Genomic DNA, 72,089 nt, shown 5'->3' on the forward strand with positions numbered 1-72,089 from the left:
ATTACTAACTCTTCTGGTTTTGGACATTAAGATGTCATACATAGAGGATTCGCGTGTTCTTTTAACACCAATATTGATTTGGGAATTGGGTTTGTTTTTCTTTCTAGCTGTAGATTTGGCGTTAATGATCCTTGACGATTTTTTCCATTTGCGAACTTTGTTCCAAGTATCATCAGAAGCACCACCATCTATATTTGTTTTATCGGGCTTGTGGGAAGTGATGATAATTTTCTTGTGATGGTGTGTGGATTCAGGTATAGAAGAAGAGATAAAGTTATTGACGTTTTGCTTAATTACTTCCGGACACAGGTTCAGTTCCACTGGGCTGTTATAGCCCAACTCGTTATTGGATTCTTCTATGTCGTTCACGCTCACTGCCCCTTGTTTATATGGAAGCCCAATACCCTTTGTGTTATCTGTATCTGTTGGGCCTCCAATTGAGGTATTGTTGGGGGTCCCATTAATAGTTGCAACGCCACCCAAATTCAAATCATCAGAATCCCCAGGACAGCTGTTTATAATAATTGTGCTTTTGTTAACTGGACTTGCAATTACATATGTTGGATCTGCTGTATTTGTATTATCCAGCGTAAATTTAGGGATATGTTCCTCATTGGGTATCTCCATATTAACACTTTTTGGACTTTTTGCAACCTCATCATCATTATGGTTGTTTTTGTCAATCTTGGACCCATCAATATCTTTTTGTATACCAGAAAAAGATTCTTCAGTTTCCACCCGTTTGGCTTGTATCCTAGAAGTTGACTGTTTATTTTCACCCACTGGAGCCTTTTCAGGTAAATTAGCCGGAAACATGTTTTGATCATCATCTTCATCCGAAGAGTAACAATCATCTTCTTCAGCATCCTCCATATCTTCTGACTTAGTGGACATTTGATCCCCATTATCCGGGTTAAACTCATTAAGATCCATTTGGATTATATCATTGACATCTTCGAAAGCCCTGACGTAGAATGAGCATTTTTCGTGATCAACCAAGACTGAGTCATTGATGATATCTGGAGCACTGACTTTAACTAGAACCCGACCCTTAATTAGATTTTGATCTCCCTCTAATTTGCAGTTGGTCATTTCGATTACCTCTCCCCACCATCCACCAATTTTTTCAAACATGTTTTCATTCCAACAAATAACTGGAACCCCAATAATGTTAATCCACGTCAGTCTCCCAGGATAGAAATATGATGCACTCCATTTTCTAAGATTTTTTATCCACCTTTTTATACCATGGTGCTCATTATCGAGAATATTAGTCACTGCCTCTTCAGATTTTAGAATTAACATGATTTCAAGACCACCCAAGTATTTAATGTTGACGTCAATGAGCCCTTCAATTTCACATAATCTTTTGATTTGTTGGAGAAGACTGTAGTTTTCCACTTCACCAATAATTGTCACATTTTCAATCTCTGTGTTTTCTTTTTCATTGCGCATGGATACCATTCTAACCTTATCCTTGTGATTGTTATTTTTGTATGTTTTGTTTTCCCAGAACTTTACATACTGATGGGATTGTTGAGGCCCACTTTCTTTGTTTTTGATAATTTCTGCTGGTATAGGGTTTTCTTTTGTGTAATCCCCATTGTCATTATTTTTAGTATTGTTCGCATTCACCTTGGGTACTTCCTTCCAAACTTTCTTTTCACTTGTACTCTTGGAGACATTCATCTTCCATACGATATCTTTGTTGATTCTTGAGGTTCCTTTATTATCACCATGACTTGATTTATTAGATGGTCTATTGCTGTTACTATTGCTTCGTTCACGTGCCTTATAGACTTTTAAACCCCAACCAAGAATTTGGATTCTGTTAAGCCTTGACATCAGCACTTCCATATCACTCACCCCTTCAAATCTAACGAAACCAAAACGGTGACCATTTTGTAATCGTTTTCTGGCAATGTATACATCACGTACTAACCCAAATCTATCGAAGGTCTTCCAAAGCTCGGTGATACCCCATGTTTCAGGAAAGTTGTAGAACATGAATGATGTAAGTAGAGGTTTGTTAACGTTCGTTGATCGATCTCTGTAGTAGTTACCCTTTCTTACACCTCGTTGTTTCTTCCATCCTACATCATCGCCGCCTGCACCCTCCGTTGAATTTGCCGCCGCAGATTTTCTCTCTCTATTTGTTTCTCTCTCACACATTTTCTCTCTTTTGTTTATGTTTATCTTATTGAAAACCAAAATTATAACACTATTAAATCATCAAAAAAGATAATACCATTAGATATCAATTTGTAAAAACAATAACTAAAACAAAATTCAAATTGTAAAACAGAACAAATTCCACATTGCAACCAAATTATTCAATTCAATAAAAATGCAATTTAATGAGAAGATACTTTAAGATTGAGTGATTTATTAAACCACGCCTTCCAGCTGCCGGAGCTCTTCCGACTTATTCCAACCGCCACCGTCTTTCCACCATCGTCGCCGCCATCCACCACCGTCTTCGGTTTCTTACACAACATAAAATTCCTCACTCCAAATGATCCAATCATTTCCCATGCCTTCAAAGCTGTAACAACAACAAAAAAATAAAAAATCAAACACGTTAATTAATTCAGTCCATAATAAAACAACAATTTATTCACTTTTTAATATTTAATGCAAACTAACCTTCAGTTCCAATAACAGGGCAGTACAAAACGAAATCATTAACATTTGATCCGAGAACCGGAAGCCGGCCTTCACGAGCATACGATTTAAGCGCGATATTAATAACAAAATCCACTAATTCTTTTTCATTAACAACAAAACGAATTGGTCCTGCGCTTCCGACGACTGTAACGCTAATTAAAATCCGGTTTCCACCGGCTTGATTCTTCTTGTGTTTCGACATCAGCATCCTTTATTTGATTATTTATGTATAATTTTCTAAAAAAAGCTTAAATTGAATGAATAAAATAATTCGAATTGAACGATTAGGGCGAAATTAATGAATTAGGGAGTTCAGGGATCAACGCCGATGCAGCGGTAGTACCAGCCTTGGTTGCAAGAAGCAAAAAATGAAATCCCCCTGAAGGGAATGGGGGAGATCATCAACTGAAGATGAATCAAGATTTCCACCATTCACAATTGAGCTAAACCTGTTACAGTGGGTTTGCAGCTGGAGGTGATGTTTTTAGATTTTTAGGGTTAGGGTTTAAGTTGGGCGTGTGTGTCTACATATATAGGTTTTAGATGTAGATAGAATATGGGCGAAACTTGCCGAACCAAGTCCTGCTGGATCTTTCCTATGTTGCACAAGGCCTCAATTTTATAAATTGTTAGACTACTTTTTTTTTAACGGCGATATCGACTTCGAATGCTCTCATTTGTTACGCACATACGCGTTAGGAGGAAACTTAATTCATGACATTATTGGCAGTACCATCTAAGGTTGGAAAACTCTCTAGAGAGATTCTCAAATCGCATTGATGTTAGCAGTACCATTAAAAGTTGGAAACTCCCTACTTAAAATGAGAATCGGACCTGAGTTGTCAGTACTCCAAGTTGGATGGCACCACATTCTTGTTTATGATATTATTCATGATGTCTTCGGAATCACATAGTGTTGTATCAACGTCATTTAAACATTTCCTTTTCATCACTAACACATCACAATCGCGGAATGCACCACGATTAACTACCGAGTCTTTGGCTGCGTGGTATCTAGAAGGAGAACTTTGTGGAATTCTTGCGGGGTCCCGAGTTCAAATTCTAGGGGAGGCTGGACTTTGTGGAATTGCCTGAGGGGATCCTAGGTCCGAATCCCACCCGGATTTGGTTTTCCTTACCCGTTTGCCTACAAGGACGGAAGCGAGCGTAGTGTCGCAAATGACTGCGAAGGTTGTTAATACCCCTCTGAATGATAACGAACAGCCGTTAAAAAAATGCACCGCAATCAACCAGCAACGCTCACAATCGTGTCCGCTAGTATCAGCGGCATGCAATCACAATGACAATGGCGATCCAACCGCGCTACCGATACTAGCGGTCTTACTCTATCTTAAATAAATTAATATATAGTTAATATTAAAATTCTATAATGACGGTGTCATTATTAGGCTAATTCCTTTGTTAAGAAAATATCAAAAAGAAAAAGAAAAAAAATCTAAGCTTGGTGGGTGATGTCATTAATCTAAATAATTTTGAATTAAAATTAAATCTTATTAATTAATTATTATTATTAAATCTTATTAATAATAATTTTAATTATTAAAATTAAATAATTTTGAATTATTTTAATTAATTATTTTGAATTAAGTACGAGAAGGTATAAAATCTAGACAGAAGAAAATCAATTCTAAATTTATATTTTTAATTTACACTTTTAAAATAAAATGACAACCAATATTATCTCTTATAATTGGATGTGGATTGTTTAATATGCATTTTAGGTGTTTGATGAAATGTTCAGTTAACGAGTTTCTTAGTCGGACAATGTGGTTTCACGAATTATTAAACTAAATGACTATAACATTTACGTTCACCAACCTAAAACATATCATTAAACTATTTCTTTTAAACAAACCCGTGATTCCACAAGTCATTTCACTAGTTTTTAATAGTATTATGTATAAAAAAGTTTTCGGATTATTAATATGGTCCCTGCATTTTTTAGATAAATCATCACTATAATTTTACTTGTTACGCTAGTAATCTCTCACACTAAAATTGCTAAATAATTTTGATAATCTCCATCAATTGTAAAAATAACAAACTTACTCGATCTAATGAGGGACTATCAGCGTAACATGTAAAAGCTAGGAAGATTATCAACGTCAAAAACATGAATTATATGTGGATCTATTTTATTTTGATTATATTTGTTCCGTTATACATTTCATTAAATAAAAAAGTACAGAGTAATTGTTTTTTGTGAAACTATAAAAATAAGTGAAACTTTAAATTGAAATATTGTAGACAACATTCTACTAAATACATTACTACAAGTCTTTTGCCCCTTTGATTTTCCAAGAGAATAAAAAAGCATCATATGTACAAGTACAATGATTTAATTCAAAACAAGATTAAACAAAAATAATAATATATTCCATTTCGGACAAATTCAGCATGCACTGAACCTGTAACTAATTAGGAACCATCCATTGGTCAGCAAAAGGTAACATCCGGTCCACATTATTCCATTTAGTTGATTGTTGACAACGATAAAATAGAAAAAGTCATAGATAAAAAAGGCGAACAAATATACAATTAAAACAGAAATGTTGCAAGACTCGAAAACAGTAAACGATCTTTATCACTAACCAAAGAACAAAAGTTAACTAAACCTTACGAATCACCAAAGTCATCCCGAAACACAATTAATAACACGAACCAAAATAATAATCGAAATTTAACGTAATAACGACAAACAACACACAAACAACAATCCGATCACAAATGTGAAACTCTATGATTTTTCCTTATCCATTATCAAAACATTACAACATATATAGAGTATACAATGCGCTTCATATAATAAAGGTCAAATACACGGGCCAATAAATCTAGGCTAACATCCCCCCGCAGATGGAGCGGTAGAGGAGCGAATGGTCAAGCTGGAACAAAACTCCTCAAAAAGAGACGTCGGTAACCCATTGGTAAATTTGTCAGCATACTGATATCTTGAAGGAACATGAAGAGCACGAACATGACCGGTAGCAATAAGATCGCGAACAAAATGGTTGTCAATCTCAATGTGTGTTGTCCATTGATGTTGAACTGGGTTGGACGAACGATAAAATGCACTTACGTTATCACAAAAGACGAGTGGCCGAAAACAACCGACAATGTAGCTCATTACGTAACCAACAGGTTTCAGCAACCGCATTAGCAACACCATGATACTCGTCTTCCGCATTAGCAACATCTGGAGGGCGTGTGTTGGCGCTCGGACAACCAACATAATAGGTTATTACCAAGAAAAATGCAATAACCAGATGTAGATCGACGAGTGGTTGGGCATCCTGCCCAGTCCGCATTCGAATAATCGGTAGGAGAAGTAGTAAATGATGTAAACAACGGAAGTCCCAAATCAAGAGTCCCCCGAATGTAGCGAAGGATCCTCTTGAGAGCAGAGAAATGGGGGTCCATAAGATCATGCATGAACAAACATATCTGCTGAACAACATAAGAGATATCTGGTCGTGGGAATGTGAGGTACTTGAGAGCACCTGCAAGACTACAATACAATGTAGGGTCCGCTACAGGAGGAGCATTAGCCCCAAGCTTAGAGTCAGCGTCAACGGGTCCGACACGGCTTACAATGAAGCATATCAGCACGCTCAAGAATCTCAGTTGCATACTTCCCCTGGGAGAGAAACATCCTAGTAGAATCGCGATTCACAGAATTCCCCAAGAAGTAACTAAGCGGTCTCAAAGTAGTCATGGAAAACTCCCGATGCAAAGAATGAATGACATGGTAAAGAAAAGCCGTAGAGGAGGTGGTCACAATAATATCATCGACATGAAGTAGCAACTAGGAAATGTCTTGTCCCTGATGATATATTAACAAAGAAGAGTCACAACGACTGTGAATAAAGCCCACATGTTTAGCGTAGCCTGCAAAATGTTGGAAACAAGCGTGTGGGGCTTGCTTGAGACCATAAAGTGACTTTTGTAGACGACATACATAGTCAGGGTGTGCCAAGTATCAAAAACCATGAGGTTAATGCATATAAACAGATTCAGTGAGGTCACCGTTTTGAAATGCATTCTTCACATCAAGTTGCTGAACTGGCCAATGTCGAGAGAGTGCAAGGCTAAGAACTGTCCGGATGGTAGTCGGCTTAACAACGGGACTAAATGTCTCATCAGAGTCAATTCCATTTTTTTAGCTACGACCATTAGCGACAAGACACGCTTTATAATGACTAAGTGTACCATCAGCATGATACTTGTGTCGAAAGAGCCACATGGAGCGAACAATGTGCGCGTTCGTAGGTCGGGGCACAAGGGTCCAAGTATTATTCTTAATCAAGGCATTGTATTCATCGTGGATAACACTTTGCCAATGGGGGTTGGTGAGGGCTTCGGAATAGGTTTTGGAAAGGGGAAATAGGAGAAACGTGAAGGTTGAGGCGCTGAACTGGTCTGGTAGTACCAACATGTAAGATCCTGAATTTTTGTGCGTAAGAATATGTTCCTGAAAGTATAAGTAAATGTGTGCATCAGAAACTGCCACTAAAAGTCAACCTAACACTTATGCATTTTCAGAATTTACATCAGAATCAGAATCAGTCAATTTCAGTCCCTGAATTTCAGAATCAGAAAAAGCTGGCTGCCTTCATTTTTAGTGGTAGCGCGCGGCGCGCAAATGTAGCTGACAGCAAGCTTCATTATTTTAAGGGTTTTAAGAGGGTGTTTTGGTCTTTTCACTTTAAGGTCGGGTTTTATACCCCACAACTGATCCCAAACTCATTCTTATCCTCTTTTCAACCAACCAAACCCTAGAGATAGAGGAGTTTCTAGAGAGAGGAAGATTGAGTTGGTGATGAAGATGGTGATTTTTGCTCAAATTGTAAGCGGGTTTTAGTTCTCCTTGATGTTTCTTGTTACTAGCTCGGTTTTAGAGTTGAGGTAAACCCTAGATTCGATTTAATTACTTTGATTTTGATTTGGGGTTAGGGTTTGTGCTAGTTAGGGTTATAAACCCCATTTCTCATGAAATTGGGGGTTTTGTTGTATGTATTATGTAAGTAAATCCCGATTATTATGGGTTCAGGGTTTGATGACGAATTTGGAAGTATTTGTCATGAATTTTGGTGTTAGTCACTAGTTTGTAAGTGTACTGGTAATTTTGATGTTAGTCACTAGTTTGTAAGTGTATTGGTGATTTTGATGTTCTTAAGAACAAGTTTGCTAGTCAAAATGGGTGTTGACTTAGTTTGGTGTCAAAATGAGTTTTGAGTCAAGTTTTGGTGAATCAAATATGTAAATACTTGCTTTAGGTGTTAATTGGTGTTTTGGAAGTATAATCACTAGCCGTTAGTGATTTTGGGCGTTTTTGGGACTTATGTCAAAATGGGTAAGTTGATTGGATCGAATTTGGTAATGACACTAGTTTTGGTCAAATGAATGTTTAAACACTTGTGTTAAGTGTTAAATGACGTTTTTGGAAGTAATCGCTCATGAGAAGTGATTTTGAGTCAAAGTGATGTTTTTAACATAAGTCAAATATGGTCAAACGTAATATGGGTCAATATTGCACGTGTTGTAGTTTTGGTGTTAATAGCGGTTTGAAATGATCACTACCTAAGTAGTAATCTAGTGTCGGGACTTAGGTTGGTCAATTTGGTGACAAGTATGATTTAGGTTAAATTGTACTTTGTTGTGTGGGTTTGAATTACCACCCGAAGTGGTAATTTGGATTGTTTCCATTATGTGTTAAATGGGCGGGTTATGGCGAGCAAGGTGTGATCCCTCAGCTAAGAGATGTTTGTGTCGGGTTCTCTTTTAGAGAATGACTATTTATGTATATTGTACTATGTGTGATATAGGTGGTTATTTGCTCGGATTTGAGGACGGAGATCATGTTATACATGACTTGTGCGGGCATTCTAAGGTGAATGGAATAATTACACATGTATGTATATAGTGCATTTATTTGTGTGCTATGGTATGAACCACGGATCCGGTAGTGCCATAGCATGTGCGAGTGTCCTATGATGTGAACCACGGAGCCGATAGCATCATGGTACTTGTGTTGTAGTGTGAACCACGGAGCCGGTAGAACTATGGCACGAGTTGTTAAGGTGTGAACCACGGATCCGGTAGCACCTTAACATGAGTATGACTCGAGTTATGATGTGAACCACGAAGCCGGTAGCATCATGACACGTGCGTATGGTGTGAACCACGGAGCGGGTAGCACCATGACACGAGTATGGTTAACCATATGGTGTGTGTGTGTGTGTGTGTGTTATTTATTTAACATTTTATATTGTGATGAATATACGCTATTGGTGACGCTAGCTTATTGAGAATTGCTGATATTTAGTTTACGCATTGTGATTGCATGGTTGTTGAATTGCTAGCATGTATGCGGTATTTGTGTAATTGTTTGCAAGTAAGTAGATTATATATGTATATGTATAATTATTGCATTCACTAAGCTTTATGATTACCCCTCTCGCTGTTTACCTTTTTAGGTATTGTGATTTGAAGGTAGCTAGTTGTTAGGCTAGATGCGTAGGAGCACTTGGGCTCAATGGGGTAGCTTTTGGATATTTAGACGCAGATTGGGGATTTGGTAGTCCCCGTGATTATGCTCTTGGTATCGGATTGGGATATAGAGTCCTAACTTGTCTAAATGTATATTTGGGTCGAAATTACACCGTTGGTTGTATGGGTTGTTGAAACCTTTTTTGTAAACTCGTAATCATTTGAATTATATGAAATATGTCGGTCGTTGAACGAGTTAACACTTAAAGTAGTTGTGTTTGAGAAAATGGGCTTGTACATGTACAGAAAAACTGGTCAGGGGTTGTTGTGTAGTATAGCGCGGTGCGCAATTTGAGAAAATGGGCTTGTACATGTAAAGAAAAACTGGCCAGGGGCTATTGTGTAGTAGAGCGCGCCCCGCAAACCCTTGCGAGCCGCGCAAGTAGTCAAGATCAGGTAACTAGTGTCGAATACAAGTTCTGAATTCGTTTCATGCGTTAGCGCATGCCGCGCAGAGTATGCGCACTGCGCATAAGGACTGGCCAGATTTGATTGTTGTTTAAAAAAAAAGAAACGCGTGTTTTCTCGAAAATGTTTTTGGGGTCGTTACATAACACGAGATCGAGTGACCATGTAATGAGCGGGAACAGAAGGTGGGGCCGATACAGTATGTTGAGCTTCGAGAGAAGTTGTGTTAGAGGGTTGTGGTGGAGGAGGTGGTGTGGGAATATGTATAGGTCGCGGAGGTGGTAGAGGTGGGGAATGTTCGGTAGGTAGCTCTAGAGTGGAGGTGGTGGAAGTAGTGGGTAGGGAATAGAGAAAAAAATATGACGGAGGTTGATTCGGAGTCATAGAGCCATAGGGGAATGCAGTTTCATCGAAAGTGACATGCCGAGAGATAATGATTATATTGGTTGACAGATCAAGGCAGCGGTAGCCACGATGCATGGTGTAGAATGAGGGGCTAGTTTGTTGGTGGTGTTTAGGTGCGGGTAACAAAGACATCCAAAAATGCGAAGAGATTGGTATTTTGGTTTATAGTTGTATAGACGAACGTGGAGAATCTCATGATTAATGGTAGAAGGGGGAGTATTTAAGGAGGTAGGCATCCATATGAAGTGTCACGACCCAGAAGGAAGGAGGTAAGTGTGCTTGAAATAGAAGGGTGCATATGAGATTATTAATAGTTCGAATCGTACGTTCGGATTTACCATTTTTTGGGAGGTTTGAGGGCAAGAGAAGCGAATGTGAATGCCATTAAATTGAAATAGTTGATGGATGGAATGATTGTAAAATTCACCACTAAGATCACATTGAAAAGCTTTGATTTCACGGTGAAATTGGGTCTTAACAAAAAAACATAACTGAATAAATTTGGAAAAACCTTCAGACTTACGGTGTAACGGATAAACCCAAAGATAGTGAGAGATAAAATAATACTTAATACTACTTAAGCTCAACAGTGGTGAAGTCCACAAATCCTAGTGAATTAAATCATATTAAGCGGCAATAGTAGAATCATAAAGAGAAAGGGGAAGTCTGACATGCTTCCCACGCTGGCAAGCATGAAAAAGCGTGGGAGACTTCGGTTTATTACATAAAATGGAATTGCTAGAAATAAGACGTCACAAAACATCATGTTGATGGTGTCCGAGATGCTGATGCCATGTGGTATGTGAGGTGAGGAGATATTGAGGTAGAGGCTTCGTGATCGGGTGTAGGTCATTAGAGCGAAGAAGGATCTAGTGAGTCAGATAATCCATTACAGAAAAACCAAGTACCTCAAAATCAATAGAAACTTTATTGTCACGGACATTATGTAGGTGAAGAGGTCGGTGTAATGTAGGGAAAGTACTATCACATGTGTTGGTAATGCGAATAGGAGTCCCATTCCCAACAGTAACCAATGGATAAATGTGGCAATTAAAAATTTTACTCAGGTTATTTGATGATGATGATGTGAGGTGTGTAGAAGCACCCGTATCCATAGTCTAACCAGAATCTACAGAGCCTGAGGATAAGGCCCAAGCAAGCTGGGCCGAGTAGAAATGAAAGTCTGAAAAGCTTGTTGAATTTGTCAAATTCATTGATGAGAATAGTAATTGTTGAATTTGTCAAAATTCAATGATGAGAATTTACTATCCTTTTCAAAAAATACTTGATAACACAATTACTAACTAGATGCAGCGTAGTGCGGAGTATTAATTTTAACGAAGCAAGAAATGATTATGGAATAATAAAAGTTTATTTGAACGTATTACATTTCTATAATTAATACTTAGGTTGTAAACCTGAAGTATTTTAGGGTTTATGCTACTTGATAGTCATATACTTTTTCATTTGTTTCAATGTAGGCAATATACCCTAAAAATATCAATGTAGATCACATACTTTAAAAAAGTGTATCGATGTATACAAAAGACAACTTGCTACCTACTAAACCGGTCATCTTCATCTTCTACAGAAAATCTGGTCATCTTCATCTCCATCCATGGCATCTTATGGTGGTGCAAATCGAAAACACCTCAAAACTTGACCAAAACTCATCAAAATTTGCAGTTAGTTGCGGTAGATCATTTTAAACATAAATCCATTGATGGATTTTACAAACACATAACCAAATTACTGAAATCAATCGGTTCCAGTAACAATTTTTTGAAACAAAAAATGCTCATAACTTGATGAAAACTTTGAGTTAGCCTCTAAGTTTTTTGAGAAAACATTCACTAGATAATTACAAAGCTTTTCTCATTTTTACTTTCTTAGATTCGTGCTAAACTGTAAAAAAATTAAAAATTGACTGAGTAAGAATCAAATACGGAGTAAGAAAATAAAAAACAAATACGGAGTAAGAATTATTGTGAATCTGAAACATATGGGTTGATCTTATTAATAACATGATTTTTTTGTCGGAATTTAATCGGAGATGATGACCAGAAAACTGGCGTTACAGTGAAGATTTTCAAAACAAGTTAACAAGTTATGTTGGTTTATATTAACACACTTTTTTAAAGTATATAGCCTACACTAGTATTTTTTTGAGTATATGGCTTATATTGAACTAAAATGAAAAGTATATGACCACTCGGTAGCTTAAAATAAAATCCTATCACCTTTATTATTGAAAACAAGATACTCATTAACATGGTATTCGTTAAGTTATATATAGTGTTTTAATAAGCAAAAAATGCACTTTTCTAAAAGAATCCCAGTTGGAAACCGGCCTTCTCAATGCCGGTTTTTTTGAAACCTTAAATTCTTAAATTCCTTATTTAAACAATGTTTTCTGGATCTGAAACTATACCATTTCACAATCCTTTAAACAATTTACTCTTCACACCTACACATATCATTCATCTATTATATTTAATAGGGCAGTAAATGAGCAGAGCTACTCGCGAGCTACTCGAGCTCGACTCGTTAAAAGCTCGATTCGAGCTGATCCTGAACGAGCTCGAGCCCGAGATTGAACTTTATTTAAAAATCGTTTAGTAAACGAGCCCGAGCTCAAACTTCATATTTCGAGCTCGAACAAGCTCACGAGTCTAAACGACCTTTTTATTTATATACATCAAAATATTAACTATTTTAATAATATAATATATAATCATATAATTACTATTATATATCAATAATAGCTGAAAGAATAATATATTAAATCTTATTATATGTGGCTAAAAATTACAAAAACATTAAATATGAAATATAATAAATTAAAATTCTATAACGAAAAATAAGATTATACGTTAACAAGTCGAGCTCGAGCTCGAGCCGAGCTTGAGCTTGTAAAATATCAAACGAGCCAAACTCGAGCTTAATACATTAGGCTCGAACCGAGCCGAGTTCGAGCCTGGAAGTGTTTGGGCTCGGCTCGGCTCAGCTCGTTTACAGCTTATTTACTAAATTTTTAGCTATTATTTTTAGAAATGTCTTGTCGTGATGTTAATTCGCAGGCAATCGAAACCAGAAATTATCAACTTTCACTATTTAAACAACCAGTACATTGTCGAGAGCACCGAACGTTTGAGTTTATTAGAATAGTTTGTCTTATAAATGACAACTTTTCCGCTTTTTCTGATCATGGTCCGAAGTTCTATAGCCGCTTCGAATACAGACGTCGTGAAAGCGTTAAAACGGTACATTTCAGGCTTCATGGCCAATGTTATGTATGGGACCCGGAAATGATGAAAAAATGCATTTGGTCTTCTACCAATGCTAAAAAAAATTACTCTAACACTTTTGATTTTAATGACTTTCTTCTTTCTCGACACTACACGGGTGTGGACATAAATGACGTTATAAAAAGCATCATTAGTGATTCGCTTGTTGAGAGCTATAAAAATGCTTCAATTATTCTAGTTTGTCAAATAAAGAGCCGTACCAAGAACATTTATAGTGTTTACTGGAGCAACATAACTTGTCGAGGACATGCGACCGAATATGATGGTGTGCAAGTTATAGAGGTACTAATGATCTTTTGGATCATGGATGGTATACCATTTGACGTTGGAAACATCATTCTTAATAGACGCTATAGAAACGTCTTTATATCCATTACCTTTTGGAATATTGCTTACGAAGCTATATAATTATCTCAACCTACCGGAAAAATGGTATATCTCATACCATACCTATGGTAAATGTGATGTGGTAACCGGTAATATGTAATGTTTGCATATGTTCTTAAATGGTAAGATCTAGCTATTATGTTTATGTTGTAACCCTTCTATGTAATAACCAACTATTATGTTTATGTTGCATATCACCTTCTATTTATAATACATTTCACAAGTAAATTTTCAATGATAATTAAAATGATTACATTGAAAACAACACAAATGTTACATAAATAATAACTATCGTTAGGTTAAACTTAATCAAAGCAAATATTATTAAAGATATCTTATTACATATTATTAAATACAAAAAGGAACATATTATTAAAATAATGATGATGGTGTGGAAGACCCTCTGTTCCACAACCTCTTGATCTTCTGAGCCTCTCACCTCTCCGAGGACGTACTTCCTACTCATCAGTTGCTAAATTTAATAGTTCATCATCATTAGAATGAATACCAACCAAACGAGTATGTTGATTTTCAAGGGTTTGCATCACGTTAGGACTACCAAGTTGAGTATTATCATTGTTAAACTTGAAAAAATCATCCACGGTCATTTTTGGTGTGCGGGAGGATTGGCCATGTGTTGGATTAGGATCTGATTATAGTACTCATAAGTCGAAAACTGAAATTGATGTGAAGCAGTGTTCATATAATCCGGGTTTTGAGAACGATGACGAATATGACCCATCATTTGTTGTGGAATTACAAAAAAGTGTGCAAGTTTGGTTGACATCCTGATTGCATTTGAGCTGCAACATGACCCAGTATTGCATGCAACCCTTCTTCTTGATGCAAATTAGAAAATGTAAACAATTATTAAATTAAATTCATTACATTTACATACATATGCTAAAAAAAATTTATGTACTTAATATAAAATTCATATAACTTACAAATAAAGTCTAAGTTGCCCCTCCCCCTTCCCCCAATTAAGATATTGGTGGACGAGTGTTTGTCAGTTTTGAACAACAATAGTGATAACTGTGAGATCATAATACCATGATGATAGCCCTCAAATGTTCCACCGACACCCGCACCACGATAAACATTAGTCGTTCGATCATTCCATTCAGCAATGTAAGCTTTAGGAGGGGGAGGGGGGGTCCAATCAGTGTTAGGTCTTTCCCTAAGAGAAAAACTATGTAGCTTCTGATCTGCAATCAATTACAATAAGATCATATTGGTCGGAGTTTCCTGTCTCCAACTGAATTGTCTACATACCCTATTTGCGAGATGTAGTTCGACAGTAATCCAAAAAACTATCGGATCATAATATGCCCACAAATGAATATGACTTTTGGGCAAAACATAGCTGCAAAAGTATATAGCTAATTAGCTGCATATGCATCTCCAATATTCCATCATTTTTTTTGCTTTTTTAATTTGTTTTTTGTAGGAGTGAAACATAAAAATCAAAACACGTACGCACTGATCGGGTCTTAAACGCCGATCATTATTGATGTTAAGAGGTGAATTTTATGTGTATATTTGAGGTTTAAAAAGTTATTTCATGAGGTTTTTATAATGAGTAACGATTTGGGACGAGAACACGAAAACGGGGGTTAAAAACAAGAAAAAATGAAAAAACTGAAGCCCAGCCGCAAGGAGGCGGCTGGGGGCGCATGTAGGCGCCTGACTAGTGCCAAAAACATCTTCAGGTGGAAAACTGACAAAAGGAGGCGGCTGGTTTTTGCGGCTGGGCGCATGTAGGCGCCCGGTGAGCGTAATTTGCGGCTGGAACTATTTTTGGATAAAATTTAAGGCCGAATTTGAGGGATTTAATGCTTGGGGGTTACCCTACTTCACCCCTATATAATAGAAACCCTAGGCTACATATTTAGATCATCTTTCATCAATTTTTAGAGCATTAAACACACAAAAACACACCATTAATCATCATCAAATCAAGATTCAAGCTAGGTTTCAAGGAGTGTTCTTAATGCAACTTCAAGAAGCAACCGTGATCGTCATCACCAACATGCTTGGCTAGTTTCTTTCACTTTATTCCTTCCATGAACAATTGATACATGTATTCTTTTCATTCAAGTTTATGTGGTTTGTAATGGTATGAAACTTATGTCTTTTGAATTGTGATATTATAAACCAATTGTTTATTGATCAATGCAAGTATTATTGATTGTGATTATTGCAAGTTGAATTATAGTGATTTAACATTGTTTTCTTAATCCAACTTATTGTTAATTAGATTAAAGATAAAGACATAGTGTCTAGGTTGCATGATTCAACCCCAAGATAGTTAGAATTGATAAGCCTAAGAAATCTTATCTATGAGATTTGATCAATACTTGATAAACATAATACTTGGTTGAATGAATGCATGTTAGATTGGGATTGTGAAGGGATAAAGACTTCCATCCAATTGATTACAACCTTTTTAATTAGCTCATTGTTTATGCTCTTAAATACTCAAAGTTTACACTTTCTTAGTAATTGTTAATCTAGTCTTTACTTTAGTTAATTTTAGTTAATCACAAACAAACAAATTTTGAAATTGCTTGCTAGTTAACCACAACTTCCCGTGGAACGAATCCTGCTTACCCTATCTAAAGTAGAGTAATTAGGCTATTTTTGACCGACCCTTCGACACCGATCAAATTTTGGCGCCGCTGCCGGGGAGGTGTGCGCTTGATTTACAAGCTCCTATTTTATTGCTTTTGTGTTGATTAGAAAAAACCATAAAAATTATAAAATCAATAAAAATCCAAAAATAGTGTTTTGTTTATTTTTGTTTTTGTCAGTTTTACGCTCGGTGTTCTTGTTTTTGTTGAAGTGCAGGTTAGTGTATGCAAACTCGGAGTTCGGGAGATCAAAATCTTAAGCCTTTAGACCCGAAAATCGAGAAATCTGCAAAAGCTAATCGAAAAGCTACGAGAATCTTAAAGGGTTCGATAGTGGCTTCAGCGTCCACTCAACCACAGTTAGAGACACATCCGATTGTTCCACCAAACTCTCCTAAATCAGAGTCTGACACTGAAGAGGAAGTTTTTGATCAATGAGACGAGATGGCCGAACGACCAAGAGGAGTAGACACCTAATACCAACCGGGTGATTTTGAGGATCATTCACCCATTGTTTATCCTGCACCGGCAGGAGGAAACAAACGACGATTTGAGGTCCGACCTCAACTCATTTCGATCTTGTCAACTTACCGAGGTATGGCTAATGAGGAGCCATATGAACACATCACTGAATTTAATGGGATATGTGCTACTAATCAGGTAAACGGTTTCACTGATGATGAGGTACGTCTTCGATTATTTCCTTATTCACTTAAGGATAAGGCAAAAAGATGGTTTCTCTCCTTGCCCGCCCGGAGTATTAATACTTGGGCGGAAATGAAAAAATGATTTTTAGAGGAATTTTACCCCATAAGTAAAACTTCAGACATGAGTACGCAAATAAAATCTTTTAAACAATTACCGGGTGAATTATTTCATGAAGCGTATGAACGTCTGAAGGAGTTACTTAGGGCATGTCCACACCATGAGATACCCAAGTAGGAATTGGTTAAAGTTTTCTATGATAGTTTAGATTCCCAAAACAGGCAGTTTCTTTTGGCGGCTAGTGGTGGGGCATTCTTAACTCGGTCTAGTGATGATGAATGGACATTCTTTGAACAGTTAAGCAAGGGTTCAAAAACCCAAGCTTCGGTTAATCGTAAACAACCTAGTACCTCCAGAGTGAATCATGTTTCCGATTCTGGTGGTTCATCTAGGAACTTAGAGCAGGAATTTGATGATTTGAAAATGATTATATTTAACAACCCAAACCAGGGTCTTGCTTGTAATGTTTCGCAAGTTCAGGAAGTATTTGAGATTTGTGGAGATCCTTCTCACTTTGCATACGGATGTAGAAATGGGATTCCACCGGTAAATCAGCACATAGTGGAAGAACAAGTTAACGAGGTTCAGGGACGGAGATTTGATCCATACTCCAACACGTATAATCCGGGTTGGAGAAATCATCCTAATTTCAGTTGGAGCAATAACAACGCTCTGAATGCTAACCAAGGGAACCAACTTAGACCACAAAGCAACTTTCAAAACCAGGGTAACTTTCAGAACCAAGGCAACTACCAAATAAACTATCAAAATCCTTATCCCAACAACCGAAACCAAAACCAAAACAATTATCAAAACCAAGGCCAAAACCAAAACCAAAATCAAAATAGTACTTCAACCAATCAACCATCTTGCTTGGATGCTAAGATGGATGCGTTCATCTCCGAAATGCGAAAAATGATAGAAGTGCCAAATAAGTCGATTGGTGCATTGGCTAAGGAGATCGGTAATGTAGCAGAAAGTAAGGGAAATAGGGAACCAGGTACAATTCCAAGCTACACAGTTCTAAATCCAAATCATAAGGATCAAGGAAAAGGGCATAGCGTTAATATTGTAGGTACCTTGAGAAGCGGAAAGAAGTATGACAATAAGATTGGTGAAAATGAGGTAGTGCAACAAGTCAAGTAAGTCTCCTATTGTTCTTGACGAGGAAGAGGTAAGTGAAAATGATAACCGTGGGGAGGGGGTGAAGAAGACCGAACCAATCGTTAATGAGACCGGGAAAGCGGAGACGGAATAAAAAAATGTCCCATTTCCCAAGGCCTTAGAGTCCCCAAACCAATTCTCTTATGGGAAAAAGGGACCACAATAAGAGGACATGTGGGAAACGTTTAAACAGGTTAAGATAAATTTAACCCTTCTCGATGCTATTAGGTAAGTCCCGTCTTATGCTAAATTTTTAAAGGACCCTTGCACTCAAAAGAGGAAGCAAAGGGTGGCTTTACCCAAAAAGGTGGAGTTAACCGAGCACCTAAGTGCGGTTGTTTCGGGTACACTTCCACCTAAGTTTAAGGACCCAGGGACCCCGTTGATAGCTGTGACTGTAGGAACTTTGATGGAAGTGCTTCATAAGTACAAGGCTACAGTAGGGTGGCCGATAGCTGATTTGAAAGGGATAAGTCCCTCAGTGTGTATGCATAGGATAGTTACAGATTCGGAGGTTAAACCTGCTCATGATACGCAACGCAGGTTAAACCCGAATATGCAGGGAGTTGTAAAGAAGGAAGTTCTCAAGTGGTTAGATGCAGGGATTATTTTCCCTATTTCAGATAGTCAGTGGGTAAGCCCCACACAAACAGTGCCAAAGAAAGCTGGGATAATGTATGACCCGAATATTTTATTGTACATATGTGTGTATAAGTTATTCAAGTTGTGTGGTTTAGGTTGTATTTAATTAAAAGGCAAAAGAATCTGAACTGGGCATTTGGCGCGCCGCACGGCCTTATGGCGCGCCGCGCCATTACGGGCTGACAGCTCACTTTGTTTTAATCAAGATATTTTGAGGGCATTGATGTGCAGCGGGGTAGTATATAAAATAGTTATTAATTTTAGCAGGAAAAACTATTAAATACGATACAATTTTACACAAGATATTTATTTATTTATAGAATGGATATACTTAAACCTTGCTACAACACTTATAGGCAGTGTACCTAATCGTACAGTAGTGTAGTTTTTAGTAAGTCCGGTTCGTTCCACAGGGAAATCTTTAAACAAAGCTCAACGCTATATTAGTTTACTTTTATAAAAATACAAACATATATATAAGTAATATTATTATTATAAAGGGGGTTTTTTACCGTTTAATGACTGGTTTGTCGATTTTAAAACTTTAGTCGCAGTTAAAACCTAATGTAAAATATTAAATAAATAAAAGACTTAAATTAAAACTTAAAGTAAATAACAATAATGAAATTGCGAATAATAAAAGTGCGATAAACTTGCGATAATTAAAAAGTACGATAATTAAAAGTGCGATTAAACAACAATAAATAAAAGTGCGATAATTAGAAGTGCAATTAAATATAAAATAAAGGAAATTAAATATGAAATAAAAGAATTATGCTTATTTAAACTTCCGTAATCATGATGTTTGACGTGTTGATTTTAGTTTTATGCCCATGGGTTAATTGTCCTTTGTCCTGGATTATTCAATATGTCCGTCTGGTTTTTGTCCATAACAGTCCATCAGTCATAAATATAAAGTGCGAGTGTCCTCATCAAATTATTATTATACCCGAAGTTAAATATTCCAACTAATTGGGGATTCGAATTGTAACAAGGTTTTAATACTTTGTTTAATGAATACACCAGGTTATCGACTGCGTGTAAACCAAGGTTTTACCACTTTGTTAACAATTACACCAATTACCCTTGAATGTAATTTCACCCCTGTTTTGATTATTCTAGTGGCTATTAATCCATTCCCGTGTCCGGTTAAATGAACGATTATTCGTACATATAAATACCCCGCCCATCGTGTCCGATCGAGTGTATATGGTAATTTATAGGGACGCCCAATTGTAAATCTTTATATTAACATTAACAAACTTTCATTTAGTTAAACAAATATAAAGCCCATTAATAGCCCATAGTCTAATTTCCACAAGTGTCGTTCTTTTGTCCAAACCCCAATTATGGTACAAAGCCCAATTACCCAATTTTAGTAATTAGCCCAACATCATGATTACTTCGTTTTAAATAAGCATAATAATAACTTAGCTACGAGACATTAATGTAAAAAGGTTGAACATAACTTACAATGATTAAAAATAGCGTAGCGTTACACGGACAGAATTTCGACTTACACCCTTACAACATTCGCTAACATACCCTTATTATTAGAATTATAATTAAAATTAAAATTAAAATATAAATTATATATATATATATATATATCGTATAGATAGAGAAGAGAGAAAATAGAATATGAAATTTGATCAGAATTCGGTTTGCTTTATAGCCAGAGTTGAATTTTGGGGCTCCGCGACTCGCGGCAAAAACCCCTTCAAACTCCGCGAGTCGCGGAGGATGTATTTACAGCTCAGTCCTTGGAGTTTTCTCTGCCGACGGTTTTATATATATAAATATAATATATATATAATTAATATAATTAATTATATATTATATTATATTTATATACATAGTTAACTTGTAATTTTTAGTCCGTTGCGTCGAGCGTTAAGAGTTGACTCTGGTCCCGGTTCCGGATTTTCGAACGTCCTTGCGTACAATTTTATATTTTGTTCTTTGCGTTTTGAATCTTGTACTCTTGTAATTTCGAGACGTTTCTTATCAATAATTGGAACCTTTTTGATTGTCTTTTGTACTTTTGAGCTTTTTGGTCGTTTGCGTCTTCAATTCGTCGAATCTGTCTTTTGTCTTCACCTTTTATTATTTAAACGAATATCACTTGTAAATAGAACAATTGCAACTAAAAGCTTGTCTTTCTTGAGGAATAATGCTATGAAATATATGTTCGTTTTTAGCATTATCAAATATTCCCACACTTGAGCGTTGCTTGTCCTCAAGCAATATCGTCTTGAAACACTAGAGTCACTTCTTTATTCTTCACACTTTGTACATTAGTGATTTCTATACGGCGGTATAAACAATGGTAGTAATGATATGGTTTACAGTCCCACATGACTATAAAAATTTAGATTCATTAAGGAAATTGGATCTTTATGAAAACATTTGATCTTTTGAAATCTAGTTTTTACCCTAGATAAGTTTTCCGGAATAACCCTTTACCGGTGTTTGCAAAATATTTTTGTGGGTTTGGTGGGTTTTAGATTTGAAAATTTTAGCTCAAAACTTGCTGTTTTGTGTCACCCACTTGCTAACCTTGTATTTGGAAAGCAACACGTCCAGTTTACTTGTTCCGTATATTACCTTTCGGCAAACTACCGTCCGGTTGTAAAGGAAAGCGTTGAACAAGCAACTGTTAAGGCAATGTCCCGTGACATGCTTTTGATTATGGTCTATAACGTGTCGGACGCAATTACTATCCTTGGTAGGAGCAATAGTAAAGCTCACCCTTATAATTTTTTGGTCTGGCACAAGGTCCTGTCTTTGACCATGCTATGCAACCACCGTTCTTACGGTTGACACCCGATTTAGTTCAGGTGACCTAATGAATTCCAGGTGAATTCCTAGGATTTTACGTTCAATGGTAATGAACGCATTGAAAATAGGGTTTTCAGAAAACAAATTGGTTTGTAATTTTGATCAAAATATTTTCTCGTTTAAGCTCGAGTTTAGATATCATTGAATTCCATGAGTTTGAATTCTCAATCTTTAAGGTCAATCTCTAGGATTGAGTAATATCAGTCTTAAAAGCTGATTTTTAATCTTTAAGGAGATTATCCTTTCTGGGGATCTGATTCATTAGTCTTATCCAGCTAATTTGCATGGTGCCCCCCCATTGTACGAGATAAATCCTTCTCATGGTTAGGATAAATCTGACCACATGGCGACCCTGTTTAATGCTGAGGTCCGTGGATTTCCTGCTGATTTTAGTGATGACTTTTCTAGATTTTTCGTCATCCTACAGCTGGTCTGGACGACAACTTCATGACCTAAATCAAGAAGCGCGTTTCTTTTTCGGAAGACTTTACTTCCTTTTAATGATGGAATTGATTCATCGTGTAGATCCATCTTTTCTTTTCTTTCATCGGGTAAAACAGTTTAGTTTAGTCCAAAGCAAAAGTATTTTCAGTTATTTGTTACAGATATATGTGACATATGTTTAAAATAACTTGGTAAATTTTCCCACACTTGGCTTTTATTTTCCTTTTTATCGTCCTCTATTCCATTTTAAATGAATTTTAACATTTTAGTTTGTTTCTCAATTTATGTCCTTTCCGAGGTAACAATAATTTCGGTGTTAAAACCTAGTTTTATCGTTCATAAATATGTATAAACATGATTTTGAATTCATTTAATTGAAAATTTTGAAATTTTTTACTAGAATTGGGTAGTCAGTATATAAGACTAGGGCTGTTCTTTTTTATCAGAGAGCACTAGATTCTAATACAACTACTGTTTTACTAGTATTTTTAATGGTAACCAAGTGTTTAATATAAAAATTTTTAAAATCCGAAAGAATTTAACCCCTTCCCACACTTAAGATCTTGCAATGCCCTCATTTGCAAGAAATTAGTAACAATTTAAATTATTGAGGGTGATTAGTGTGAAAATGATTAAATTTTTACCAAAGTTTCCAAATATATTGGCGTTTGTTTGCTGAATGATAAATGGTGCACATCATTTGTTCATTCCGTCTTGTTGTTATTTCACATATATTTTGCATCTTGTCGTCAAAATTAGTTGCTTTTGCTGAACTTAATGACAGTCTTTGAAAATGCGTTGTTTTACCCTGTTGTGTACATAAGATAAACTGCAAACATATATACATATTTTTGAAGTTTGGTATATTACCCCACATTCAAAAATTATTAAAATCTAAGAATAAAAGTTAGATAATTATAAAAATGATTACAATATTAACAAAAATATTAAATGTATCAATAATTATAAATTACAAAATAAAAAAAAATAAGTATACTAAGGATGATATTGGTACCAATAGGGGTTCCAGGCATAACCATAAGTGCTATAGAATGCTTCGGCAGGATCATACGTAGGATATGGTGGCTGCATCTCTATCGACCAAGGAGGGAAGACGGGTTTCGGTGTAGGAATATAGTTTCTACCTATATGTTGGCAATGCGCTATGATCTGGTTCTGATGAACTTGCCAATCTTCAAATGCTCTCTGTCTAGCATTTTCGTATTCCTGAGAAGCTATAAACCTATGCATTTCTTGCATCTCATTCCCCCCTCCTACATTACCTTGCTCCTGGTTTCTCTCCACCTGTGGATGTCTACCATGGTATCGTACTGCGGCGTTATTCCGCCTCTTCAAAACTTTCGCACCATGGTATACATTTAATCCTATAGTATCGCGGGGTTCTGGCTCTTCTAGTAATAATCCCCCCCGACTTATATCCACACCGAGATATTCACCAATCAAAGTAATAAAAATACCACCTCCTATTATGCTATGTGGTCGCATCCCCCGAACCATAGCTGATAAATAATAACCCACACAATATGGTATACTTACAGCGCTTTGTGGGTCTCGAATACACATATGGTAAAACAAATCTTGTTCATTTACCTTTTCTTTGTTCTTACCCCTTTGTGTAATCGAATTAGCTAAAAACCTATGTATCACTCTTAATTCGGCTCTACCTATATCCAAATAAGAGTAATTTCCCCCTTTGAAACGGTGATGGCTTGTCATTTGACTCCACACACCGTGTGTATCAAAATTTTCATCTATCTTTCTACCGTTTAGTATCAATCCTCTACAATCGGCAGACGCTAACTCCTCAGGCGTATATATACGTAAAGCCTGAGCCATGTCCAGTAAAGACATGTGGCGCATCGAACCGCCTAACAAAAATCTAATAAAAGAACGATCGGTTAAACTAGCTACCCGATCATTCAACTCTATACTACATAACAATTCTTCACACCATACTTTATATACAGGTCTGCGTATGGTGAATAAACATATCCAGTCATTAAAAGAAGAATTACCATACCTCTGTACAAGTAATTCCCTAATTGGCCCGGCCAATTCTACAGCTTCTAAGGGTCCCCATTCTATGACCCTCGGTACCTCAACAACCTTAGAGTGAAGAGTATGCAAACCCCGTTGATATTTTGGATAATCTATCCAAAGTCTGTCAAATCTCAGGTTCGGGTGCAACTCTTCCAAATGCATATCGGAAAAGGTCATGACTGGATGAGGTACATCCTGCTTGTAGTAGTTATCCACCTCCTGTTGTTCCAAATTCTCAGCAGGAGCATTGCGGGCTTGGGATGAAGATTCACCCCTTTCATTCTGCAAAACACATCAAACACAAATTTTGTGCATCCAAATATGCATTAGTGTCAGCAAAATCATCAATCAAAATAATTACAATGACATTATCAATTTATATCAAACTTAAGCTCATTTTCACATTTTTATCAAATCTACACTTTTTCAAATAAGCATATATGAAAATGTTTGCCAAGTTCATAAGCATTCAACTCAAATAACATGTCAAAATAATCATTACTAGCAATTAAACAAGTCTCAAATGGCATTATCTTTCAAAAATCAAGTTCATGAATTTTAGACTTGAAAAAGTCCACTTTAATTCTCAAAATCATGTTTAGGCTCAAAGTTTGGATCATTTAACTACCTAGACATGTTACACTACTCAATTTAGCAACAATTCATGACAAAAATCGGCCATAACCTGTTTATATCAAAAAGCCCCAAATTGCTCAAGAACACAAACCCTAGATTATTCAAAATTTGAAGTTTAAGGCTTCTAATCATGTTAAACAGCATCAATCTAGGTTATACAAGCATAATACATAAACAATTTAAGTCTAATTACACTAAAAAGCATCAAAATCAAATTGGGGAAAAAAATAGCTCAAGAACATCAAATTTCGGATTAAATGGTGTTTAGGTGTAGAAATTTACCGTTTTTCTTGAGTAATTCTTAGATAGCATCCTTCTCAACATGATTTTAGCAAAAAATTTGGTGATTAACGGTTAAAAATTGGGATTTTTTTTTTTTTTTTATAATCTTTAACTTATAAAACAATTAAGTATTTAATTTTAAAATTTTGTTTCCCTTGTTATTTAGGACGAGGTCGTTTCGGATCGATGTCCTAGTCCGTCCTCCGACAAAATTTTAAAATTTGTCTTTTTGTAGCGATTGTTTTAAAAGCTAAGATTTTCGGGTTTTTTAATATTTTTGGCATACTCTAATTCAATAAGATTAAAAATAATGATAATAAAAGTTCTCGTCCCTCCCTCGGGTAAAGCAATTTCGGTTCAAAGACCTAGTCTTCAACTTACGACGAATTTTAAAAATCATATTCTTAACTTAATGAGATAGAGTAAATTTTTGTTTTTAAATTCACACAACTTAAATATAAAATTCAAAATTAAAAATTAAAAATTAAAAATTCACACCAAACTTAAAATTTAAAATGCATAAAATTAAAAATTTATATTTTAAAAATTAAAAATTTACACCAAACTTAATTTAAAAATTTATAAATTCATATCAAACTTATATTAATTTTTCAAATATTTTAAATATATTGTTTTTACAAAGTTTACAATATTAATTTAAGATTTAAATATTAATTTTTAAAATATGGTAAAAATAAAATTAAAAATCTTTTTGTCTTTTTATCCCACTTTAATCAATCAAATATTATCAAAAATATGCGCCCCTTTGTTCGGTAAAGTAATTTCGGTTCCAAGACCTAATTTAACTCATGACGAATTTTTGAAATATTTTGGGTTGATTGTTTAAAGATATTTATACCTTAAGAATAAACGTTAAATTTCGCAGTGATGTAATAAATTTTTGAATGATATCAATAATTTCGGTCGCCAAACCTAATTTTATTTAATACCAATTTAATACTTTTTAGCGAACAAATTAGCGTTTATTATCAAAAGGTTAAAAATAAAAATAAAAATAAAAAACTGTACAGACATACCTGTGAAATAGATTTCTTAGTTATATGATCTATTCCATTCATAAGATAGTCGGTTTAATTGGTTTTCCATGGCTGCATAGGCGTAACCCCGAGCATTCAGTGTCTTTTCTTCTAAACATATGAACGGTCCGTCTCTGCATAAAGTAACAAATTCGGTATTTGAATAGGTTTGATTATTTGAACATTTACCTCCATGTGACCATTTTCCGCATTTGTGACATCGTTCTAGGTGTCGTGCTCTTCTTTTTGCTGCGGATTTTGATTTTCCTTTACCAAATTGTAACTTATTATCTTCGCATCTGGATTCTTTTCTAACTCCGTCCATTCTTTCTCTGATTACTGATACTAATTCGCTCGGTAGTATGTCATTATTTCTTTTAGTGATCAAAGCGTGTAGCATTAGACCATGGTTTAGTTCACAGGCAGTCTTCATTTCGTAAAAACCTAAAAAAATAAAAATTCAGAATGGGGGGAGAAGACTAGTTCTTTAGGGTCTGCTAGGGAAAGACCATACGTGTTCCATTTTCGAGAACTACACGAAAACAGACAATCTAACTCTAACAGAAATACATATTATCCTTTAAAGACTTGATTCTCCCCACACTTAGTTAGTTGTGGTGTCGAAATTGTGATTAACTTCGTTGTCGACTTCCATCGGACCATGTATGTAATGTTTAACTCTGTGACCATTAACTTTAAATTCAATCCCATTTGAATTTATTAATTCTATCGTTCCGTATGGGAAAACTCTTTTGACTATGAATGGTCCAGACCATCTTGATTTCAATTTTCCAGGAAATAGCTTGAATCGTGAATTGAAAAGAAGAACTCTGTCTCCTTCTTTAAATTCCTTTGAACTTCTGATTCTTTTATCATGCCATTTCTTCGTTCTTTCTTTATAGATTAACGAATTTTCGTATGCTTCATGTCTTAATTCTTCTAATTCGTTTAGTTGACTTAATCGTAGACGTCCGGCTTCATGTAAATCAAGATTACATGTCTTCAAAGCCCAAAATGCTTTGTGTTCAATTTCTACTGGAAGATGACATGCTTTTCCATAAACAAGTCTAAAAGGTGTGGTTCCAATTGGAGTTTTGTAGGCTGTTCTAAAAGCCCAGAGTGCATCCTCCAATTTAATGGACCATTCCTTCGAATTTGATCCTACGGTTTTCTCTAGAATACGTTTTAAAGCTCGGTTTGTATTTTCAACTTGTCCACTTGTTTGTGGATGATATGCGGTGGAGATTTTATGAGTTACTCCATATCTTTTAAGAACTTTCTCAAGTTGATTATTACAGAAATGAGTACCCCGATCACTTATTAAAGCTTTCGGTGTTCCAAACCTTGCAAAAAGACGTTTTAAAAAGTTGACTACAACTCGTGCATCGTTAGTTGGGAGAGCTTGTGCTTCCGCCCATTTTGATACATAATCAATGGCTACGAGTATATATAGATTATTATTAGATTTTGGAAATGGACCCATAAAGTCAATACCCCAAATGTCAAATACTTCACATACTTGGATGACATTTTGTGGCATTTCATCACGTTGACTTATTTTTCCGGCCCTTTGACATGCATCACAGGATTTGCAAAGAAGGTGTGCGTCTTTGTAAATTGTAGGCCAATAGAATCCAGCTTCATAGACTTTTCTTGCTGTTAGTTGAGGCCCATAATGCCCTCCTGTTGGTCCTGTGTGACAATGGTTTAAAATTTTACTAGCTTCATCTCCAAATACACATCGGCGTATTATTCCATCGGGACAACTTTTAAACAGATGTGGATCTTCCCAGAAATAGTGTTTTATATCACTGAAGAATTTCTTTCGTCTTTGGTACGATAATCCTTTTTCAAGGAATCCACAAACTAAGTAGTTTGCATAGTCTGCAAACCATGGGATTTCTTTATAATCTATCTTCAATAGATATTCATCAGGAAAGTTGTCTTGTATGGCCGATTCATTCAGAACTTCTAATTCGGGATTTTCAAGACGAGAAAGATGATCAGCGGCGAGATTTTCTGCTCCTCTTTTATCTCGGATTTCAATATCAAACTCTTGTAAGAGTAAGATCCAACGGATTAATCTTGGTTTAGCATCTTGTTTTGAAAATAGGTATCTAAGAGCAGAATGGTCGGTATAGACCACCGTTTTTGCTAGAACGAGATATGATCGAAATTTGTCAAAAGCAAATACAATAGCAAGGAGTTCTTTTTCAGTAGTTGTATAGTTTGTTTGTGCTCCTTGTAATGTCTTACTAGCATAATATATAGGTTGAAATCGTTTTTCAATCCTTTGTCCTAAAACGGCTCCCGTTGCAAAATCACTTGCATCACACATTAGTTCAAATGGTAGATTCCAATTTGGTGTTATCATGATTGGTGCATTAGTGAGTTTCTCTTTAAGAATATTAAAAGAATTGATACACTCATCTGAAAAGATGAATGGCGCATCCTTTTCTAGGAGTTTATTCATAGGAGTGGCAATTTTAGAAAAATCTTTTATGAAACGTCGGTAAAAACCGGCATGCCCTAGAAAACTCCTAACTCCTCTAACATTGGTGGGATGTGGAAGTTTAGCAATTACATCTACTTTAGCTCTATCCACTTCAATTCCTTCTTTTGAAATTTTATGTCCAAGAACGATGCCTTCTTTAACCATGAAATGGCATTTCTCCCAATTAAGTACTAGATTTGATTTTTCGCATCTAATTAGCATTCGTTCCAGATTAACTAGACATGATTTAAATGTATCACCGAAGACTGAAAAGTCATCAATGAATACTTCCATGCATTCTTCTATCATGTCATGAAAAATCGCCATCATACACCTTTGAAAGGTTGCAGGGGTGTTACAAAGTCCAAATGGCATGCGTTTGTAAGCAAAAGTACCATAAGGGCACGTGAATGTGGTTTTCTCTTGATCTTCGGGTGCTATTGGAATTTGAAAATATCCGGAAAATCCATCTAGAAAACAATAGTAACTATTTCCGGCTAATCTTTCCAACATTTGATCTATGAAAGGTAAGGGAAAGTGATCTTTTCTGGTGGCGTCATTTAATTTTCTATAATCAATACATACACGCCATCCTGTTACAGTCCTAGTAGGAATAAGCTCATTTTTCTCATTTGTAATGACAGTCATGCCACCCTTCTTAGGCACGCATTGAACTGGGCTTACCCATGGACTATCAGAGATTGGATAAATTAAACCTGCATCTAGCAGTTTAATAATCTCTTTCTTAACTACATCTTGCATATTAGGATTTAGTCTTCGTTGGCGTTGCACATACGTTTTATGACCCTCTTCCATAAGGATTTTATGTGTGCAATACGAAGGACTTATTCCTTTAATATCATGAATCTTCCATGCAATGGCTGGTTTATGAGCTTTCAACACAGAAATGAGTTGTGATTTCTCATTTTCAGTAAGAGAAGACGATATTATTACAGGTAATTCAGATTCGCCATGTAAATAAGCGTATTCCAAATGGTTTGGAAGTGGCTTTAACTCTAATTTCGGAGGTTCTTCTATCGATGATTTATATCGATATCTGTCTTCTTCTTTTAGCATTTGAATTTCTTCTGTTGTTGGTTCATATCCATTAGATATAAGTGTAGCTAACATTTCAGCTTCATCAATTGGTTCATTACCTTCTCCTAAAGAACATTCTCCTGTTCCTTGTAATTCTGAAAATTCTTTTAATAATTCTGCATGTGCATCTATAGTTTGAATATAATAACATGTATCATCTGCAGATTGTGGTTGTTGCATTGCTCTATCAACTGAAAAGGTAACACTCTCATCCTCTATACTTAGGGTCAATTTCTTACCGAACACGTCTATCATTGCTTTAGCCGTGTTTAAGAATGGTCTTCCTAATATGAGAGGAACTTGAGAATCTTCTTCCATGTCCAAAACAACAAAATCTACTGGAAATACTAAAGTACCAACTTTAACTAGCATGTTCTCCATTATCCCTCTAGGATATTTTACTGATCGGTCGGCTAGTTGTATACTTATTCTTGTTGGTTTCAATTCTCCAAGGTCTAGTTTAGCGTATAGTGAATACGGCATTAGATTTATACTAGCACCTAAGTCTGCCAATGCTTCTATTGAACTAAGACTACCCAGAAAACATGGAATTGTGAAACTTCCTGGATCAGATAGTTTTTCTGGTATCTTATTCAACAGCACTGCTGAACAATTAGCATTCATAGTAACAGCCGAGAGTTCTTCCATTTTCTTTCTATTTGAGATTAGATCTTTCAAGAATTTAGCATATCTTGGCATTCCTGAAATCACATCAATGAAAGGAAGATTTACATTTATCTGTTTAAACATATCCAAGAATTTGGATTGCTCGGCTTCAAGTTTTTCTTTCTTCATTTTACTCGGGTAAGGAAGTGGTGGTTGGTATGGTTTAACATAAGGTTTAGCCTTAACTGTGTTATCTTCATTAACCTTTTCAACTACCGGTTCTTTTTCCTTATCTTGATCAGGTTGTGGTTCTTGTGGAGTAGGAATAGTTTCATCAGAAGTTACTGGTATTTCAGGTGGTTTAAGTGTTGTACCACTTCTTGTGGTAATAGCTTTAGCTGTTTCATTCCGGGGATTAGCGTTTGTATCACTAGGTAGACTTCTCGGTTTTCTTTCACCTATTAACCTTGCTAGGTTACTTACTTCTTGTTCCAGATTTTGAATAGAAGCTTGTTGATTTCTAAATGCTTGAGCATTTTGTTCATTGGTTTGTTTTTGAGACGTGAAAAACTGCGTTTGAGTCTCAACTAGCTTCGTCATCATATCTTCTAAATTCGGCTTTTTATCATCGGTTTGTTGTGGTGGTTTGTTTTGAAAATTCGGTCTTTGCTGATTGTAAGTATTATTGGATACTTGTTGATTGCTAGGACCTTGTTGGTTGTTGTATGGAATATTTCGGTTATAATTCTGGTTTTGATTGTAAATCGGTCTTGGCGGTTGATAATTATTCTGATAATTATTTCCAGGCCTTTGGTTTATGTATGAAATATTCTCTCTTTGTTCCATTGTTAATTCAATACTGAGACAATCTTTTGTCAAATGTGGTCCTCCACACTGCTCACAACTAATTCGTATTGAGTGAATATCCTTAGTCATCTTTTCCATTCGTCTCTCCACAGCATCTATCTTTGCGGAAATGGAATCTAAGTCATGGCTAGAATCGGCTCTAGCTGCTTTAGATGATCTAATGATATCTTTTTCTTGGTGCCACTCATGTGAGTGGGAAGCAGTATTATCAATAATTTTGTAAGCATCAGTTTCGGTTTTCTTCATAATAGAACCACCAGCTGCTATATCTATGTCTTTTCTTGTAGTGATGTTGCATCCTTGGTAGAATATTTGTACTATTTGACAGGTGTCTAAACCATGTTGCGGACATCCTCTTAACAACTTTCCATATCTTGTCCATGCCTCATATAGAGTTTCATTTGGCTTTTGTGTGAACGTAACAATTTCTGCTTGAAGTCTTACGGCTTTAGATGCAGGAAAGAATTGTTTAAGAAATTTGTCAATTAAAACATCCCATGTATCGATCGCCCCTTCAGGTAACGATTCCAACCAATCTTTGGCTTCTCCCTTTAAAGTCCAGGGAAATAACATGAGATATATCTGTTCATCCTCCACTTCTCGTATTTTAAATAGTGTGCAGATCCTATTAAAGGTACGTAGATGTTCATTTGGATCTTCCTTCGGTGCACCACTAAATTGGCATTGATTAGTCACCATGTGTAGAATTTGTCCTTTGATTTCATAATCTGGCGCATTAATGTCAGGATGAGTAATTGCGTGACCTTGGCCAGTGCGTTTAGCTCTCATTCGGTCTTCCATACTTAAAGGTTCCAGATTCTCCATAATTGAATTTGTTGAATCGGTATCACTAGATGATTCTGTTTTAATGGTTCGTTCCTCAACAATCTCTGTTTGAATGATTGGTGGTTCCGGAGGAAAGTTTAATGGTTCAGGATCTACGAACCGTTCCTGAATATTCTCCGGATTCTCAATTGTGAGGTTGGGTTCAAAAAATGGATTATCGGAAATTTGAACTGAAGTACTTGGTCGACTGGATGACGATTCTAAAGAAAAATCAACGGCGGTTATATTTGTTAAACGATGTCTTGATCGAGTTACAGGTGGTGAACATACAAAAGGTGATGAACGTCTTGCTCGGTGCATTCACTGAATATCCTATTAGTTTTTAAAAAGGAAAGAAAAATTATAATAAGTTATTCAATCAATAGACTTTTCTGATTTTGCCCACGTTTCGAATAGCCAAAAGATGCAGCAGAGGGGCAGGATTCGTTTGGTCTAAATATAATTGAGGACTGTTTGGCTCCAATAACCCGGTCCACGTACAAATCCAACTATTACTACGAACCAGAAAATTTTGATGTCTATTAATTTAACCACTTAAAATAAATTTTCGTTATTTTAAGAAATTTAGATAAGAAGTAGAAAAAATTCTAAGTCCTAAAAACTAGAATGGCGAGAAATAAGAAAGAAAAAGAGTTCGTCGCAAAAGGTCGAAAAAGAAAAAAAATGGTTGAAAAATAAAAAGTGACGGAAAAATAAAAGAAACTTATAAAAACTTAAAAATACTTTACTAACCTAACCTTATTACTACAACTAACTTAAAATTATAATCGCAAATTGAAATTACTAATTGGAATGATAATTGGTACATAGTAAAAGGTGTCTAAAAATATTAAAGCTTACAGGAAAAACTAAATCCCAAATGGAAATAACTTAAAAAGAAACTAAAACTTAAAAAGGCGTCGCAAAATTCTAAAGCACCTAAATCTTAGTCTAAAGAAAAAGCACTTAAGGAATTCTACGGCAAAGCCTAAAAATCTAGGAGTAAAAATAACTATAGCAAAAACTAAGTTTAAAATTAAATATGAGCTAAAAAAAATACAAATATTACGCTACAACGATTAAAAAGGTACAAAATATAAAAATATACAAAAAGTTGTAAAAAGTACAATTTTTATAAAAATATTATTTTTATATTATTTATTTAATAAAACTACTAATTTTACAATTTAATAAAACTAATTAATACTAAATACATAAAGTAAATAAAAAGTAAAAATAAAAATAAAACTAATAATAATAATAATAATAATAATTAGGTTTAAATAATAATAATAATTAAAAATAACCCGTAATTAATGCAGATTTAGGGTTTTTGTCCGTGTGTCAGATGGTCTCCGCGAGTCGCGGCATTTATTGCATCAAACCCCGCGAGTCGCGGGGTTTCAGAATTCAGCTGACAGATTTAATTATTCGACGCGTTTTTTCTTTATTTATTTATTTTTTTATTTTTTTCTATTTTTATATAATTAAAAGATATTTAATAAAATTTATATTATTATAAACTAAAATAAAAATAAAGAAACTTATAAAACTTAAATATTTAACAAAATCTTAAAAATACTTATATTTTTTCTTTTTATATTTTTGAATAATTAAAACATATTTTTACAAAAACGAATTTTAATAAAAGTTAACTAAAACTCTTTTTTTTTTTTTATATTAGCGTTGCGCTTCCGGCGTTTAAGATAGGTCCCCGGCAGCGGCGCCAAAAATACTTGATGTGCAGCGGGGTAGTATATAAAATAGTTATTAATTTTAGCAGGAAAAACTATTAAATACGATACAATTTTACACAAGATATTTATTTATTTATAGAATGGATATACTTAAACCTTGCTACAACACTTATAGGCAGTGTACCTAATCGTACAGTAGTGTAGTTTTTAGTAAGTCCGGTTCGTTCCACAGGGAAATCTTTAAACAAAGCTCAACGCTATATTAGTTTACTTTTATAAAAATACAAACATATATATAAGTAATATTATTATTATAAAGGGGGGTTTTTACCGTTTAATGACTGGTTTGTCGATTTTAAAACTTTAGTCACAGTTAAAACCTAATGTAAAATATTAAATAAATAAAAGACTTAAATTAAAACTTAAAGTAAATAACAATAATGAAATTGCGAATAATAAAAGTGCGATAAACTTGCGATAATTAAAAAGTACGATAATTAAAAGTGCGATTAAACAACAATAAATAAAAGTGCGATAATTAGAAGTGCAATTAAATATAAAATAAAGGAAATTAAATATGAAATAAAAGAATTATGCTTATTTAAACTTCCGTAATCATGATGTTTGACGTGTTGATTTTAGTTTTATGCCCATGGGTTAATTGTCCTTTGTCCTGGATTATTCAATATGTCCGTCTAGTTTTTGTCCATAACAGTCCATCAGTCATAAATATAAAGTGCGAGTGTCCTCGTCAAATTATTATTATACCCGAAGTTAAATATTCCAACTAATTGGGGATTCGAATTGTAACAAGGTTTTAATACTTTGTTTAATGAATACACCAGGTTATCGACTGCGTGTAAACCAAGGTTTTACCACTTTGTTAACAATTACACCAATTACCCTTGAATGTAATTTCACCCCTGTTTTGATTATTCTAGTGGCTATTAATCCATTCCCGTGTCCGGTTAAATGAACGATTATTCGTACATATAAATACCCCGCCCATCGTGTCCGATCGAGTGTATATGGTAATTTATAGGGACGCCCAATTGTAAATCTTTATATTAACATTAACAAACTTTCATTTAGTTAAACAAATATAAAGCCCATTAATAGCCCATAGTCTAATTTCCACAAGTGTCGTTCTTTTGTCCAAACCCCAATTATGGTACAAAGCCCAATTACCCAATTTTAGTAATTAGCCCAACATCATGATTACTTCGTTTTAAATAAGCATAATAATAACTTAGCTACGAGACATTAATGTAAAAAGGTTGAACATAACTTACAATGATTAAAAATAGCGTAGCGTTACACGGACAGAATTTCGACTTACACCCTTACAACATTCGCTAACATACCCTTATTATTAGAATTATAATTAAAATTAAAATTAAAATATAAATTATATATATATATATATATATCGTATAGATAGAGAAGAGAGAAAATAGAATATGAAATTTGATCAGAATTCGGTTTGCTTTATAGCCAGAGTTGAATTTTGGGGCTCCGTGACTCGCGGCAAAAACCCCTTCAAACTCCGCGAGTCGCGGAGGATGTATTTACAGCTCAGTCCTTGGAGTTTTCTCTGCCGACGGTTTTATATATATAAATATAATATATATATAATTAATATAATTAATTATATATTATATTATATTTATATACATAGTTAACTTGTAATTTTTAGTCCGTTGCGTCGAGCGTTAAGAGTTGACTCTGGTCCCGGTTCCGGATTTTCGAACGTCCTTGCGTACAATTTTATATTTTGTTCTTTGCGTTTTGAATCTTGTACTCTTGTAATTTCGAGACGTTTCTTATCAATAATTGGAACCTTTTTTTATTGTCTTTTGTACTTTTGAGCTTTTTGGTCGTTTGCGTCTTCAATTCGTCGAATCTGTCTTTTGTCTTCACCTTTTATTATTTAAACGAATATCACTTGTAAATAGAACAATTGCAACTAAAAGCTTGTCTTTCTTGAGGAATAATGCTATGAAATATATGTTCGTTTTTAGCATTATCAGGCATTTTGGTAAAACCACTTAAGGTCCGACTTTAAGGCTTGGATCAGTTGTTTGGAGTGTCATTTACTCCATACTCACCCACCTTATCATCTTCCAATCAATTCTAGAGAGAGAGTTAGATTCTAGAGTGAGAGAGCTCAAATTAAGGAAGAAGAAGCTCGAATCGGGTCAAAGTGCAAGCACTAAAGTTGTTCATCTCCTCATTTGCTACGTTTTGATAGTTGTGGTAAGCCCTAAACCTAACTTCCTTGTTTTAATTGTTAAAGAGTTAGAGTTTGTGTGAGTGATGAACAATAAGACCCATTTGTTAGTGAATTGGGTGTTTTGGGTGAATTTGGGTTATGTTGACTCAAAGATGGCTAACTAGGGTTTTTCAAGTATTAATTGTTGTTAATAAACCTTAATTAGTTAGTAAATTGCTAGAACACCAATATTTATGTAAATGGGTGTTAAGTGGGTTAGTGGATGACCCGAAATGGGGGTGTTGACCTTAACTTGGTCAAATGGGTCAAAATGGACCTAAGTTAGTTAATGATTGAGATTAATGCTTAAACCTAATGTTAAAAGGTGTTTTAAGACCTAACTTGGCTAATGCTAGGGTTTTTGGTGTGAGTTGACCCAATTTTAGGGTTAGGTGTCCAAATGGGTCGAAATGACCTAGTGATGGTGCGTGTTGTGAGTTTGACCAACTTGAACGGAAAATTTATTATATATACTTTGTAATAGGTGTGTTACCTTGAAGTTTCAAGCTTGGTTTATTGATTCACCGAAGGCGTAAGGTGAGTGGAATAATTATATGCGTAGGTATATAATGTATCTATTTGTTGTAGCGTGAAATGTGTAGAGTCGAGGCGTTAAGACATCACGTTTCACGTGAAGAGTGTAGCATCGAGGTGTTAAGATGCCACTCGGGTGTAGCATCGAGGTGTTAAGATGCCACCTAGGAGTGTAGTGTCGAGGTGTTAAGACACCACTCCGTAAAATATGAGTGAAGCATCGAGGTGTTAAGATGCCACTCGGGGTGAAGTACCGAGGTGTTAAGGTGCCATCCTAGGGGTTAGTGGTGCGAGGTGTTAAGTGCCCTAACGGATGTTATGAACACCGATGGCGTTTTCGCGAGCGCCGTTCCCTTGTACGATTGGTTAACCATGGTTATTTGTGTTGTAAATGTAAGCATAATATATTATTCAAATTATATTACATGCGTTGCATATGCTAGCTTGTGGTATTGGAGATTTCTAGCTTGTATTCAAGATTATAAGCTAATTGTGTTACTAGCATGTATGCGGAGTTTGAGTAAGTGATTTGCAAGTAGGTGTATTATATATGTATGTGTATAATTATTGCATTCACTAAGCTTTGCTTACCCTCTCGTTGTTTACCATTTTTATAGGTTCGGTTGTGGACAAGGGTAAGGGCATTGTCTTGGATTAGAGATTTCGTCGTTGATTAGGGGACGCTTTTTGGATGCGTTGGCTCTTTGGAGTTTGACCAAGACTTGGGTAGTTTAATCCCAAACGCCATGCTCATAGTGTAGTTTGGAACTTAAACTTTTTGATGGTCGAAACTCATATCTTGAATTAAACTCGTAAAACGGCTGATGTGGGCCCCTCTTCGTAAAACTCATTTTTATTAATGGAATGTGTTAGTTTTACATATTTGAATATGTTGTTAAAATCGTTTTGTCTAATTATGTCGGGAAGTGGCCAATCTTTTTAGCATTTCAAGACTTTTTGGACAGACCAGAATGGCGCGCCGCGCGGCCATCTGGCGCGCCGCGCCATTTGCTGTTCCAGCAAAAAAAAAATTATTTACTATTTTCACGCGGGTTGTTCGTGGTTTGGTTTGGGTTGTTACAAATGGTATCAGAGCATGGTCTAAGGGATTTAGGCGACTTGAGATAGGTGCCTAGACTTAGACTTTATTGTGTATGCACTTTTTGCGGGACTTGTAGGAGACGGGTCGGACCGGGGATTTGGTTAGTGCTTAGGTCTATGTGAACTAACCTTGCACTAATCGTTTTGTGTTGTTTTAGCAATTATCAAGCGAGATAGACGTTGTACTAGCAAGTTAATGCGACGTGCTCGCGTAACAATGATTAGCTACCATTGTTACGGGTTCAAGACGTGTCAAACAAGCAATGTACGATGAGTATCAAGCAAGATGGGGCGGTGTGGTATATGTATGTCGTTCCTTTTCGTTTCGTTGTTTAATCTATATGCATTCTTTAGGATGAAGACTGAAGATGGAACCGGAATGGACGCGCCTATTCATGAGGGGAAGGATGAGTTAACATTAAGGATTGAGGCGGAGTTCCAACGCTATATCTTGATTTTCGCCAACAAGGTTAAGCAAGTTCTCCAAGAGTCGTTCGAGGGAATAGTGACCGAGATGGTCCGAGGCCAAGTGCCTAAGGCCGTGAAGGAAGAGTTAGAAAAGAGGGTTCCTAAACCTCCAGGTGACGGTGACGAAGGAGCAACTATGGGGATTGAATCTCATGCTCCAAAATTTGCTGATCACTCTTTGAATAAGAGAAAGTTCGAATCAAGAGGTGCTCCTAGTAAAAGGGTGAGAAGTACGCTCGAAGGTGTTGAAAAAGTGAAGAAGAAGAGTAAGAGAGGTTATGGGCCTACGTGCTTTAGGTGTGGAGGACGAGGTCATTTGGCACGGGATTGTATGAGTGTACCTTTAAGCACGATCAAGTGCTTTATTTGCCAAAAGAAGGGACACCGAAAGTCGAAGTGTTCCGAATCATTTGTCGATCGGGTTAGGAGGTTAGAGCGTGACTATCTGATGATCAGTGAAGCGCAAGGGTCCAACGATGATGTTTAAGGTATTTTCGTCTTTGGTACAAATATGCCTTATTATTGTTTATTGTGTGCCGATGGATTCATGTATGAATTAGAGACTTAAACTTTGTTTCGCGGTCTAATTAGTCTCAAGTGAGCATATTTTTCAAAGGTACCCATAAGGGTGCGGGGTTAGTGAACTCGGTGAAGATTCGGTTTGTTGATGGTTTTGATGATAGTGCACCGGGGTAGCGCTAAGTCGTTGACTCGTGAAAATGCACCCTGGGGACGAATGCATGGAGGTAATACGTAGTATTGATATTGGTGACATTCCTAATGGAAACACCCTATGATGACGTTGTATTGACGGCGAGGGCGTAAGACTTGGTGCAACCAAGCATTTCTTAGTGATGGGGTAAATGATTCTACTAAGCCATAAGAACGGACTTTGGTGTTAGGTTGTGAGTGCGTGTTCACTTTTGTAGTGAAGTGGGTGAGCCATGAGGTTCGTAGGGTGGGTGAAACCCTTGAGAGCATGTGTGTATCGTCGGCCGGATGATTTTGTAGTGGTAACGGTTAGAAAGAATTTGATAGTTGGAAAAGTCTACCTTGCGGGTAGCGGTATTTTCGTTCTAAAAGGATACGTGTTATGTTGACATTGTTTCATCGCTTTAGTGGCACAAACGGGTGACGGTAGACGTTAGTTTTTATTATTATCGAATTGAGCTCTTGAGAATTCGGGAAGAGGGATCGACGCCGAGTATGGTCTTGTACGACGGTAAATGGCGAAAACGTTTGACTTGTGATAGGTGATGAGTGATATCCGGAAGGAATAGCTCTTCGTTAACCACCTTTGGTTGTGATTGATGGTAAGCGGTTCCCGGAAAGAACTGTTACTTGTATATTTATGATTTTAATTGCCCGTAGGAATTGTGCACATAGCCGTTTTGTGCACATGGTTGTGAGTAATAGCCGGTTTTTACTCACACATTGGTATTAATAATACGATAGCCGTGTTTCGCTCACATAATGTTGGTAGTGTTGCAATAGCCGTTTTTGCACACTACGGATATATCACGATAGTCGTTTTTGTACACCTTGAGTTTTGAATTGAATAACCTTCTTATTGTTAGTATTGAAAACTGCTGGTTGTATACGCCGGTGGTTAGGTCATGAGGACCATGTTGTGCGACTAGTGATACAATAGCCGTGTTACATGCGGTAGATGCGTATTAGCCGTGTATGCATACTAAGAGGAGTGTTAGGTGGTAAGTGTTATCGTAAGGATTCGTTTTTACTTGGTCTTCATCTTTTGGGTTTTTGACATTAGGTTGAGACTTGGTTGTTTTTAGCTTTGTACTTGGTAAGGGTACGCTAAGGGATTGATATCTTGGTACGAGATCGGTTAAGTTTTTTCCGATATAAGGGATTGATCAAATTTTGTGCTCGGAATTGTGGACTTTAATAAATTGCGGGTGACAATTTGGTTATTAATGTTGACTCTTAGAGAAGGATTGCCTAGAGAAGTTGGAAGAATACGTGACGTTTTCGCGTATTCTAAGTGATCGTTGTGTGCATTGCACGTTTCAGAATGCGTGCAAGTGTGTATTTAGTTATTGGAATAATCTTCAAATTGATGATTAATTGGCGGTTCGATTTCGATGGCGGTTTTGTGATTGTGTGGCGAGTGTTGTACGCTCTTGATGGTCACTCTTTTCTTTTATGATTTTGGGGGTGTATGCGGTATGCCGTTCGAGAGGCACTTCCGTTAACCACGTTCGTGTACGAGTAGAGTCATGGTGGTTAACTATCCTTATGTATGTAGGTAACCGGGTCAGTGGTTAGGACGAAGTCGGAAAGGTGTAAGCCTTGGTGTTTCAAGCGCCTCCTTAGTGTTGAGTTGAAAGATAAATAGGCTAGCTAGGCGGCCTAGGTGGATAGTGACTAACGGGCGTCGTTAGGAAGTCATGGGCGTTGAGCCGTAGAGTTCGATAGATTTGGTGACCGCGTGTAGTCAGGTGACGTGTGACACCGGGAGTAGACCCCGTAAGGGTCGAGTCTTTGGAGACTCGGTGTTGGTAATTGGGGTTGGATAACACAACGACAGGTGCCTCTTTATACCTGCTAGAGTAACTTCTGACTCCGATGGTGTGATTACTTTGATTTTGAGTACCGGTGAGAAACCCGAATTTACAACTATAGTATAGTGTGATGTTTAGCGGGAAAAGTTCCTATCTAGTAGGCGTGATGAGCGAACGGGTGTCGCTTATTTAGGAAAGGAAAGCTTTGGTGGTCTTCGAAAAAGTCTCAAGTTGGATTTTGGAAATAAATTGCGAAGGTAGTTAGCGACGTGAGTCGGAATGGCGAGGTTCCCGATAGAGGGATACGAGAGATTTTCAAAAAGCGTCGGGATGATTCTCGAATATTCCACGATTGAAATTCGTAACGACGATGATTGTCGGTGAATTGTGTTACTTTTAGGACGACTGTGGAGTGTATGGTACGAGTTTGGATACACGGCATAGGAGCAAACGGTTGTGGTTGTTTTGTCTCGTGGGTTGATTACCCGATATCGTTGAAATGAGGGAATGATATGGCTTTTGGAAAAATATTATGAAGTTTTCACGGTGTACTTCCGAGTGAGTGGTGGAAGTTTTGATCGAATGGAAGTGAGAACCCGGATGGGTGATTGCTACATGTGTAATTTCCGCATTGGAGACGGAAATGTTCAAGGTAGAAGTGCTTAACTTCTAGTATTTGGTGCGGATCACGAGGACGTGATCCAATCTAAGTGGGGGAGAGTTGTAAGACCCGAATATTTTATTGTACATATGTGTGTATAAGTTATTCAAGTTGTGGGGTTTAGGTTGTATTTAATTAAAAGGCAAAAGAAGCTGAACAGGGCATTTGGCGCGCCGCGAGGCCTTATGGCGCGCCGCGCCATTACGGGCTGACAGCTCACTTTGTTTTAATCAAGATATTTTGAGGGCATTTTGGTAAAACCACTTAAGGTCTGACTTTAAGGCTTGGATCAGTTGTTTGGAGTGTCATTTACTCCATATTCACCCACCTTATCATCTTCCAATCAATTCTAGAGAGAGAGTTAGATTCTAGAGTGAGAGAGCTCAAATTAAGGAAGAAGAAGCTCGAATCGGGTCAAAGTGCAAGCACTAAAGTTGTTCATCTCCTCATTTGCTACGTTTTGATAGTTGTGGTAAGCCCTAAACCTAACTTCCTTGTTTTAATTGTTAAAGAGTTAGGGTTTGTGTGAGTGATGAACAAAAAGACCCATTTGTTAGTGAATTGGGTGTTTTGGGTGAATTTGGGTTATGTTGACTCAAATATGACTAACTAGGGTTTTTCAAGTATTAATTATTGTTAATAAACCTTAATTAGTTAGTAAATTGCTAGAACACCAATATTTATGTAAATGGGTGTTAAGTGGGTTAGTGGATGACCCGAAATGGGGGTGTTGACCTTAAATTGGTCAAATGGGTCAAAATGGACCTAAGTTAGTTAATGATTGAGATTAATGCTTAAACCTAATGTTAAAAGGTGTTTTAAGACCTAACTTAGCTAATGCTAGGGTTTTTGGTGTGAGTTGACCCAATTTTAGGGTTAGGTGTCCAAATGGGTCGAAATGACCTAGTGATGGTGAGTGTTGTGAGTTTGACCAACTTGAACGGAAAATTGATTATATATACTTTGTGATAGGTGCGTTACCTTGAAGTTTCAAGCTTGGTTTATTGATTCACCGAAGGCTTAAGGTGAGTGGAATAATTATATGCGTAGGTATATAATGTATCTATTTGTTGTAGCGTGAAATGTGTAGAGTCGAGGTGTTAAGACACCACGTTTCACGTGAAGAGTGTAGCATCGAGGTGTTAAGATGCCACTCGGGTGTAGCATCGAGGTGTTAAGATGCCACCTAGGAGTGTAGTGTCGAGGTGTTAAGACACCACTCCGTAAAATATGAGTGAAGCATCGAGGTGTTAAGATGCCACTCGGGGTGAAGTACCGAGGTGTTAAGGTGCCACCCTAGGGGTTAGTGGTGCGAGGTGTTAAGTGCCCTAACGGATGTTATGAACACCGATGGCGTTTTTGCGAGCGTCGTTCCCTTGTACGATTGGTTACCCATGGTTATTTGTGTTGTAAATGTAAGCATAATATATTATTCGAATTATATTACAGGCGTTGCATATGCTAGCTTGTGGTATTGGAGATTTCTAGCTTGTATTCGAGATTATAAGCTAATTGTGTTACTAGCATGTATGCGGAGTTTGAGTAAGTGATTTGCAAGTAGGTGTATTATATATGTATGTGTATAATTATTGCATTCACTAAGCTTTGCTTACCCTCTCGTTGTTTACCATTTTTATAGGTTCGATTGTGGACAAGGGTAAGGGCATTGTCTTGGATTAGAGATTTCGTCGTTGATTAGGGGACGCTTTTTGGATGCGTTGGCTCTTTGGAGTTTGACCAAGACTTGGGTAGTTTAATCCCAAACGCCATGCTCATAGTGTAGTTTGGAACTTAAACTTTTTGATGGTCGAAACTCATATCTTGAATTAAACTCGTAAAATGGCCAATGTGGGCCCCGCTTCGTAAAACTCATTTTTATTAATGGAATGTGTTAGTTTTACATATTTAAATATGTTGTTAAAATCGTTTTGTCTAATTATGTCGGGAAGTGGCCAATCTTTTTAGCATTTCAAGACTTTTTGGACAGACCAGAATGGCGTGCCGCGCGGCCATCTGGCACGCCGCGCCATATGCTGTTTCAGCAAAAAAAAAAATTATTTGCTATTTTCACGCGGGTTGTTCGTGGTTTGGTTTGGGTTGTTACAGATAACGGTAATGGAAACTGAGGAAGGTGAAAAGATCACAACCCGTCCCGTGACGGGTTGGCGGGTATGTATTGATTACAGGAAGCTAAATGCTGCGACTTCAAAAGATCACTTTCCCTTGCCTTTTATTGATCAAATCATTGAAAAGTTGTCAGGTCAGAAATTTTATTGTTTCTTAGATGGGTATTCGGGATATAATCAAATACGTATTCACCCTAATGACCAAGAAAAAACGACTTTTACTTGTCCTTATAGAACTTATGCTTTTAGACGAATGCCTTTTGGTTTATGTAATGCACCTGCTACTTTTCAAAGGTGTATGATGAGTATTTTCTCAGAGTTAATAGGCGAGTCTCTAGAAATTTTCATGGATGATTTTTCAATATTTGGCAAGTCTTTTGAGTCGTGTTTGAGTATGTTGGAAAAATTTTAAAGAGGTGTACCGCGACCAACCTTGTCCTTAGTTGGGAAAAGAGCCACTTTTATGGTAAGGGAAGGGGTGGTTTTGGGACACATTGTGTCTGAACGGGGATTCGAAGTCGATAGGGCAAAAGTGCAACATATTTCCACATTACCTCCACCAACCAATGTTAAGGGGGTAAGATCGTTTTTGGGACATGCGGGATTCTATCGTAGGTTTATCAAAGATTTTAGCGTTATTTCTAAACCATTGTGTAATTTGTTATTAAAAGACGCACCTTTTGACTTTGATGACCAATGTAAGGAGGCATTTAACACCCTTAAGCGTAAGTTGACCGAAGCACCCATTTTGCAATCACCCGATTGGACCAAACCATTTGAAATTATGTGCGACGCTAGTGATTTTGCAGCTGGGGCTGTTTTAGGTCAAATAGTTGATAAGAAACAGGTTGTTATCTATTATGTTAGTAAGACGTTCTCGGATGCCCAGGTGAATTATACCACAACCGAGAAAGAATTATTAGCAGTAGTGTTTGCCTTAGACAAATTTAGATCGTATTTGTGGGGGTCTAAGGTAGTTGTCTTTTCGGACCATAGTGCCCTAAGGCACTTGCTGGAGAAGAAAGAGTCTAAGCCTAGATTAATTAGGTGGATTTTGTTGCTACAAAAGTTTGATTTGGAAATAAGGGATAAAAAGGGTATAGAGACTGTGGTAGCCGATCATTTATCTAGGATACCCCCGCCAACGTTTGACCCTGCTAAACCGATCCAGGAGAATTTTCCGGATGAGTGTTTGTTTAGTGTTGTGCAGGTACCTTGGTTCGCTCATATTGTTAACTATTTGGTGACTAAAAAAGTACCGGAGCATTGGAACAAGCACAAGAGGGATTACTTTTTATCACAGGTTAAGCATTATATTTGGGAGGACCCGGTTCTTTATCGAATTGGACCCGATCAAATCATAAGAAGATGTGTGGCGGAAAATGAGCATAAGGACATTCTAGCTCATTGTCATACTTTTGCATGTGGAGGACACTACGGAGTCAAGAAAACCGGGTACAAAGTACTCTACTCAGGTTTCTTTTGGCCTACTATTTTTAAAGACGCATGTGAGTATGTTAAAAATTGTGCTAGGTGTCAAAGGATGGGGGGAATCTATAAGCGTAATGAAATGCCCATGAACACAATTTTGGTTTGTGAGATCTTTGATGTTTGGGGCATAGATTTTATGGGACCATTTCCACCTTCTTTTGGGTTTGAGTATATATTAGTAGCTGTTGATTATGTCTCCAAGTGGGTGGAGGCTGAGGCTACTCGGACCAATGACCACAAAGTTGTCCTAAAGTTTGTTAAGAAAAATATTTTTTGTCGTCATGGTGTACCTAAGGCCATAATTAGTGATGGGGGTTCGCACTTTAAGAACTCGCATTTTGCTAAACTTTTAAGGGATTATGGGGTAAATCACCGAATTGCTACACCTTACCATCCCCAAACAAGTGGGCAAGTGGAAGTATCTAATAGGGAATTAAAAAGGATTTTAGAAAAAACCGTAAATCTTAATCGCAAAGATTGGTCTTTATGACTAGACGATGCGCTTTGGGCTTACCGGACAGCTTATAAAACCCCTATTGGTACTTCACCTTATCGACTTGTTTATGGGAAGGCATGTCACTTACCTGTTGAAATTGAGCATCGTGCAGAGTGGGCTATTAAACAGGTGAACATGAACATGGACGAGGCAGGAAAAGCAAGAAAGTAAGACCTATCGGCGCTGGATGAGTTGAGACGCGATGCTTATAAAAGTTCAAAAATTTACAAAGAGAAAACGAAAGCGTTTCATGATAAGCAAATTGTAAGGTGGACGTTTGAAGTGGGGCAAAGTGTGTGGTTGTTTAATTCAAGGCTAAAGTTATTTGCGGGTAAGTTGAGAAGTAAGTGGAACGGTCCCTATGTGGTTACCAAGGTTACTCCGTATGTGGCAATTGAAATAAAAGATCCAAAAGGTGGGGAACCGTTCTTAGTTAATGGGCAACGATTGAAAATTGCTTCCGGTTTATCGCTTGATGATGCTAGGATAGTTGAAACAATTCGGTTTGAACCCATGAAAGTCCATCAACTTAGAACAATTCGGGTGAATGAATCAAAGAATTATGTTAGTAAAGAGAACATTGATGCGTGTCTTGATCAAAATGTTACTATTAGTCGTATGCCCAATTGTGACGTTTGGGATGATGATGGGCGATTTGATGATGCGCCCGAGGACGAGGTGTCTGAGGTTATTTCAGATGAATGTTTTGATGAGTTTGATGAAAAATTGTCATTGGAAGAAGATGTTAAGGGAAGGCCGGAGTCTGTTGTCAAGAAGAAGATCCAGGGGAAGTATTGTTCGAATTGAGTTTCATTGGGGTCTTACCCCACTTTGCTAACGATCATCGTGAATTCAAGGTGATTGCCGATACGGGGTCTACAATTAATATCATGTCATACGTGACGTACAAGTGATTATTTCATAACTAATGTTCTTTATGTTCGTTGACTAAATCCGATGCGGTCATCACACTTGGCAACAATACTAAGTGTCAGGCACTTGGTGTACTTCGTGATGTGGTGGTTAGTGTGAAAGGTGATTTCCTTGAAGTACCATTCACCATTTTTGATATGCCTACGGATGAAGATGTTCCATTGTTAGTCGGGCATGGATTCATTGCAACCAAGGATTGTAAAATAGACCCGGGTGCAGGTTCTATCACTTTTAAAGGAGGAAACGGAACTTTTAGATTTTGTAATTCGAAAAATATGAGTTTTCCTTCGGCATATATAGTTGAGAGAGAATTTGATGATGGTTATTGTATGATGCTTGGGATACAAGAGGTTAACACAAATGAAGTAGTTAGTGAAGAAATGGTAGAGGATACTATAGACATGGACGAAATCTATCAAAGTGTTGAGTGTGGGGGTATTCGCTTCGATCAACGCTTAGACTCCGAGTTAAGCGAAGATGAACGAGCTGAAATTATGCACGACTCCATGAAACGAAAGTATAAGGAGTTCAAGAAAGCTAGGAGCAACCACAAGTTAACCGAGAAGATGTTGTTCGAGTTAAGTCCGGAAGAACGTGAAGTACTTCTAGAAATAATTGAAGAAGACAAGTCTTTTCATCTCTACTTGGAAAGAAAATTGAAGAGGAAGAGTGATGAGGGTTCGAGCAAAGATGAAACCATTTGTGTTAACACTGTTACGGAAACACCCGAAGTAGAAAAAGAACCGGATGTGAATGTAGAGGAGATTCGTAAGACGCTTGAAAGTATGTAGGGAAAAGAAAACATGGAAAGATTCATGAACAACACCAAAACATCTTTTGTTGATGATGAGGGGTGGACAATTGAAGTTGAATACGTTGAGTCCAAACCAAAAAGTGAATCCAAACCAAAATGTGAATTCAAACCTCGCATTAAGTATAGAGATCCGGGCGAATTTTCGGTTATGTGTCAATTTAAAAAGAAGAAGACTTACAGGGCTTTGCTAGATTTGGGTGCAAGTGTTAATATGATGCCAACTAAGGTTGCAAAATCAATAGGCAACCGGGAGTTGGTTCGAACTAATACGAGTATTCGATTTGGAAATCAAACAGTTGATGACCCAATCGGGGTTGCAGAAGATGTTCTTTTCATTATTCACGATATTGGTTACAAAGAAGATTTCTTCATTATGGATTGTGAACCGGATGCAAACACTCTAATCGTATTGGGACGAGGATTTCTAGCAACCGCAAGGATGTCACTAGATTTTGATACGGGGACTTTGATAATTAAAGATGAAGATAACATGATCACGCTCCGTATGGAAGATGGATTCGGCTCTAGCACCACCGGAGTCGAGGATCCCAACGATTGCTAAATATGGAGGTGGAGTCAAGTGCGCGACTCGAAAATAAATACCGCACCCTCTTGTAAAGTTTGTAAGTTTTGTTTTTGTTTTTGTTTTTATTTTTCGTACATACGGGTGGAAAAAGGACCACATTTATGAGGGAGTCGGGTTAAACTTATGGACTATATCTATTTTAGAGCATTGAGGACAATGCTTTGCTCTAAGTGTGGGAGAGGGTCAAAAGAAAAAAATTAATCCCGACAGCTATTCGAAAAAAAAAGGGTCCCAGCCGCAAATTACGGTGGCCAGCCACAATTTGCGGTTGGCGTTTTCAAAATTTGATCGGTGTCGAAGGGACGGTCAAAAATAGCCTAATTACTCTACTTTAGATAGGGTAAGCAGGATTCGTTCCACGGGAAGTTGTGGTTAACTAGCAAGCAATTTCAAGATTTGTTTGTTTGTGATTAACTAAAATTAACTAAAGTAAAGACTAGATTAACAATTACTAAGCAAGTGTAAACTTTGAGTATTTAAGAGCATAAACAATGAGCTAATTAAAAAGGTTGTAATCAATTGGATGGAAGTCTTTATCCCTTCACAATCCCAATCTAACATGCATTCATTCAAACAAGTATTATGTTTATCAAGTATTGATCAAATCTCATAGACAAGATTTCTTACGCTTATCAATTCTAACTATCTTGGGATTGAATCATGCAACCTAGACACTATGTCTTTATCCTTAATCTAATTAACACTAAGTTGGATCAAGAACACAATGTTAAATCACTATAATTCAACTTGCAATAATCACAATCAATAATACTTGCATTGATCAATAAACAATTGGTTTATAATATCACAATTCAAAAGACATAAGTTTCATAACATTACAAACCACATAAACTTAAATAAAAAGAATACACGTATCAATTGTTCATGGAAGGAATAAAGTGAAAGAAACTAGCCAAGCATGTTGGTGATGACGATCATGGTTGCTTCTTGAAGTTGCATGAAGAACACTCCTTGAAACCTAGCTTGAATCTTGATTTGATGATGATTAATGGTGTGTTTTTGTGTGTTTGATACTCTAAAAACTGATGAAAGATGATGTAAATTCATAGCCTAGGGTTTCTATTATATAGGGGTGAAGTAGGGTAACCCCCAAGCATTAAATCCCTCAAATTCGGCCTTAAATTTTATCCAAAAATAGTTTCAGCCGCAAATTACGCTCACCGGGCGCCTACATGCGCCCAGCTGCAAAAACCAGCCGCCTCCTTTTGTCAGTTTTCCACCTGAAGATGTTTTTGGCACCAGTCAGGCGCCTACATGTGCCCCCAGACGCCTCCTTGCGGATGGGCTTCAGTTTTTTCATTTTTTCTTGTTTTTAACCCCCGTTTTCGCGTTCTCGTCCCAAATCGTTACTCATTATAAAAACCTCATGAAATAACTTTTTAAACCTCAAATATACACATAAAATTCACCTCTTAACATCAATAATGATCGGCGTTTAAGACCCGATCAACTCTCCCAGTCTTATCATTGTTTGTCCTCAAACAATCTCAAACAAAATCTTCAACTCGAACCTTTAATTAAGCTTTTTAACAACTGATAAATCTTCAAAGGATTTTATAAAATCGTAACGTCTTGAACTCAATGTGGAACATACATTCTTCCGACATGGCTCTCACTTAATTAATTTTAACTTCTCGATTGTGTGAACATCTCGTCTCGAGCAAATACTTCAAAAATGTAACAAAACTTCAAACTTGGTGATCTTCAAATAAAACATAAGTCAAGTGAGAGCCATCCACCATATGAACTAGATAAAAGAACCATATACCGTCAATTCCATATTTTGTTTTAAAGGTTGGTGTGCCAGAGTGTCCGAAGACACCCTTTTTGGTTCTCCCGGTGTTTTAGGAACACGGCACTCATCTCATGCCCCAACAACTCCTCCGGTTACTCTCGGAGCAGGGTGGACAATCGACGAAGGGTCGTGGAATTTAAGTCCCACGTGACTTATAATGAGAAATAATTTTTGTTGATTTAGCCCCATCTAGCTCTATTTTTAGCGGTATTATACGCCCCAACAAGGCTCTCGTGTAGGAATATTTATCCAGCCCCTATACTGGCTGTTTTATGGATTTGGCTCCATCGAGCTCTCGTTTTGTGGTTTTAGCCCCAAGCATGGCTCTCGTGTAGGAATATTTATCCAGCCCCTAAACTGGCTGTTTTGCAGCGAACTGCGGGTATGGCTAGTGTCATCCACAGCTAATCCTGGTTTTGAATAGCGACACATAACAAGTCCAAGCACTAGTATTTGTTCCCGGTATCGAAACAAGATGTGAATGAACATGAAATGACATTTTGTACCTTTCATTTTCGTCAATTCATGGGTAAAAAGCTACACTAAAAAGTGCTTGCGAAGCGTAAATTGGAAGACTTCACTTCTTAACTTTACCATGTGAAAAATCTTTATTAATTTAAGTGCTAACAACCAACTTCTTCTTAATACCCAATAACACCATGCCACTTCACTTATTCTTTCAACTCTTTTTCTTTTTTTTCACAAAAATCACACTTGGTTTATTATAAAATTATGATTAAAAATTTTGTTCAATCGCAATAATCATAATGTTTTAAAAATTAAGCTTCAAACCCCAAGTAATGTATCCCAAAAAGAAAATTTTGATTTTCCCTCTCCCCCACACTTGAATCATGCTACGCCCTCGTACGCATGTGTAGAGTATTATAATATTTATGTGAAAAGTAAAAAGGGAAAATCTAATACATTACCGAGATACTCGCAAGTTCACCATCCAATAGTAACCATCGCACATCATTTTGATTCATCATCACACATTTCATTCGATTACGTTTATCCTTCCATTACAACTTAGAAAAGAAAAACAAAAGAAAAAGTGTAAAATCTAACTAGCCCACTTTCGGAGGGATCCGCTTTAAACCACCCGATTCCCTCGGGTGGACGAGTTTTGTCTCGTGAGGGCTTGCAGTGAACATACCCACAAAGTTCATTTTGTCTCGTATGGTTACTCCTTATTATGAGCCGGTTGATTATATTAACTATGCTTCATCTCTTCCTGAAGAAGCGGAGTATGTTGAACCACCCGCACCGTGTATCGACCCACCGTTGTTTTTCCAACAGCCGGAATCACTTCCCGACTATTATTATGATTATTGCGATTGAACAAAATTTTTACTTGGGGTTTGAAGCTTAATTTTCTTTTTGGGATACATTACTTGGGGTTTGAAGCTTAATTTTTAAAATATTATGATTATTGCGATTGAACAAAATTTTTAATCATAATTTTATAATAAACCAAGTGTGATTTTTGTGAAAAAAAGAAAAAGAGTTGAAAGAATAAGTGAAGTGGCATGGTGTTATTGGGTATTAAGAAGAAGTTGGTTGTTAGCACTTAAATTAATAAAGATTTTTCACATGGTAAAGTTAAGAAGTGAAGTCTTCCAATTTACGTTTCGCAAGCACTTTTTAGTGCAGCTTTTTACCCATGAATTGACGAAAATGAAAGGTACAAAATGTTATTTCCTGTTCATTCACATCTTGTTTCGATACCGGGAACAAATGCTAGTGCTTGGACTTGTTCTGTGTCGCTATTCAAAACCAGGATTAGCTGTGGATGACACTAGCCATACCCGCAGTTCGCTGCAAAACAGCCAGTTTAGGGGCTGGATAAATATTCTTAAACGAGAGCCATACTTGGGGCTAAAACCACAAAACGAGAGCTCGATGGAGCCACATCCATAAAACAGCCAGCATAGGGGCTGGATAAATATCCCTACATGAGAGCCTTGTTGGGGCGTATAATACCGCTAAAAATAGAGCTAGATGGAACTAAATCCACAAAAATTATTTCTCATTATAAGTCACGTGGGACTTAAATTCCACGACCCTTCGTCGATTGTCCACCCTGATCCGAGAGTAACCGGAGGAGTTGTTAGGGCATGAGATGAGTGTTGTGATCCTAAAACACCGGGAGAACCAAAAAGGGTGTCTTCGAACACTCTGGCACACCAACCTTTAAAACAAAATATGAAATTGACGGTATATGGTTCTTTTATCTAGTTCATATGGCGGATGGCTCTCACTTAACTTATGTTTTATTTGAAGATCACCAAGTTTGAAGTTTTGTTACATTTTTGAAGTATTTGCTCGAGACGAGATGTTCACACAATCGAGAAGTTAAAATGAATTAAGTGAGAGCCATGTCGGAAAGAATTTATGTTCCACATTGAGTTCAAGACGTTGCGGTTTTATACAATCCTTTGAAGATTTATCAGTTGTTAAAAAGCTTAATTAAAGGTTCGAGTTGAAGATTTTGTTTGAGATTGTTTGAGGACAAACAATGATAAGTGTGGGGGAGTTGATCGGGTCTTAAACGCCGATCATTATTGATGTTAAGAGGTGAATTTTATGTGTATATTTGAGGTTTAAAAAGTTATTTCATGAGGTTTTTATAATGAGTAACGATTTGGGACGAGAACGCGAAAATGGGGGTTAAAAACAAGAAAAAATGAAAAAACTGAAGCCCAGCCGCAAGGAGGTGTCTGGGGGCGCATGTAGGCGCCTGACTCGTGCCAAAAACATCTTCAGGTGGAAAACTGACAAAAGGAGGCGGCTGGTTTTTGAGGCTGGGCGCATGTAGGCGCCCGGTGAGCGTAATTTGCGGCTGGAACTATTTTTGGATAAAATTTAAGGCCGAATTTGAGAGATTTAATGCTTGGGGGTTACCCTACTTCACCCCTATATAATAGAAACCCTAGGCTACGAATTTACATCATCTTTCATTAGTTTTTAGAGCATCAAACACACAAAAACACACCATTAATCATCATCAAATCAAGATTCAAGCTAGGTTTCAAGGAGTGTTCTTCATGCAACTTCAAGAAGCAACCATGATCGTCATCACCAACATGCTTGGCTAGTTTCTTTCACTTTATTCCTTCCATGAACAATTGATACATGTATTCTTTTCATTCAAGTTTATGTGGTTTGTAATGTTATGAAACTTATGTCTTTTGAATTGTGATATTATAAACCAATTTTTTATTGATCAATGCAAGTATTATTGATTGTGATTATTGCAAGTTGAATTATAGTGATTTAACATTGTGTTCTTGATCCAACTTAGTGTTAATTAGATTAAGGATAAAGACATAGTGTCTAGGTTGCATGATTCAATCCCAAGATAGTTAGAATTGATAAGCCTAAGAAATCTTGTCTATGAGATTTGATCAATACTTGATAAACATAATACTTGTTTGAATGAATGCATGTTAAATTGGGATTGTGAAGGGATAAAGACTTCCATCCAATTGATTACAACCTTTTTAATTAGTTCATTGTTTATGCTCTTAAATACTCAAAGTTTACACTTGCTTAGTAATTGTTAATCTAGTCTTTACTTTAGTTAATTTTAGTTAATCACAAACAAACAAATCTTGAAATTGCTTGCTAGCTAACCACAACTTCCCGTGGAACGAATCCTGCTTACCCTATCTAAAGTAGAGTAATTAGGCTATTTTTGACCGGCTCTTCGACACCGATCACGCACCCACCTTTGAATAGTGTTCATTTGAACTCAGACAATTAAACACATCATTCTTTTATTTTATGTATTTATTTTTGCATGAAAGAGCAATTAAAAAAACTTCAAATGCATGGTGTTGGCTGCATAGTCATGCAGCGATCATTTTCCCATGACTTTTACAGTCAGGGTGAAGTCGCCTAAAAATCTAATCATAGGGACACCACACAAACAGTAACAATCTATATCTATCTATATATCTCTATAAATTTTGACTCCTAGCTCATTAAATATGATTTACACCATGTATTAAATTGTAGTAAAATGTGAACATGTATGGTATATATATATATATATATATATATATATATATATATATATATATATATATATATATATATATATATATATATATAAGGGTAGGATCAAGAGGGAAGTAACCAATCGGGGGGAAGCGGAGGGAAGCAAAAACTTTTTTTTTTCGTTTTTTGAAAAAACTTTGTTCACGAACATTATAGATGAGATGAAAATATGAACATTTAGTAGAGACACTTTGTGATAAATATTTTTATTTTGGCGGGAAAACGCTCAAAGAAGTAATATATAACAATTATCGTGTTTTTCGAGCGTATGTTGAGGTTTAACTATTGGGGTTTAGATATTAGGGTTTAGATATTAGGGTTTAGAAATTTAGGGTTTAGGGTTTAGATTTAGGGTTTAGATTTAGGATTTAGATTGAGTTTTTAACACGAACGGTTTAAAAATCTATATCTATCTATCTTATTATATATATATATATATATATATATATATATATATATATATATATATATATATATATATATATATGGGTAGGATCAAGAGGGAAGTAACCAATCGGGAGGAAGCGGGGGGAAGGAAAAACTTTTTTTTTCATTTTTTGAAAAAACTTTGTTCACAAACATTATAGATGAGAAGAAAATATGAACATTTAGTAGAGACACTTTGTGATAAATGTTTTTATTTTGGCGGGAAAACGCTCGAAGAAGTAATATATAACAATTATCGTGTTTTTCGAGCATATGTTGAGGTTTTAGCTATTGGGGTTTAGATATTAGGGTTTAGATATTAGGGTTTATAGGGTTTAGATATTAGGGTTTAGAAATTTATGGTTTAGGGTTTAGATTTAGGATTTAGATTGAGTTTTTAACACGAACGGTTTAGAGTTTAGGGTTTATGGTTTGGTGTTTTGGGTTTATGGAATAAACCCAAAACACCAAGCCCTAAACCCTAAACCCTAAACCCTAAACCCTAAACTCTAAATCGGGCTAAATTTTACTTCACAAAACATGAAGAAAAAAAACGTTCATATTCTTCACGAACAATATTATCTTGAATGTTATTTTTGTCGATCGTTTTTCCGCCTAAATAATGACGTTTATCACGAAGTGTCTCTTCTAAATGTTCATATTTTCGTGTGATCTTGATGCCGGAAAAAAAATTTCCAAAAAACGAAAAAAAAAAAAATTTTGGCTTCCTCCCGCTTCCTCCCTATTGGTTACTTCCCCATTGATCCTGCCATATATATATATATATATATATATATATATATATATATATATATATATATATATATATTAAGTTCCAGGGATGAAATGAGTTTTTTCACAAAATAATAAATATAAACTCCTTCATATTTATTAACTGATAACAATAACAATAATTTATCATTGTTGTTGATTAATGGTTGTGAATGTTAAGTTTCCTCATCTCCTAAGAGTTTTAATTGTAATATATACTGAATTCACTCCCAGACATCATTTATTTATTTAATTAATATTATAATATTATTATTTATTTAATTTATTATAACAAAAGTTAAGAAACTCAAAAGCCTATAACTCTTAGAAACCTTTCATCCATCCCTGTATAGTTAAAGAAATCCGTTTTACATAGTTATAAAAGTGGGTCATGTAGTTCGATTCAAGTGATTCTTTTGCTTTTAGATTCGTTGGCATCTAGATTAGCAACCAAATTGTCCTCCCTAATAATCATGAAACATACACTTTGGAATCCAAAACTCAAGGTGAAGCCTTTACTCATAACAGATTGCAAAAGATCCAAAAACAAGCTTGATTTGGTTAGTAACGATTACGATTCACTAATGCAAATGAATTTCATTAGTTATCACATTAAGGTTTTTTTCCCTTTTCTCTTTCACTTTTGTTTCTTTTATAAGTATGGTTGCCTAATTAATAAATCTAATATTCGATTATCTTGACTTTTTCTTGCTCTAGATATCCATCATGCTAATTTGTAAGTTCTTTGGCTTTCACTTCAATTTATTACAAATGTATCTTTACGTGATATTGGATTCTTTCACCTCTGCATCATTTTATAGTTTATAGTCTTCCTTATGTGAGTCATGTGTATATTTATTTTAGTTTAATAACTAAAATTAAATTTAATAACATCTCATCTTTTCATTTTCCTTACATTAAATAACTAAGTTTAAATCTTTTATTTTCTTTATATTAAATACCTACTTAGATATACTATTTGCTATAACTACCCATCTTTCATTCCCACATTAGATGTATTCACGTATTGCAAATGAAATAATTTGATTGAATTTATATATACATTTTTCCATCTTCATTATCATAATGATCAACATCATCATTATTTATATAAGATAATTTGCTTTTTTACCAACCGATTGTCATCCTTCTCATGAACGTTAAGTATATATTACGGGATCTTCTTATTAAATTAATATATTATGGTATCTCTTTATTAAATTGTTATATATGTGTGTAGAATTTATTTTCATATATGTCTTTGTTTTGTTAGAGTTCATTTAAATATATAACTTTTTTGTGCATTATTGATAAGCTTTGAGTATGATCTGTTTAGTGTATCCTTTCTTATGTTTAGTGTACCATTTCATAATTATAAGCCATTTATGAAAGGATTGTTTACATCCCCATCCCCATACTTATTATAGTGGATTTGAATTTGTTGTTAACGTGGTCATTGTTGTTGTATACTCAAAAAGCTTTATTCTTTAACCATCGTAATATTGGCCCTAGACAAATGGTACACCAAGTGATAAACAATTGAATTATCTAATATATCTAAATATGTAGAGAATAAAACACCATATTCAAAATTCACATCTTTGTAAAATAGATGCATGTAGTTGAACGTGAATACATAATTTAACACAGGATTGTTTTGTTTGTGATTATTTAAGTTTTGAATTTGGTTATATGCAATGACCTAATTGTTAGTGTTGCAAGCTTCGTATCAACCATATTTACGGAAAGCAATGCAACTAAAAACAATGGAAGAAGTTCGTCAAAATATTAACAACATAGACCGTATCGAGGATCTTAGCGAACTCACATGATTATGCAACCATTATAAACATGAATAACTAAATATTAAAATTTGGGATACATCGTGCAACGCACGGGCATTGCCCACTAGTAATGTGTAAACTTCGAGCTATATATATTGACATTAATGTAATATGCATATATACCACTCCCTCTCCCTTCCGTAGTGCCATAAATGTTACGCGAAATGTTGTCAAGCAATTTTTAGGAGTATTTGATATACTCCTTGCTGTAATCCACCTACATAAAATGAACGTACATAAACGGTTAAACGTATTATGTACATAAACGGTTAAACGTATTATTACACGTATTTATAAACATATTATTAAAAGTATTTATAAATGTATATATATATACATATACATATATATATATATATATATATATATATATATATATATATATATATATATATATATATATATATATATATATATATATATATATATATATATATATATATATATATATATATATATATATATATATATATATATATATGGGCAGGATCAATGGGGAAGTAACCAATCGGGGGGAAGCGGGGGGAAGCAAATTTTTTTTCGTTTTTTTTGGAATTTTTTTTTCCGGCATTAAGATCACACGAAAATATGAACATTTAGAAGAGACACTTCGTGATGAATGTTATTATTTAGACGGGAAAATGATCGACAAAAATAATATTCAAGATAATATTGTTCGTGAAGAATATGAACGTTTTTTTTCCATGTTTTGTGAAGTAAAATTTAGCCCGATTTAGAGTTTAGGGTTTAGGGTTTAGGGTTTAGAGTTTGGTGTTTTGGGTTTATTCCATAAACCCAAAACACCAAACCTTAAACCCTAAACCCTAAACCCTAAACTCTAAACCGTTCGTGTTAAAAACTCAATCTAAATCCTAAATCTAAACCCTAAATCTAAACCCTAAACCCTAAATTTCTAAACCCTAATATCTAAACTCTATAAACCCTAATATCTAAACCCCAATAGCTAAAACATCAATATACGCTCGAAAAACACGATAATTGTTATATATTACTTTTTCGAGCGTTTTCCTTCCAAAATAAAAACATTTATCAAAAAGTGCCTCTACTAAATGTTCATATTTTCATCTCATCTATAATGTTCGTGAACAAAGTTTTTTTTTCAAAAAATGAAAAAAAATTGTTTTTGCTTCCCCCCGATTGGTTACTTCCCTCTTGATCCTACCACTATATATATATATAGTAGAGGGATTAAATGAGAACGTTTTGACCATGAGAACCCTGAGAACTCCAAAATACACTGAAATTCGAACAAAAAAGAGGGCGGGTGAACAAAATAGGTGAAATACGAACAAAAATTGGGAAATTCGAACAAAAAAAGAAAGGCGGGCGAACAAATTTGAAATTCGAACAAAAAAATGAAATTCGAACAAATTTGTGTTCTACATTTTTGAAATTCGAACAAAAAAATGTAGAATACGTGATAGTCGAACAAAAAATATGAAATTCAACAAATTTTTTTTTTTTGCTTGCCCGTGTTTTTTTGCTCGAATTTCGTGTTTTTTGCTCGAATTTCCCTTTTTTTGCTCGTCCGCCACTTTTTTTGCTCGAATTTCAGTGTATTTTTGAGTTCCTAGAGTTCTCACACTAAAAAAGTTTCACTGGATCCTCTCCCTATATATATATATATATATATATATATATATATATATATATATATATATATATATATATATATATATATATATATATATATATATATATATATTAAGCAAATATATATACCTTGTGGCATACTTTTGGGTTAGCTCATCTGTTTCATTTGTTGGATAAAAGCGATCATTAATGATAGTTGGGGCAATTTGTGGTATTCTTTCATATGCCCACTGTTGTCCTAAAATCATCGCTCTATTTATACCCACGTTGTCAGTATTTCTGCGATAATGCACAAATTCCTGTATATTTGTGCAAGCACTGCACTACCCCAGCTCAAAGGTACCTCGGGAGTAAGGTCAACAATTTTAAACAACCAGTTCAACGTCACATTTATTAAGTTATGTCGAGAAACTAAACGGCACCAAGTAAAGCTTGTATATATACCCTAGCTCTTTGTTGGTGAGACATGTCAGTCTCTGCAATCGGGATATTTAAAGTATCTATCAAAGTGGAAATTTTAATTCTTCCACTTTTCAACTCAGTAGGTGTTATATCAATCCCTAAATATTCTCAAACTATAATAGCGCCCATTCGGGCTGGGGTAAAGTACGTCAAAACTCGGATACAACCCTCATCAATTGGTAAACGCCATAAGACTTGCACATCCTGTAAGGTTACCATCCTTCCCCAGTCGAAAAATGAAACGTATGTGTCTTTGAACGCCACCGTTCCACTGAAGCAGAAAATCGAGTGTAACGACCCTGGATTTTCCAACGTTTATTTATTAATAATTATTATTATTAATACTTGTGATTAAACGAATGTATGTTATTACATTTACATGTTGCCTTGATTAACCGTACTTGACTTTAAATGCCCGAAACGTCTTTGTGACACACGGAACTTTCACGAATAATATTTTTAGAATATTATTTACATTCATGATTGATTTTATTAATCATTTTAATTAACTATGGTGATTAGTTAGTTACTTGAGTTTTAATTGGATTTATTTGTTAATTAATGGAACTTGGACTTGATTAATGTAAATGGACTCTTGAATAAGGGCTTATAAGCCCACCCTACTTCTTAGTTGGACTAGTTAGCCCATGTCTTACACTTGTAAGTATTATTTAGATGGAAACTAGCTAGTTTTGTTCAAATGAGAATCTAGTTACCATAATCCCCATAAACAACCATCTAGTAACCACCTTTAAGGACAATTACATGCAAGAACCTAGTGTGTATTCTCCTCCCCCCCCCATGCTTGACCAAACCGTCGGCCTAGGGGTGTTTTAGAGGAGTTTTCATTCATTTTTTTTGTATTACTTCTACTTGCATTTTGCTCTCTTTTTCTCACACACAAAACACTCTCATACTTGCAACTCTTTTACTCTCTTTTTCTCTCTATACTTAGTAAGTAACTTGAACTTTCTTTCTTTCTTCTTTTCTTGTTAAAACCGAAACCAAGAACATCTATCATCATCATCTTTTGTTTATTGTTACTAGTCTTTGATTATTACTCACTTACTTATAGTTGTTCTTTACTAGTTACAAGAATCAAACTCTTTAGTTTGATTCTCCATTTATCTTGTATTAACAAGAACACATAAGAACCTAACTTACTAGTAATGTTCTACATTTAATTTCTTGACAGATTGTAAGTTCATGTGTTGGAAAGCATACTTGTAATTCATGTTAGTGAACTTTAAAGTTTACTTTCTTAAAGATCAAACTTTGGTTTGAATCTTTAAAGTATGAACCACCATGAATCATTTACTTGTTTACTTAGTTTACTACCTTATATTATGTACTTTAAATTCATTTTTTGTTGGTTAATATTGGTCAAATGTTACTAGTTAACTTTGATCTCATTAATCTTGAACTAAAGTTAACTTTAAAAGTTCAAGAACATGTAAGTAAGCTTTCTTTAATTATAACTTTGTATACTTATGCTTGATCTAGACTATTGAGTCTTGGATCTTCAAGATCTAACTACGAACTATGTTCTACAACTTAAGATCTTGATTTCATAAGTTCACTTTCAAGTTTGTAACTTATTATTAGTTTTAAAGTTCATGTATGTGTTAGATTCTAAGACTTTGATGTAACTTTGGTTCATCAAAACACTTGCAACACTTAAGTGAGTTGTGCTTCATGTCTTAGACTTACACTTGGGTTATGATGGTCAAACCTTGGTGAAAATGATGCAAACACATCAACGAGTTGTACACTTGAAGCTATACGCATCAAGGATGAGAACCATGATAAGCATCGAGCACCAAGAACCACCGGAACCTACTGACCCTACTGTTTTACTGTTTCTGTGTCTGACCCATACGACCTAGGCTACTGTAATTATGATTTTTAGATAGCTCTGTTCGAGTAGATAACTTTTCATATAGGACTCGTCTTAATCCGAGTTACGGTTTAGGATTTATGGCCCTCCGATCGTCACTATGTCCATTTAACGTTGTGCTGAAAATTCAGACCTACTCGCACTTAGACCGTCGCCACGGTCAAACAAAGACGAGTTTGCTTCTGTAATTTTTACCACAACTAAAGGACTCATATACGGAGCCATGGAAACTGGTCTCACCTTATTTCAGTAGGTATAGAGGCCGTGGTGACTGACCGAACTCAGCCTTTGTTTTAAACTACTTTCATGAACGAAACTTACTTTACACCTTTTGTTTGATGATGAATGATGATGACCCTTAAGACGTTATTTACATACTTTTAAACCTATTCGGACGATTTACTGACTTAGTACTATTTGACTTAGGTTGAGGACCCGTTTGGACAACCTTCATTACTTGCTTACTTTCCGAGTCATACTTTACCGCTACTTTATCATTGTGAGTTATATCATTCCCTTTTTACTTTAACTTATTTTGGGAACTGAGAATACATGCGGATTTTATGTTTTACATACTAGGCACGAGTACTTAAACTTATATATGTGTGGGTTATACAACGGCATAAACATTCCCTTTAGCTCGGTAACGTTTAATCATTGGTTTTTGAACCGTGAACGCGAATCTTAGATATGGATCCATAGGGTTTGACATCCCCACTCGGGCTAGTAGCGCTAGCATTTAACGGGTGTTTAATACTTCGTAGACATACGCACTTGCCAAGTGTACTTTCAGGGGGTATAAACGTTAAGTTAGTTACCAAGTACCCACGGTTAACATATACTTTATCATACTGTTTTGAAACGCTCTTCGTAGCACTGAAATATCGTGGCCTACCTTACATACTGTTATACTTAAACTATAGCTCACCAACCTTTGTGTTGACATTTTTAAGCATGTTTTTCTCAGGTGCTTAAGGTTATTTGCTTCCGCTGTCGTGCTAGTCTTGTCGTAGACACCCGCTGCTCTAGTGTTATGTGACGACCCGGAGAATATGGTGCAAGGGTTACAAACACCAACAAATAACGAAGTATTAATTCATAATTTCAATTTTATTCAGTTCTAGTTTCATACTTTAATAATTCATACTTTAATAATTCACTTTAATAATTCATACTTTAATAATTCACTTTAATAATTCATACTTTAATAATTCACTTTAATAATTCATACTTTAATAATTCACTTTAATAATTCATACTTTAATAATTCACTTTAATAATTCATACTTTAATAATTCACTTTAATAATTCAAAATCTATTATAAATAGAATTCAATAGGTTTCATTATTTCATAGAAACTTGAAAATATATTTCTCTAAACTCTCTCAATCGATTTACATATATATATATATATATATATATTTGCTCTATATTATTTCAAGATATTATTAGTATACATAAAATATTACGACGGAGTGATGTCCGAGTGATTTCAAAATAGTTTTTTTGAATGAGTCGAAGCTAAGGAAATTATGGGTTATAGCTATGGAGGTGATGGGTATGGTTCATGGGTATGCTCGTGAGGTCAATCTAGTTTTTATCATCTCCGTTGCGTCTACGTACTTTCCTGCAATATTGAATCTCAATATTGATACGTGAGCACTCATAACTTAACTTTTATATATCAATAGTGTATCCCTGACTAGTGCTCGAGTATATAGGATTATGCATGCTTGTATATTCGATATTGTCCTTAGATAGGTTTGTTGAATCCTGAATTAGATACATATGCTACTGAGATAGGGTATATGATATGCATGTCATTGGAAAGCTAGCGAAAAATTAAGAACTTTTCATTTAGATATCGAATGGTTTCGATGAACGGATTTGAAGTTATAGTCAACTGAATTTTAGTATTATTGTTAAAATGATTATTATTACTATCGTCGTTATTATTTTAATAGAAATATCATTGTTATTATAAAATATCATTATTACTATTATGTTAGTATTATCATTTTATCATAATAACATTTTTAGTAAATATAAATATTGTTATTTTTTTTATAGAATAATAATAATTATTATTACAAAATAATACAACTTTTACTTATTATTATTATGATCAATATTATTTTATCAAATAAATAGGGGATACAAAGATATTTTTCACCACGCGTAATATAATTACATTAATAATACTTACCACTATAGTTTTACGATATTAAGTGAACTTTATAAATTTTACTACTTAAGATATATAAAAGTATATTTTATCATATATAAACGTTAATATAAATTTTTATTAATAAATGACTTTTATTATTATAAAATCTAATAAATATATTTAAATATATAAAACGACTATAGCTAAGTTATATAATAAACACGTATAAATTTTAGAAGTCATTTTGGGTCAAGTTGACTTTTGCACATTAGTCTCGAGCATTAGGATTGTGGTACACTATGACTTGACCAAAAATTGTTAGACAAATATTGACCAACATATAAATATATATAATTAATATAGGTTCGTGAATCCGAGGCCAACCTTGCACTTGTTAAATGACGTTATATGTATTTTTACTACGAAATACAGTATGGTGAGTTTCATTTGCTCCCTTTTATATATATTTTTGGGACTGAGAATACATGCGTTGTTTTTATAAATGTTTTACGAAATAGGCACAAGTACTAAAACTAATTCTACGTGGGTTTAAACCAGAAATATACCCTTAGCTTGGTAACATTAAACTACTTGTCTATGTACGGTAGGCGCGAATCCTAAAGATAGATCTATTGGGCCTGACAAACCCCATCCTGACTATGGGATGCTTTAGTACTTCGAGGTTATTTTAAACACACCTGCTGGTGTACTTCAGAGGGTAAAATATGAATGTTAAGGCTTGTTACCGGGTGCCTACAGCTTATAGAATACTTTTATACACTTGCGAGTGTACATATATTTATAAACGGAAATCTTGTGGTCTATTAATATATTGAAATGATTGTTATGATAAACCTATGAACTCACCAACCTTTTGGTTGACACTTTAAAGCATGTTTATTCTCAGGTATTAAAGAAATCTTCCGATGTGCATTAGCTCAATTTAAGGATATTACTTGGAGTCATTCATGGCATATTTTGAAAGACGTTGCATTCGAGTCATTGAGTTCATCAAGATTATTATTATGTCAATTATAGTTGGATGTATTATGAAATGGTGTGCATGCCGTCAACTTTCGTTGTAAAGAAAGTTTGTCTTTTAAAAATGAATGCAATGTTTGTAAAATGTATCATATAGAGGTCAAATACCTCGCGATGTAATCAACTATTGTGAATCGTTTATAATGTATATGAACGAGTCCTTTCAGTTGGTATCAGAGCGGTGGTCTTAGCGAACCAGGTCTGCATTAGTGTGTCTGACTGATAGTCGTTAGGATGCATTAATGAGCCTGGACTTCGACCGTGTCTGCATGTCAAAAGTTTTGCTTATCATTTTTGTCGGAAATTGCCTGCTTATCATTATTAGTCTAGACACGTCTTACTGCATTGATTGCATGAATAGTGTATAGACAAAATTCATATCTTAGCGTATCTGCTAATCCATATCTTAGCGTATCTGTTACTGTAAACTTTGCCTGACATATCCCGTAATTTCCTCCGTAATCTACGAAATATTTTGCGCTATATATATAGATATTCTATGTAATTAGAATACCACCCGATAGCCGAAAAATCATTTCATATCGAAAAATTCTTTATTCAATCGAACAAAATGGAATTCATCATTAGTTCAAGTCCCTCGAATTCCGATATGGAATCCCACCCAAGCTCCGAAAGCAGTGTGACCGGAATGGATCAACCAATTAGCCATCATCTATTATGAATGAATTGGGGATAGGTTCGTAGCCTCCTCAATAATTGGAGACAAGAAGAAGGTGATCCCTTCCATCCACCACATTGCCCTCTTGGCGATGAACCTGAAGCACTTACCAGCGAACCGGTCTGAAACACCATTTTCTCTCTCATTTTCAGAGTATCTCGTCACGATTATATACTACATCAAATTCTAGATTTTATTTATCCGCTCGTCCGAACCGACAATCACCCCGATGTAATAGAAGAAGTCAACGAGCTTCGCGCTCGAGTAGTGGCTTTAGAGAATATGGTGCAAGGGTTACAAACACCAACAAATAACGAAGTATTAATTCATAATTTCAATTTTATTCAGTTCTAGTTTCAACCGTAAATCAAATGATAATTTCTAAAGTCTTTAGGGATTATTCAGTTCTAGTTTCAACCGTAAATCAAATGAGTTTAATTTAATATTAACTCATTAAATCTATGTTACATCTGAAGAAAATATGCACATATATATTTTCATAAAGACTGTAATAAAATTCTGTTGTACAAAATATTAATTGTGAAATTTTTTTTTAACGGGTAGGTAATACCCGAGAGATATATAAATTCACAATTAATATATTACATTTTTCGAATCTGATTAAGCAAATCATCAACTATACTCTCAAAATCTCACAACAATATACATTCTTGTATAAAAATCAAAACAACCATTCTCACCCAAATTTGATTACGCATTCTGATTTTGAAAAATCAAAATCCAAGTCATGATTTAACAGAAGACATCACTCTTAGATTCCTACATCTTTCAAAGCTATACTTTGACTTCAAAACCGTGTTAGAACATCATATGTATATTAACGATTACAAACTGTGTTCAAACTCTCCGAAGTTTTCGAAGACACTTCAAACAATGAACAATCGAGATGATGATCCAATCACATATTACCCACATTTATGTACCTAAAAAGCTCTCGAAGCCAAAGTCATAGTTCGACGCGTATCCGTGTCAGACCCTTTGGCATTTATTAGCTAAAATGACTTTTCAATTCCTTTTCAAAGTAGACAGTTTTGTCACAGCTCCAGCAAGCCAACTTCGACTTTTCAGTCGGACTAGTCTTATTATAACCTCGATAGATACGTTGCCCTTTCGTCATCGTTACTGGGGACCTTTCATATCTCGCCACCTTAGTAATAAACTTACCAACAACTTCAATTATCTTTGACTTTTCGAAAAATCATTATATTTATTGAAATCACATCATTTACTCATTCGCATCTTGTAACTAGAATTGTCATACGAATCATCGAAAAACAGTAACCAGTATTTTGAAATCTCGCAGCATGTCTACGCCAACAGTTATATGTGTACGTAAAACGTCTATCTCCTGGACTTACATACTTTGAATGTGAAGTTCTGAAAAATATTCTAAACTGCAAACTAGTTCTTGAAATGCTGACGAAGCATCAAAAACTGTAAACGATCTTAACAGTAAAAAGTTTGATGACAAAGAATAGTAAGGTGGTAAAGCTGAGAAAAAGAGAAGGTTTGAAACTGGAAAACGGATTGAACAGACTATGAAGGAGGCTGTGGACAAATCACAAAGACTAAATCTGCCTTCAAAGAATCCAAATGATTCAGTGCCTGCTAAAGTCATTAACGAATACCTTACTCTTTATTCTAAACCTTTACAGACAAATCTTCATCATCATCCATCAATATTAGAAATTCTAAGATATTATCATATCTTTCATTATAAATATCCGCGATATTTCTGAAGATATTTTCACAACTAATCTTATCTGAAGTCATTTATCTCTTTGCGCTATCAGTGTTACATCATATAAGAAACTATTAGTTTCTATATTCTATAAACTTTCGAGTTTAAATTATGAATGTTTTGAAGTAGTGTTGGGAACTGAAGCATGAGTTAGTATAATATAATGACACTTGATCAACGTGATTATATTACAGTAAGTCATGCTGAGTTTCTAATGGGACATGACGATTCACAGACCATGCCGTCATCATGTTCTATGTTACACGACTCTTGTATTCTATTTAATCTCTAAAAATATCAAGAATATATTTTCTTGATGATTCGGTCTTTTCAGGGTATTCTGGTAAATTAACAAATCAAGATCGTGCCATTACCATTTCCTTCTTAGAACATTAACAATGTTCATTCTGAAATTCATATCTGCGAATACTGGACCATTACAAACGTTGCTTAATCGCAAGAAGAAGAAACGAAAGGACAAAACTCCAAAATAGAAATTGGAGTATAAATCGCAGCAAATAGAAGGGAGCATTAACTTGGATGTCAATGATTATAGAAGACAAAAGCAGGGGCTTTGAAATATAAGGGAAAATATAAAACCCAACAACCACCCAAAAATTATAAACCGTATATATCGATGCATATAGCAATATAAAGACACGGAAGAACTAAAAACACTATAAAACCGAGAATATAGTAGAAGTAAATAGATTCTTCCGGAGGCAGATGAAAAAGAAGAATGACAGATATGAAAGTGAGGAGTATATCGAGAATCAGTACTGGATGAAGCATATTGACAAATACTTTAAAATATGAGTTGAGGGAGAAAGAATAGAAGGTGTGAGTTGTAAGGAAACGAAGGAGGTGGATTTATAGTGAAATACCCGACAGAGAAATCAAGATGGATTATCGTATTAATTCGAAGAGAATCATAATCTCCTTAATCACCGAAGCATCAAATCCAACATAGATTACAAAGATTTTCTTTAAATTCGGAGATCAATTGTGATGACGTCAAAAGATATGACGAATCACTATAATCTTATTTCCTTCATTTACGATAACTTCCCTCATACGCTTTGAGTAATCGAATTATTTTATCCATACTTCTTAGACATGATAAAACTTCATAATCGTCATAATAACATTCTCATTGTTAGCCATAACGACCTCTATCAAATTTCGGGGACGAAATTTCTTTAACGGGTAGGTACTGTGACGACCCGGAAATTTTCGACTAAATTTAAACTTTATCTTTATATTATTCTGACACGATAAGCAATGTTTGTTAAGTTAAATCTCAAGGATTTTAAACTATGTTTATACATTCATTTAAACCTCGACCAAATTCCAATGATTCACGAACCATTAAATGAACATATATGAATATGTATGTATATGTGTATATGTTATAAATTGAAAATGTCAACAAAGTATTTAAAAGTATAATGCTTTATATGAATGTATTTGTTTCAATATGATTATCGACGAAATTAAAAAAATATATATTAAATGATTGAATTATCAGAAATATTGAATTATGATTACAAGTCTCTGTTGAGAGGTCCACTATGATTTGAGAAATCTATTCCTCTTAACGATATTCGGAATAATTTGTAAAGCTATTTATAAATAAAAATAAAAAGTGTCATTTACGAAAGTTAGACAAAAGCTATTGGAGAATTGGTTTCCATAATATTCTATTAATCTATTTTCAAACGTACAAAAACGTTTTCAGTTTAAAAAGAACTTTATTATTAAAACATATATAACTTTTATAAATATCTAGAATCACTTTTGACAACTCATTACTTAACCAGTATAATAAATATAACGATATTTATATTTTATTTCATTAAATATATATAACGATTTAAATTAATATTATATATATTTATACACGTATTATACATACATAGTTTTTATATTTTTACTATACTTTAACTTTACCTTTACTTTACTTTACCTTTACTTTAACTTTAATAATTTACTTTAATAATTCATACTTTAATAATTCACTTTAATAATTCATACTTTAATAATTCACTTTAATAATTCATACTTTAATAATTCACTTTAATAATTCATACTTTAATAATTCACTTTAATAATTCATACTTTAATAATTCACTTTAATAATTCATACTTTAATAATTCACTTTAATAATTCAAAATCTATTATAAATAGAATTCAATAGGTTTCATTATTTCATAGAAACTTGAAAATATATTTCTCTAAACTCTCTCAATCGATTTACATATATATATATATATATATATATATATATATATATATATATATATATATATATATATATATATATTTGCTCTATATTATTTCAAGATATTATTAGTATACATAAAATATTACGACGGAGTGATGTCCGAGTGATTTCAAAATAGTTTTTTTGAATGAGTCGAAGCTAAGGAAATTATGGGTTATAGCTATGGAGGTGATGGGTATGGTTCATGGGTATGCTCGTGAGGTCAATCTAGTTTTTATCATCTCCGTTGCGTCTACGTACTTTCCTGCAATATTGAATCTCAATATTGATACGTGAGCACTCATAACTTAACTTTTATATATCAATAGTGTATCCCTGACTAGTGAAAGGACCCGTTCATATACATTATAAACGATTCACAATAGTTGATTACATTGCGAGGTATTTGACCTCTATATGATACATTTTACAAACATTGCATTCGTTTTTAAAAGACAATCTTTCTTTACATCAAAAATTGACAGGCATGCAAACCATTTCATAATATCCACTATCCAACTATAAATTGATTTAATAATAATCTTTGATGAACTCAATGACTCGAATGCAACGTTCTTCGAAATATGCTATGAAAGACTCCAAGTAATATCTTTAAAATGAGCAAATGCACAGCGAAAGATTTCTTTAACACCTGAGAATAAACATGCTTTAAAGTGTCAACCAAAAGGTTGGTGAGTTCATTAGTTTATCATAATCATTTATTTCCATCATTTTAATAGACCACAAGAATTTCATTTCCAGTTCTCATAAATATACGTCCCATGCATAGAGACAAAAAATAATCATTCATATGGTGAACACCTGGTAACCGACATTAACTAGATACATATAAGAATATCCCCTATCATTCCGGGATCCTCCTTCGGACATGATATAATTTCGAAGTACTAAAGCATCCGGTACTTTGGATGGGGTTTGTTAGGCCCAATAGATCTATCTTTAGGATTCGCGTCAATTAGGGTGTCTGTTCCCTAATTCTTAGATTACCAGACTTTAATAAAAAGGGGCATATTCGATTTCGATAATTCAACCATAGAATGTAGTTTCAATTACTTGTGTCTATTTCGTAAAACAGTTATAAAAGCAGCGCATGTATTCTCAGTCCCAAAAATATAAAGGGTAAAAAGGTAAATGAAACTCACCATACTGTATTTCGTAGTAAAAATACATATAACGTCATTGAACAAGTGCAAGGTTGGCCTCGGATTCACGAACCTAAATTAATTATATATATTTATGTGTTGGTCAATATTTGTCTAACAAATTAGGTCAAGTCATAGTGTACCACAATCCTAATGCTCGAGACTAATATGCAAAAGTCAACAAAAGTAAATTTGACTCAAAATAATTTCCAAAAATCTATACATGATTAATATATAGTTTAAATATCGTCGTTTTATATTTTTAAAAGATTTATTAGAGTAAATAATATAATTTATTTATTAATAAATAAAATTTTATATTATATTTATATAATAAAATATACTTTTATATATATTAAGTAATAAAATTTATAGGGTTCATTTAATATTATAAAGATAATATGATAGGTATTATTAAAGTAAGTTATTACACGTAGTAAAATATGTTTGTATCAAATATTTATTTGATAAAATAATATCTATAATGATAGTAAGTAAAAGTTGTATTATTTTGTAATAATAATTATTATTATAAAAATATCAATATTTATAATTACTAAGATGACATTATGATAAAACGATAATTCTAATTATGATAACTTTAATATTTACGATAATTTTTAATATTATCTTTAAAATAATAATTCTATTTAAAATAATAATAATATTAATGATATTTTATAGTGACAATGACATTTCTATTAAAATGATAATTTTTGTTAAAATGATAGTTTTAATACTAGCGATAATTTTAATAATAATAGTAATGATAAAAATAATAAGAACGATAATTTTATCTAAATCAATATCTTATAATATTTTAATTTCATCATGATACTCTTACCCATTATTTCCTAATCGTTTCGTTTAATAGCTTTTAATCGTCTTTTATATCGTGTTCGTAATAATGATAATAATAGTAATCAAAATAATTAGGTGTTACAGATATTTGTTTTAATTACACTAATATTAATAATGATAGTTACTATAACATTATTAACGATAATACTAATAATTATCTTAATGATAATATAGTAATAATAATAATAACAATAACAATAACCATTTTTAAATAATGATATATATGTTAATAATGATAATAATAATAATAATACCAATAATAATAATAATAATAATAATAATAATAATAATAATAATAATAATAATAATAATAATTGGATAATAATAATAATACTAATTATAACTTTAACGATAATAACGATAGTAATAATAAAAAAAAATAACAATTTTTAATGATAAATCCTTTTATTGATAAAGATAATAATAATGATAATAAGATAAAACTAGAACGACGATAATAACGACGATAATAATAATCATTTTTAATAATAATACAAAAATTCGATGGACTATAACTTCAAATCCGTTCATCGAAATCATTCGATATCTAAATGAAAAGTTCTTAATTTTTCGCTAGCTTTCCAACGACATGCATATCTTATACCTTATCTCAGTCGCATATATAACTAATTCAGGATTCAACATAACCTAACTAAAGGCAATATCAAAAGTACAAACATGCATAATCCTATATACTCGAGCACTAGTCAGGGATACACTATTAGTATGTAAAAGTTAAATTATGAGTACTCACGTATCAATATTGAGATTCAATATTGCAGGAAAGGTACGTAGACGCAACGGAGATGATAAACACTATATTGATCTCACGAGCATACCCATGAACCATACCCAATCACCTCCATAGCTATAACCCATAATTTCCTTAATCCAATCCCACTTGAAAAACAATTTCGAAATCACTCGGACAGCACTCTGACGTAATATTTTATGTATACTAATAATATCTTGAAATAATACGGAGTAAATATATATATGTAAATCGTTTGAGAGAGTTTAGAGAAGAATATTTTCAAGTTTCTTATCAAAATAATGAAACCTATTGAATTCTATTTATAATAGATTTTTGAATTATTAAAGTATGAATTATTAAAGTGAATTATTAAAGTATTAATTATTAAAGTGAATTATTAAAGTTAAAGTAAAGTAAAGGTAAAGTTTAAGTATAGTAAAAGTATAAAACTATGTACGTATAATACGCGTATAAATATATATAATATTAATTTAAATCGTTATATATATTTAATAAAATAAAATATAAATATCGTTATCTTTATCATACTGGTTAAGTAATGAGTTGTCAAAAGTGGTTCTAGATATTTATAAAAGTTATATACGTTTTAATAATAAAGTTCTTTTTAAACTGAAAACGTTTTTGTACTAAATCAAATTAA

At 34.7% G+C, this 72,089-nt stretch overlaps 2 protein-coding genes and 1 pseudogene across 2 annotated transcripts; 1 reads left to right on the forward strand and 2 right to left on the reverse strand.

Annotated features, from left to right (window-relative positions):
* Positions 1 to 2,317: 2,317 nt before the first annotated feature.
* On the reverse strand, positions 2,318 to 3,213 carry LOC139896844 (uncharacterized protein At4g22758-like). The gene is made up of 2 exons (XM_071879488.1): positions 2,647 to 3,213; positions 2,318 to 2,545 (listed from the first exon to the last, which is right to left on the reverse strand). Exons 1-2 carry the CDS (start codon positions 2,873 to 2,875, stop codon positions 2,355 to 2,357), a joined length of 420 nt encoding a protein of 139 aa, XP_071735589.1. The 5' UTR covers positions 2,876 to 3,213; the 3' UTR covers positions 2,318 to 2,354.
* Positions 3,214 to 17,196: 13,983 nt separating this feature from the next.
* On the reverse strand, positions 17,197 to 17,310 carry LOC139903290 (small nucleolar RNA R71; annotated as a pseudogene).
* Positions 17,311 to 18,028: 718 nt separating this feature from the next.
* Positions 18,029 to 46,318, forward strand: LOC139900412 (uncharacterized). Its single transcript, XM_071883184.1, has 6 exons — positions 18,029 to 18,268; positions 18,567 to 18,941; positions 43,505 to 43,658; positions 44,196 to 45,472; positions 45,587 to 45,678; positions 45,826 to 46,318. Exons 1-6 carry the CDS (start codon positions 18,029 to 18,031, stop codon positions 46,316 to 46,318), a joined length of 2,631 nt encoding a protein of 876 aa, XP_071739285.1.
* The last annotated feature ends 25,771 nt before the right edge of the window (positions 46,319 to 72,089 follow it).

The sequence above is a fragment of the Rutidosis leptorrhynchoides genome, chromosome 3 (genome assembly GCF_046630445.1).
Source record: "Rutidosis leptorrhynchoides isolate AG116_Rl617_1_P2 chromosome 3, CSIRO_AGI_Rlap_v1, whole genome shotgun sequence".
NCBI lineage: Eukaryota > Viridiplantae > Streptophyta > Magnoliopsida > Asterales > Asteraceae > Rutidosis > Rutidosis leptorrhynchoides.

Bases quoted from the DNA above. Each gene is read 5' to 3' on its own strand.
- LOC139896844 (XM_071879488.1), bottom strand. From the start codon at position 2,875: ATGCTGATGTCGAAACACAAGAAGAATCAAGCCGGTGGAAACCGGATT. The intron at 2,546-2,646 runs GTTAGTTTGCAT...TTGTTGTTACAG, and splicing joins CCCTGTTATTGGAACTGAAG to CTTTGAAGGCATGGGAAATG.
- LOC139900412 (XM_071883184.1), top strand. From the start codon at position 18,029: ATGGATGCGTTCATCTCCGAAATGCGAAAAATGATAGAAGTGCCAAAT. The intron at 18,269-18,566 runs GTAGTGCAACAA...AAATTTTTAAAG, and splicing joins ATAAGATTGGTGAAAATGAG to GACCCTTGCACTCAAAAGAG. The intron at 45,679-45,825 runs GTAAGACCTATC...GTTTAATTCAAG, and splicing joins GAGGCAGGAAAAGCAAGAAA to GCTAAAGTTATTTGCGGGTA.